The sequence below is a fragment of the Arvicanthis niloticus genome, chromosome 14 (assembly GCF_011762505.2).
Source record: "Arvicanthis niloticus isolate mArvNil1 chromosome 14, mArvNil1.pat.X, whole genome shotgun sequence".
NCBI lineage: Eukaryota > Metazoa > Chordata > Mammalia > Rodentia > Muridae > Arvicanthis > Arvicanthis niloticus.
This window is the reverse complement of record NC_047671.1, coordinates 32091901-32142398: the sequence shown is the minus strand read 5'-3', so window position 1 is coordinate 32142398 and position 50498 is coordinate 32091901. Positions and strand designations below refer to the sequence as shown.

The following is a 50498-nucleotide window of genomic DNA, read 5'->3' as shown; positions in this document are numbered from 1 at the left end:
CTGACAACTACCTATAATGGGATCTGATGTCCTCTTCTAGCACACAGGTGTACATGCAGATAGGGCACTCATATACGTCAAATAAATAAACAAACAAACAAACTATGAACCTGGTTTTAAAAAATCCCTTTGCAAGAAGAAAATTTCTTTTACAAAAAGAAAGTCTTTTGAATGTAGGACAAGTAAGAGCATTTTATTTCATTCTTAATATTTGTTGTATCTTTAGACCTTGGTGCAAATTACTTTTCTCTGTGTAATGTAACAAAGTTGCAATTCCACCATCCACTGAGATGACAGAAAAGCTCAACTTTCTGTTGAGCTCACGCCCATCTTGAGTATGGACCGCCCTTCCCCCAGCTTTCACAGCGGCCAGCACTCAATCTGCAGTATTCACCATCCCTTATTTTACCAAGCTTGCTAACTCTGCTTCTCTCTGGTCCTGAAATTCCTTTCCACTGTTAAGTCAAGGATTTAACTTTACCTGAATTATATCCCTCCAGTGAGATCCCTCAGGCTATGGGGAAGCATTGCTGGCCTATGTCTCACCACCAGAGTGGTGACATTTGACAATTACCATGGCAATAGTCACAAAGAGAAAGTGGGGGAAAGGAGAAAAGGAAAAGGGAGAGAAAGATTTAGATAAAGAGACAGTTCTTTAATCCCAGCACTTGGGAGGCAGAGGCAGGCAGATTTCTGAGTTCGAGGCCAGCCTGGTCTACAGAGTGAGTTCCAGGACAGCCAGGGCTACACAGAGAAACCCTGTCTCGAAAAACCAAAAAAAAAAAAAAAGAGAGAGAGAGAGAGAGAGAGAGCGAGAGCTCTTTTAAATATTCTCATTTCTGCCAGGATAAATTTTATGAGTTCGCGTGAATGTGTGTGCATGTGTCCAGAAGACAGAGATCAATATTGTGTATCTTCCTCTATCCCACTCCATCTTATATATATATCTCTCACATGAACCCAGGGTTTGATGATCCAGTTTGTCCCCCAAGTCAACATCCCCTGGGAATCTCCTGTCTCTTCCTCCTAAGTGCTAGAATCACAGGTGAGCTGCCATGCCCACTTGGATCTTAAGTGGGTGCTTGGGATCTGAACTCAGGTACTCAGGTGCAGCAGGAACTTTCCCTAATGAGTCATCTGCCAGCCCAGCATTTCTTACATATTCTAGAAACTGTGAAAATAAAATTTGAAAGCAGCGTTGAAACAATAACAAAAAATTCATGGTCAGCAAAGACCACCAACAATTTGTTAAATTTAGTCATAATAAAATATTAAGTCCCTGCAGGGGCAGGGTGACCAAAAATAAAGGCATGCAAGGGCGTGCCCAGACAAGTCCAAACAAGCCCAAGTGAGTAATGGGCTATCTGGTGTTTACTTTTCTCTCCCTCCCTTTCTGGGAGGTCCGAGGTTCTGCAAGTTCTGCCAGTTCTGCAAGTTGCTGATGTTTGAAATATCCAATCATGTGTAGCCGTGCGAAAGTGCAACCAATCATATGTAACCGCACCAAATTTCCCTGCTCTCCCCAACCCCTACCCATAAATATCCCAAGTTTCCTGGGTTTCAGGTCGGAACCTCTATCTCCTGCGTGAGATATGTTCCGGCCCGAGGGCCCTCGTCATTAAACCTCCTCTACAATTGCATCAAGATGGTTTCTCTTGTGTCTTTGGGTTCGTGCAGGTCCGGACTTGGGTGAGGGTCCCCGTTTGGGGTTCTTTCAGAAACAAGCCCCTCAAAGTATGAACCCTGCCTGGTATGGTGGCATATGCGTTTAATCTCAGCACTCGGGCAGGAGGCAGAGACAAGTAGATCTCTGTGAGTTTCAGTCCACCCTGGTACAAATATAAAATTCCAGGCCAGCCAACGCTACTCTTTCTCTCTCCAAAGCAAGTCAAAACTAAACAAAACACCTTTAGAGATCAATATCCATATTATAATAGACTTGGACTTGTAGCCGCCAGCAGCTACAGGAACCGGGTTCACCTGGAGAGAGTGAAAGGGGAATGGAGGGCGGGAGAAACATGGGGCCAAGACAACATATTCTGATCAAGGCCTGAAGTTTAATGTTTTGCTTTCACATATAAAGGGGAAGCCCCAACCCCCAGAGTCTCTTCTCAGTTCAGCCCAGGGGCTGGGTGAGGGGATAGCAGCCTGAAGGTGTCAAGGCTAGCTCAGCAGGCTGTCCATTCTTCTTAGCTCAGTAGCAGACTTCCAGGCGCCAAGGCCTGCAATGCAATGTCTCCCAGGTCCTATTGGTTTGGTCTACTGTGGTAAATGACTCCAAGGCCTGCTCAAGGCTGTGGGGGAAGGGCACATGGAATAAAATTTATTCCATAGGTTTTCCTCCTCTCTGCTCCCCTCCCCCATTTGTTTGTTTGTTTGGGTTTGTTTGTTTGTTTGTTTGAGACAGGATTTCTCAGTGTAACCTTGACTGTCCTGGAACTTGCTCTGTAGTCTTTGAACTCACAGAGATCTGCTTGCCTCTGCCTCCCGGGTGCTGGGATTAAAGGCAGGTGCTTGACCTTTTTTTCAAGGGGGGTTGCGGAGGAGGAATCCTCTTTCTTAAGCCTTCAAATTCAAATCAAGAGTAGCCCACTAAATCTCTCCAGTCCACAAATGGAAGATTGTGTGATTTCTTCTGCACCATAGTCACATGGGCCAATTCACACATTCATTCTAACTGTAAAACTTTCTCTAAATATAGATTATTGTCTCTCTGTGAACTCTGACCAATACAAACTATAATCACAAACACCTACAAGCCAAGCATCAGATTGGCTTGACTTCAACTAAAATATTCATTGATGATTAAATAAAAATGGTAGAAGCATCTTTTCAGTTCTCATAAAATCATGGATAAATATCAAAAGCATTACAATGTTTGGGTTTTTGGCTTTATTACAATTGTGGTGTTGCATCTTTTATTCATTTGCCAATGAGTTGAGCATATAAAGCTTGTAAATTTCATGAGTTATATTTCAATAAAGATGATTTTGTGGTATCAAGAGTTGAATTTAAAGGTGGTTAAAAATGTTTGGAATTAACTAGAACAGAAGACATCCAGCCACATTCAAAGACTAAAACCTGGTTACCGAAAATGAAAACTCAGTGTACTGGCTGGTTTTGTGTGTCAACTTGACATAAGCTGGAGTTATCACAGAGAAAGGAGCCTCCCTTGAGGAAATGCCTCCATGAGATCTAGCTGTAAGGCATTTTCTCAATTAGTGATCAAGGGTGGGAAGACCCATTGTGGGTGGTGCCATCCCTGGGCTGGTAGTCCTGGGTTCTATAAGAAAGCAAGCTGAGCAAGCCAGTAAGTAACATCCCTCCGTGGCCTCTGCATCAGCTCCTGCTTCCTGACCTGCTAGAGTTCCAGTCCTGACTTCCTCTGGTGATGAAGAGCAATGGGGAAGGGTAAGCTGAATAAACCCTTTTCTCTCCAACTTGCTTCTTGCTCATGATGTTTGTGCAGGAACAGAAACCCTAAGACACTCAGATGATGGAGAGCTACAGCGTGACTGTCATTTCAAAACCTAAGGAATCAGTTCTCTACATGTTGATCTGTAGGCTCAATGTGATATTGGCCCTAAGGTAAACAGCTCAGTGGAGCAGAATGGAGCATTCAAAGCGGCTCACTTACATGCTCTAATCATATCGTTCTTTTGTTTCTGTGTGTGTGTGTGTAGAGAAAGACAGAGACAGAGACCGAGAGAGACAGACACCCAGGACCTTCTACATGGAAAGTATGTGTGATTTAACAAATACCTATTTAGTAAAACAAGGAAAATATTTTAAACAAATCATGTTGGAATAACATCCATAAGGCACAATAATAAAAAAGGTCTCAGTGATTTCCAGGATCCCCAGTGCGTGAGAGAGAGCTGAATGTGAGGTGTTCTAAGAGCAAAAGAGGCAGACAGAGCCAGGATTGCAGTTATGTTGGGGACCAACTCAGAGAAAGCACGGTTCTGAGTATCTATTGGGGCCACACATTCCCTCCTCACTATACAAAACCCATTCGCTTTCTCCCACCACCAGCCCTTGCTGCTGGGGACTCGAGACTGCATGACTGCAAGTGTACTGTGGACTCCTCATTAGCCATAGGACACAGACCCTTCCCCTTCTGAAACCTGTGAGAAAGGCAACACGAGCTTCAACACTCCTTAGGGCACCCCATCATGTGGCTGTGTGAATATGGAATGTTTTAAACTGCTGGACTGGCATGAAAATCGTCTGTTCTGTTGCTTAGCTGATGTTCCTTTACTTGGGTCACCAAGGGGAAGGACTAAGACCTGTCAGTTTTGTGAGAAACAAGACCCTCACTTTGTAATCACAAATTCAAGAGACTAGAGAAAGTTGCAAAGGTTTTATTTTACAATTCTGTAGACACTGATAACAGCCTACTATAATGACTGGTATACCAGTTTGGCATTAAACAGTGATTTTTTTTTTTTTAAAGCCCTAATTGCAAAAATGTCCTGCCCTTTTCCTGAATACTGGGAGCCAACTCCTAGCAGAAAGTGGCTATCATCTTTGCACCCACCTCCGGCCATATATTTGCAGGTTGATACTTCTCAACCCTGACAAGAGACTTGTTTTTCTAGCATGATGTTTTTGCAAGCAGCCCACAACAGCTGAGCACACTCTGATAAATTTCTTGTTTTTCTCAGACATATCCGGGACTTGTTTAATGTCCCCAGCTGGAAGGCACACGTGGTAAAGTGTCTCCAGCTGCACTCCCCTACTTGTGCTTACATACTCACAATTGCCTTTCAATAAGAGACTTGACCAGACCCTCTGTTTTGTCTCCATTCCCACTGTTTCTCTTGCAGATCCGGTCACCTGTAGGCTGGTACTCCAAAGAGCTACACAACCTTTGTTCTCACCCTCCCCAAACTCCTCAATCTATTGGTTCAGAACACAAAGCCTTATCTATTGTATATCCTGGGATTCCCTCCTTTTCCGATCATGGGCTCCGTCACATGGCAGAGTGTCTGTAACTTTTCAACCCTAGGATTAAACTGAGATAGCCTTAGACAGGCAGGCACCAGAGGCCAGCTAAGGGAAAACAGGAGTAGATGGGGAGGGTGGTGGTAGTGGGGAGCTGTTGACCTGTAATTGATCGCTAAACCATCTCAAATTGAAAATGGAACATTATGTATGTATGTATGCATGCGTGCATGCATGCATTTAATAAAAAAGTTTCGAGAGGGTCAAAGTTCATGGTGTAGAGGCATGGCAGTATGCAACATGATTTATTTCTTGCAAACTTAGAGGGTCAAATTGCCCTGGCCTCCACCAGCTTAGGTTAAAGGAAAAAACAAACAAAAACAAAACAAAAAACATTAAAAGGAATGCTTACAATAAAGGTCTGTAATTAACAACACTTTAATAATATTTTAACCGTGATTAACCAAGTACCCCGAGGCAAGATAGGCCATTTTAACACTCTGAAATAATGGCTTAGTTACTTTAGCCTAAGGGTGGCTCAGGAAAAGAGGCTGCAGCAAACGTTGCCCAAGAACACGAGCCGGTCAGTGACCATAAAGCACAGACAGGCGCGCCACCGCCACCGGAGAGAGCCCAGCTTGGCGGTGAGCAGAGATGGAAGCGGAAAACAAAACAAAACAAAAGCAGCCGGAAGGCCTGTCCAGAGCATCCGGGTGAGAGGCGGGAGGTCAGAGCGGAACCGGGAGCGCTTCTGGGTTGCGTCGAACTCGCCTCCCAGCGGTGAGTTTTGAGATGGTGACGCTCGCCCGGGCCTGCAGAGGCGCCGCGGACCGGCCCGCGCGGGGGCGCCGGAGCACCGCCCTAAAGCCTTCCCTCCGCCCGCCGGAAGCGCTCTCCTGACCCTGCGCGCCGCGGGAAGATGGCGCTGGAAGCTGGTGACATGGAAGAGGGGCAGCTTTCCGACTCGGATTCCGACATGACGGTCGTACCCAGCGACCGGCCTCTGCAAATGGCGGTGAGCGAGGGGGCGCGCGGGAGACAGGGGATGGGCGCCCGGGGGAGCGCGGCCGGGACTGCGAGGCGCGAGCGGCCTCCGGTTGCACTGAGGCCTCGCCGGCAACACGGCTCACGGCATCCCGGGAACAGGCGAGCATCCCTCTCTGGCGGCTTCTACTTCTTCAAACTTCCCCGATCCTGCACAGCGGCCCCAGGAGACAGATTTTTTTTTTTTTTTTTTTTTTTTTTTTTGTCCAGACTTGGGGACGGAGACATGAAACTGCTCATTTTTGCCTTAGTGGATAAGGAGCTAACGGCATCCTCGGGGCCGGGTCTTTGGTGCCTCCCCCACCCACTTTCGAGCTTAATCAGCTTTCACGTGCAGCATGGAAGCACCAGGCTTTGTTTCAGCTGTCCAGGGTTGTAGACGGCATCTCGCTGTGTAAGCCAGGCCGCCCTGGCACTTGAGCTGTGGTCCTGCCTTTCATCCTCCAGAAGTGTTGGGAGATCACAGACGTGCAGCACGGTGACTCTAGGCAGCTTCCTAATTGTCTTGAGACTTTGCTGAGATTCCTGTTAACTCCGTCAGAAGGCTTTTCTGCAAGTCCACCAGCACTTAAACCTAGGCACCGTCGGGGTCAGCAAAACTACTTAACTGCCATGTTTTGGTGTTCTGGTGGAGCTGGCATGGCACACCACTGAGGGTTATAAACGATATGATGCATACACAAGTACTTAGTGCACACTGTAAGGTCTGGCCAGTATTAGCAATTATTACTGGAAGAATTCAACAAATGCTTGGTTACGTGTTTAGTATAAAAAAGCAAAGACTGAGGTCAAAGTTAGAGTTAGAAGAAATAAGTTCAGGTGCTTTATTGCATACTAGTTAAAAGTATATTTCAAAATAGCTGCAAGAAGGCAAGGGGTGTAGCTCAATTGGTAGAGTGCTTGGCTTGCATGCCGAGGCCCTGAGTTCAATCCCCATTACCCAGAAGCCAAGTGTAATGTACACCTGTATTCCCGGCAAATAAGAGGATTTTTGACTCTTCTTTAAAGAAATGATAAATGTTTAAAGTGATGGATATCTTAACAGTCCTGGTTTGATCATTATGAAATATATACATGTATTGAGGCATCATACCCCATAAATGTAGGTAGTTACTATGTGGCAATTTTTTAAGTGATTACCTTCACATGTAGATGTCATAGAAAATTAATACCACGTTTTTATTTTTAAGTCCCTTAAACTTTTTACATTAATGATTTGGTTAACATAATGCTGTGATATCTGAATTTTCAGGTTTGGTTGGTTGTTTGTTTTAAGGAGAGGTCTCTTCATAGCCCACAGTGTCCTCAAAACCAAGATCCTCCTGCCTCAGCACCCTGAGCTCTGATTACAGGTGTGCACTACTACACCTGGTGAAGCCAGCAGTTAAAATTAATATGTCTGGGATAGGAGCTTATCATCAGATTGGTTATTTATTGTAATAGGGACAGGTGAGTGGTGTATAGGCTGACCCAAGAACTGTAGCTCTTAACTATGTAGTCTTAAACTCACAGAGATAATGCCTGCCTCTGTTTCCCACTCTAGCTGAGATTTAAGGATGTGTTTACCAAACCCTGCTACACCATCTTAAAGGAGTAGCCATAAAACCATATAAAAGAAGTTGATATATCCAACTAGAAAATAATGTTTTTGGAGAGAAAGATAAGAGTTTTGTTTTTAGTATTTATGTATGTGAGTACACTGTAGCTGTTCTCAGACACACCAAAAGAGGGAACTGGATCCCATTACAGATGGTTGTGAGCCACCATATGGTTGCTGGGAACTGAACTCAGGACCTCTGGAAGAGCAGTCAGTGCTCTTAACCGCTGGGCCATCTCTCCTGCCCCGACAGAGTTTGTCTTAACTGCCAGTCATAGTTACTGTGTATGTCTTTCTCACGCATCCTTGTCTAGAAGTAAAAGTTTTAGTGAGTTTTTAGAAGGAGATCTTTCAAAACCAAGTTAATTTAGCTCTCTTTGGAACGTGATTGTTTTGGATGCTGCAGTTGAATCATTCTCCCTCCTCTTGCTGTGCAGCTTAGGCGAGGGCCTGAACCCACTGTGTGACCTAAGTTGTCCTGATCCTCCTGCCCTAGCCTCTGGATCACTGGGATCACAGGCATGCACAATGCCTACGTCATTGTGAAAAATAGTCAGTGGTGGGTGGAATTAATGTCCTGTGGAACTGACTGTCATGTCTTTGACTTGCAGAAAGTCCTAGGTGGGGGCAGTGCTGCGTGCGCACCAGTGGCACATTATCGGACTGTTAAACACGTGGACTCCAGTGAGGAGAGTCTAGATTCCGATGACGATTGCTCTCTTTGGAAACGTAAGCGACAGAAATGTCATAACACCCCTCCCAAGCCAGAGCCTTTCCCATTTGGACAGAGTGGTCAGAAAACAGCTCTCAACGGTGGAAAGAAGGTGAACAACATCTGGGGTGCTGTGCTACAGGAACAGAATCAAGACGCAGTGGCCACTGAACTTGGCATCTTGGGAATGGAAGGCACCCTCGACAGAAGCAGGCAGTCTGAGACCTATAATTATTTGCTTGCTAAGAAACTTGCTAAGAAGGAATCTCAAGAGTATACAAAAGAATTAGACAAAGATCTAGATGAATATATGCATGGTGACAAAAAACCAGGGTCAAAGGAAGAGGAAGAGAATGGGCAAGGCCATCTCAAACGGAAGCGGCCTGTCCGAGACAGACTGGGTAACAGAGTAGAGATGAACTACAAAGGCCGCTACGAGATCACAGAGGAGGATTCTCCCGAGAAAGTGGCTGATGAGATTGCCTTCAGGTGAGCACGGGAGCATATATTTGCTGCTAATAGGAATTAAAATAGATATTAAATGTATTCCTTTCTGGGGTTTTGTTCTGTCCAGACAGGATCTCTCTGGATTTCCTGGAGCTTGCTAGGCAAGGCTGGCTTCAAACTCTCAGAGACCCACCTGCCTCTGCCTCCCAGAGCTGAGACTAAAGATGTGTGCCACACCTGGCTGTGAGGCTTTGGGTTTTGGTTTATTGGTTGGTTGGTTTTTTCTTAGTGGAATTAACCTGGAGCATATTTGACTCTGAATGAATGCATTTGTGTCTCTTTAAAGAAAACTTGGAGCTGAATGTGTATGTAGCTCGTTTGGTACACAGTGCTTGCCTAACACGGATGAGACCCAGACAGAGTTCATCCTTAGCACCCCATAGACTGGGCATAGTGTTACATGCCTATAATCCCAGTACTAAGGAGAGGTCAGAAGTTCGAGATCTTTCTCAAGTACACAGTGAGTTTGATGCCAGCCTGGGCTAGATGACATATTGTCTCAAAAAAAAAAAAAAAAAAAAATGGGGCTGGCAAGGTGGCTCAGCTGGAAGGCACTTGCTGCCCAGCCTGGTGTCAGTTTAGTTCCTGGTCTCACATGAAAGTAGAGAACTGACTACTGCGAGTTGTCTTCTGACCTCCACATCTGTGCCATGGCACAGCCCCCCTACCAAGAAAAAGAAAGAAAGAGATGGATGGAATTTTTCAATGTTATAGTCGAAGGTGAAAAAATAAGATGACTGTTAAGTTATATGATAATCGTCATTTATAGTAACATAATAGCCATCCATTTTCCAGGTGTCCTCCCCCAATGGAGGCAAATTTATCCAGTTTTTTACAACCATTGCTTTTTTTTTTTTTTTTTTTAAAGCAACTGTCACTTTTCAAACCTTTCTCTCCATTTAATAAAATCCCTAGTGTCCACATCCATGTATCTATTTACTGTTAGGATCCCTGGTCTCCTTCCCAGACAAGTGTGTTTTACTTCTATCCTTGTAAATTCACCATGCAGTATACGTTTTTATGCAGTTTCTTTTTTTTCTCAACATAGGGTTTCTCTGAGACTAGGCTAGCCTTGAACTCACCCAGAGATACACTTGCCCCTACTTCCTTGGTGCAGGGAGTAAAGGCTTGCACCACTATGCCTGGCTAGTTTCTTCATTTGTAAGATCAACTTGCATTGTAGCAGGAACTAATTGATACTTACTCTCCTCCTTTTTTGAGATGGTCTCACTTTGTACCTGGAATCCAATGTGTAAATTGTTGCATTGTTGAACAAACCACTGAGCTAAATGTGTAGGTCAGGCTGGCCTCAAGCTCACTAGATAACTGCTTGCCTCTGCTTCCCAAGTGCTAGAATTACAGGTGTGCACCACTCAGTACACCTGCTTACTTTTTTTTCATTTTCATGAGGAGTGTTGCTTTTTGTGTGATTTGGGGGTTTTGGAAAGGTTTCCCATAGCCCAGGCTAGCTTCAAATGTACTATGTAACAAGGCAGATCTTGCACACTGGTCCTTCTGCTTCTGCACTCCCAGGGCTGGAATCAATGTGTGTGTACCACCATACTGTTTTATTGCATGTGTGTAGATTTGTGTATCTCCAGACTAGATGGACAGTCTATGTTTGTTTATTATGAATAATGCTGTTAATGAACCTTGCTTGCAAGTCCTTGATCATATATTTTCCTTTCTTTTGGGTAAATAGAATTTTTGGGAAGGTATAAATTGACAATCCATGCATTTTTCACAAGTTTAGATTCTAATTAAGTTTTATTAGCTCTAAGTCACTAGTCACATATTTGAAAATGGGTATTGGGGTTAGGGAAACAAGTATTTACTTTCCAGGCAACACCAGTGCTGGTTTATTTTGGTTTTTGTTTTTAATAGTCAAGATGGCTGAGGGCTGGAAGATGGTTCATTAGTTAAGAGCACTGGCTGTTCTTTTAGAGGATACAAGTTTTATTCTCGGCACCCACATGGCAGCTCAGAGCCATCTGTAACCCCAGTCATCCCAGGCAATCCAGCCCCCCCCCCCCTTTGGGCTCTGTGGCCACTGCATACACACGATGCACTGCATACACACAGACAAAACACTCATACACATACGATAAACATTTTATTCTGTTTCTGTTTGTTTTGTTTTCTCTGTTTTTGTTGTTTTTTGAGTCAGGGTTTCTTCTGTGTATCCCTGTCTGCCCTGAGACCTGATCTGTAGACCAGGCTGGCCCTCATATGCAAAGATTAAAGGCATGTGCCATCACTACCCAGCAATAAAATCTTAAAAGTGTTAAGGTCAGGTCTGGGTTTCAGGTCTAGTTGCAGGGGATCTGGTGCCCTCCTGGTCTCCTGGGCATCCAACATGAGACAGACATGCAGGCAATACACTTATACATATAAAAAATGTTAAATAGAAGTTTGAAATTTGTATTTTGAGAAGAAATAGAGAATTAGAAGCCAAAGTTTTTCTTAGAGATAAGGACCTTAAGGCCAGTAGTTACCTGCCTTGCACAAAGCTGTTGACTTTGTGTCAGATCTGAGGCTGAACCCTTGGTCCGTTGTTCTTCCTGGTCTGATGCTTTTTTCCCACAGTATTGCATTGCCTCCTGTGAGGAGAAACCAAAGTCCTGGGTCTGATTGGAAACAGATGAGGCCTCTGCACTGTTTTCCTTCATCTCTGGGGACCATGGCTCGATCTGACACCATTAGAAGAGTTACTCAAGCTACCTGTATTTTGTTTTGTTTTGTGGTTTTGCTTTTTGTTTTTTTTTTTTTTTTTTTTTTTTATTGTTGCTGGTTTTTTTTGTTTTTTTTTTTTAAAGACAGGGTTTCACTGTGTAGCCTAGGCTTAGAACTTGCTCTGTAGAACAGTCTGACCTTGAACTCACAGAAACCTTCCTGCTTCCTCCTGAGTACTAGAATTAAAGGAATGGGCCACCATGCTTGGTGGTCCCTGTATTTTTAATCTCTAAAGAGTGAAATGAAAATAGTACATGTTTAACATTTGAAAGAATTGATATTTGCAGATAAGGTGTGGTCATTAGAATTGAACTATTTTAGGAAACCATTTTCAGATATTGGAACATTAATTATTAAGCATAACTGAAACATTGTGTGCATGTTATTTGTTTTGGCAGAAGTACATGGAGTAAATTTACCATTCTTACATTTAGAGTTGGATTTCTTCACCCTGCTTTGCATGTTCATTTGCAGAATTGCCATAATCCAGCAAGGCAAACAAAAAAGAGCCTTACTTTAGAGTGAATGTGAAACTTAAGGTTAATGTCCTGCTGTGTGACTGAAGATGAGGCTGTTCCCATGGCAGCAACTCCACAGTTGATGGATGGAGAGTTAGGGAAGCAGGTGTTAGCACTGGAGATGAAAGTAGATTTCAGCAGGTAGTAAATGTGCTTTGTGCTCTCATCAGGTTACAGGAGCCGAAGAAGGACCTGATAGCCCGAGCAGTGAGGATACTTGGGAACAAAAAGGCCATTGAACTGCTGATGGAGACAGCTGAAGTTGAGCAAAATGGTGGTCTTTTTATAATGGTGAGACTACTCTACTGTTTCTGCTTTTGTATTATCAGCTGGCTTTTTTAAAAGCAAGATGACCTTGCCTCTCTGTGCCCCCCCCCACAGTCCCCTTTTGATGACAGGGTTCATCACTTCACACAGCTCCAGCTACCCACAGACTTGGAATACCTCAGCAGTGCTGGGATTGCAGGCATGTGTCATTATGCTTCTTACGGGTTTAATTTTAAGACAATTGTCTGGAAGGAATTGAAAACTCAAGTTTGAAGGGTTTTGTTTTGGAGCACAACTTACTGTGATTTACCTAAATTATTTGGTTCCTGTGTTCAGTCTCTTCATGTAAAAATGAATCCTATGCTGTGAGAATTGGATGAGATGGTCCACATAAGGCATAGGTGCAAGGCCAGCCTGATTTACAGAGAGGACCTTGTCTTCAAAACAAAACAAAACAAAACACTTGTTAAATTATAAAACCCAAATAGGGGGCTGGAGAGAGAGCGCGGTGGTTAAGTGTACTGGCTGCTCTTCCAGAGGTCCTGAGTTCATTCAAATACCAGTAACCACATGGTTCACAACCATCTGAGATCAGATACCCTCTTCTGGTGTACATGAAGACAGCATACTCATATACATAAAAATAAACAACTAAATTTTAAACAGTTAAAACCCAAATAGAGCTGAGTGTGATGGGATGTGCCTGTAATCAGCATTCAGGAAGCCAAGGCAGAAACATTGCTGAGGATTTCAGGACAGCCTGGGCAAAACCCTGTCTCAAAAGTAAGTCAATAAATTGCCAGTAGATGCACACTATACCCATGTGTATTAAAAGTCAAGGGTAACTGGTAGGAAAGAAAGATACCTGAAAAGCCCCCAGAGTTGGGTAGCAGTAATGGGGGAGGGGTGGCGAAAATCTCACTGTTTCTTCTCTGGCAAGGTTGAGGGCAGCAGCACTTAGATACAGATTTCATTCATTCAGCTTTCACTGGGAAGTGAGGATGAAATGTGAGTGTCTTCCTTTTGCTTGCTACTCTTGGTTTGTAGTGTGTTACCCAGTAGGCACAGCACAACATGCTGTAGGAATAGAGAGAAAAGAAACCTACAGGATTGATAGCACTGGAGGTTAGGGAGAGCCCAGTGGTTAAGGTTTCGTAGTGTTCTTGGGAGGACCCAAGTTTAATTCCCAGCACCCATGTGGGATGGTGTACTAGTTATTGCTGTTTTGAAACACCGTGACCAAAGGCAAATTGGCTTACATTTCCATATTATTGTTTATCACTGAAGGAAGTTTGAACAGCAATTAAAACAGGGCAGGAACCTGGAGGCAGGAGCTGATACAGAAGGATGCTGCTTACTGACTTGCTCCTCCTGCTTTCTTATAGAACCCAGGATCACTAGACCAGAAATGGCACCACCTACAATGGGCTGTGCCTTCTCTTGTTGATCCCTAATTGAGGAAATGTCTAGCAATTTTTCAATGTGCCTCAAGGCATTTCCTCAACTGATAACTCTAGCTTATGTCAAGTTGAAGCAAAACCAGCCAGTACAGGAGGCTCACAGCTTCTCTTAACTCCAGCCCTGTGGGAATTAGATGCCCCTGACCTCTCTGGGTACTCTTGCTCACACTATCACACATAATTTTTTTGTTTTGTTTTGTTTTGTTTTGTTTTTTTGTTTTTCGAGACAGGGTTTCTCTGTGTAGCCCTGGCTGTCCTGGAACTCACTCTGTAGACCAGGCTGGCCTTGAACTCAGAAATCCACCTGCCTCTGCCTCCCAAGTGCTGGGATTAAAGGTGTGCGCCACCACCGCCCGGCGGTCTACTGAATATTGACTTGAACAAAATTCAAGGACACTTTGATATGTCCCCTTTGAGTAATTGAGTGCATGCTTTGTACTGAGAGGTGTTGAAAACAAGAAAGCTGGGCAGTGGTGGCGCACACCTTTAATCCCAGCACTTGGGAGGCAGAGGCAGGTGGATTTCTGAGTTCGAGGCCAGCCTGGTCTAGAGTGAGTTCCAGGACAGCCAGGGCTACACAGAGAAACCCTGTCTCGAAAAACCAAAAAAAAAAAAAAGAAAGAAAGAAAACAAGAAAAACTCAGTTTATTGTAGTAATCATGAAGCCGGGCATGGTGACACATGCCTATAATCCCAGCAGTTGAGAGGCAGAGATAGAAGGATCACTGAGCCAGCCTATTGTTTCAGACTCACCAGCCTGCATAATGAGACATGTCTCAAAAAAGAAAAAGAAGGAAGGAGGGAGGGAGGGAGAGAAGGAAAGAAGACAAGACAAAAATGGCCTTTGAGATCATCCCTCCTTCCACTCTCCTGAACAGTCAGTCAACTTCTCAGATTATCCACTGACCTCCACCTATGCTGTGGAGTGTACACCTCTCTTGAAAAATGTGATTGGTTTGTTTGTTGTTTTATTTTGTTTTTTTGAAACAGGATTTTTTTGTGTAGCCCTGGCTGTCCTGGAAACTTAACTCTGTAGACCAGGCTGGCTTCAAACTGGAGATCCATTTGCTTCTGTCTCCCACTTGCTGGGGTTAAAGGCATGTGCTACCATACCGACCTCGTTTTCACAGTCAGAGTCACAGGACTAGATAGATAGCTCAGCAGTTAGGAGCATATGGCAGCTCACAACTGTCTTAACTCCTGTCCCTTCTGCAGGTAATGCATGCACTTGGTACCCACACTTACATGGAGGCAGAGCACTCATACACATAAAATAACATCTTAAAAAGAGGCAGAATCCAGAGGACTCGGTGGTTAAGAGTACTGGCTACTCTTCCTGAGTACCTGGGTTCAGTTTCCAGCACCAACATGGCAGCTCACAACTGTCTGTGACACCAGTTCCAGGGAATCTGACATCCTTATATGCTTGCAGTCAAATCACCATGTTCATAAAATAAAAAGGCAGAATCAGATCTGAGTTTCAGATGGCTGTCTCCATAAGTGTCTCCATAAGTTCAAATATGCCTGGTCATTCTTGGACCTGTGCTGAGGGAGCTGGGGTTGTAGCTCAGGGACTGAGCACTTGGCTAGCATGGCAGAGGTCCTGACTTCTCTCTCAACACTGTTTAATAAGTAATCAGTCTTCACAGACGACATTGTCAAAGAATAAGTTTGAAATATTCTCACTTTGCCTATGGAAGTGTCTGGTTTACTTCTTTATTCCTTTTTGTAGAACGGTAGCCGAAGAAGAACACCCGGTGGAGTTTTTCTGAATCTCCTGAAGAACACGCCCAGCATCAGCGAAGAGCAGATTAAGGTAATGATGATGACTGCATCCTTGGCTGCATGATACATCAGAAAGCCAGATTTAGGGCCCACATTTGTAATCCCAACACCCAGAAGCAGAGGCAGGAAGATGGCCATGCACATTCCAAGAAAGATTTCATTTCAAAAGATGGAGGAGAGCCATCTTAAGTAAAGATTTTATTACTGCTCAATTTTAAACACTAACTGAAAATGTAAAATGAGTATATTTTTTGACTTGGATTCGTTAGTGGTGACTTTCTTGTTGACATTTGTTTCTGTTTTGTTTGGAAATGGACTGCTTGGTGTTCAGTTCTGCTTAGTTCAACAAGCACTTGTTTATTATACTTATATTTTATAATAGTTTTTTCTTTGAGAATTTGACAGATGCATCGAGTGTATTTTGCTCATATTCCCCATCCAGCTCCTCTCAGGTCTCCTTAACATGTCTCCCCCTAGCTTCCTGTCTTGTGCTTGTTTTCAATAATCCACTAGTCTAGTTAGTCTGCTTAGGCCTATCTACTGTAGCGTGGGCAGCCTACCAGTAGCCACATTCCCAGAGAAAAGGACTCCATCAACAGTTATAAATTCCCAGGGACCCTTCAGCTAGGGGTTTTTGCTTGTTTGTTTTAGATTTTCTTTTTATTTGTCCACGGAGTGTTGTACCTGTACAAATGCAACGTGTGCCTGTGGAAGCCAGAAGGCATCAGATACCCTAAAACGAGTTCAGCCACCATGTGGGTGCTGGGAACCAAAGTCAAATCTTCTGCAGGAGCCACTGAGCCATCTCCCCAACTAGTAGTTGGTTGTTTTTCAAGAAGCAGTCTCACTGTGTAGCCCTAGCTATCCTAGAACTCACAAAGATGTTCTGCCTCTGCTTTCTGACTTTGGGATTAAAGACAAGGCAAAGCTGTATCCAACCTCAGCTAGGGATAAGGCTTTTTTGCTGTCTGTGCTGCAGTTTGACTCAATCTTGTACAGCTCTTCAAGTTATCTTTTTTTTTTTTAAGATTTATTTATTTTATGTACATATGTACACGGTCACTGTCTTCAGACACACCAGAAGACGGCATCAGATCCCATTACAGATGGTTGTGAGCCACCATGTGGTTGCTGGGAATTGAACTCAGGACCTCTGGAAGAACAGAGGGTGCTCTTAATCACTGAGCCATCTCTCCAGCCCTCAACAAGTTATCTTAATAGGTTACTGTACAGTGTTGATTTTTCCTTTCATTTTTTTTTACTACACCTGGGGTATCTGTATGGACATCTGTGCCATAGTTCTGCAATACAGAGGTCAGACTTAGTTCACTTCCTCCACCCTGTGGGCTCCAGGGATAAACGCAGCTTGGCGGCAAGTGCTTTTACCTGCTGAGCCGCCTCTCTGGTCTTACTTTCTCTGGAGCAAAAGCCTCACTGAGAGTTCAGGTTGGTAACTCACAGTTCTACTGAGCACCTACTGAGCACCTGAGTGCAGGCGTTACAAAGAGCTGTAATTACAGACTCTGCTGTCACACCTAGCTCCTGATGCCCTTTCATTTGATAACTAGAGAGCATGATTTACAGTTAACATTTATGACCACGTTTTAGAATTAGTGTCTTACATGGGAAACATCCAAGACAGCTGCTGTTCGTGGGCAGCTCTGCACTCTATTATGTCAGTGAGCAATGGGGATTGGGGCCAATTGATGCAGGCTGCTTGGTAGGCTGCATGCCTGGCATACCCAAAGCCTTGGGTTCAAACCTCAGCACCACATAAACCAGGTGTAGTGATATGTGCCTCTAATCCCAGCCCTTGAGAATAGGCAGAGTCAGGGTAATCTTTGGCTCTATATAGCAAGCCACATGTCAGCCTAGATACCCTCTCTCAAAGTGGTATGGGGCTTGGATATAATTGTGCTACCAGGGCTAGAGAGATGGCTTAGCAGTGAAGAGGCTTAGCTCTTGCAGAGGACCTAGGTTAAATTCCCAGCACCCACATAGTGACTTAAAAATTATTTGTAACTCTTAACTTCAGGAGCTATAATACCCTCTTCTGACCTCTGTGCTGGTCACCAGTTACACATGTGATGCATGTACATAAATGTGGGCAAAACACTCATGATGTTTTAAATCTTAATTTAAAAAAAAAATACTGATACCAGGTAGAAGCCATTTACTTGAACTGGTTCCTCTTATGAATACAGTTTACCTGTGCTTGACGATGGGGTTCCTCTCCCTACTTAAAATCCTGGCTTAGGCTGGAGAGTTGGCTCAGTAGTTAAGAGCACTTGTTGCAAAAGACCCAGGTTTAATTTCCAGCCCCCATGTCGAGGCTTGCCACTTCCTCAAGCACCAGCATGTGTTGTGCACAGACACACAGAAAGGGAAACGTTCATCACATAACAATAGTTAAAGTAAACCTTGAAAAAACCCAACAAAACGAGAAAAAAAAAAAGAAATCCTTTCTTTCTGCTCCTCACTTCTAGCAGTATAGGGTGTTATTTTTTTGTTTTGTTTTGTTTTAATCTGCTCTTGAGATTTCTACAGGAAATATTAGTTTCATTCTTTTATTATACATCTGAAATTTCTTGTTCCCCCCTTTTTATTCTTTATGGGAGTTAGGTCTTTGGAGGAACACAGAGGAATACAGTTTGTGTGTCTCCTTGGTGGCACAGTAGAGATTGTACTTGAGTGTTCCTCCCTCCACTGCAGTCTTCCTGTGGGTAAATGATGATCCTTTCAGTGCACACTGGATAACAGGGTGTAATTTTCAGAAACTAGATTGACTTGGTGAAAGGGATTATCTTGACCATGAGCATATGACTTGATCTCAGCCACAGTTTTTCATCTATAAACTTAGGGACTTTAGAGCAGGGGACATACCTCAGTTGGTGAGGTGTCTGCCACAAAAGCATGAGGGCATGAGTTCATATCCCCAGCATCCACATAAATATGCCTGCTGCTGGGTTTGATGGTGCATGCCTTTAATCCCAGCACTCAAAGAGGCAGGCTTATCTCTGGAGTTTATGGCCAGCCAGGACTCCCTAGCCTCTGTCTCAAGGCTAGAGAGATGGCTCAGTAGTTAAAAGAGCACAGACTGCTCTTCCAAAGGGCCCAGGTTCAATTCCCAGCCCCCACATGACAGCTCACAACTGTTTGTAATTCCAGCCTACTGAGTGCTAGGTTTAGTGAGAGATCCTGTCTCAGAAAGATAGAGGGATCAAGGAATACATCTGATGTCCATGTCTGACCTCCACAGTCGCGTGCGCACTCGCACACACACTGCCTGTTTAGCAGTGTAATGGGAAAATGTAGTAAGGGATTAAATAACATGATATTGGTGGAAGGGGTGGGGAGAACACTTGCTTTCTGTTCTGTTCTCTTTTCTTTGAAGTTACGTCTAGCCTTAAATTTAAAATTCTGTTGTCTCTACTTCCTGGACGTGGGATTAGAGTATCATGCTTGGTCTAAGAGATATTTTGAGTAACCTTAGACAAATGGTTCCCAGAGACAAAAGGGAAGACAATGTTCATTGACCCTGGGCCCAGCACTGTTTGAACTCCAGGGTGTGAGAGGAGGTTTTCCCTGTTACACAAATAAACAGTAGAGGAATAGAGCTTCCTGAGGCCACTTAGAATACTCTGACTCTAAAGTTAGTGATTTCACTATCTTCCATCTTTGAATTTTCGAGTATTCTGTACTACAGTAATAATAGAAAACTTTTGTACACACTTGCTGGTTCCCAGCACCCACATGGAGCTTACAGTCACACACAAGTCCACCTCCAGGCAATCTGACCTCCTCTTATTTGTGTGGATATTAGAACAGATATGGGAAGAGTTTCTTTCCACCACGTTGGCCCCCTGGATCATCAGGATTGGTGCAGGTACCTTTGCCCACTGAGCTGCCTCACCAGCCTGATTGTTTTCCTCCTACCTTCCTACCTACCTTCCTTCCTTCCTTCCTCCCTCCCTCCCTCCCTCCCTCCCTCCCTTCCTTCCTTTTTCTTTCTCATTTTTCCCCCCTTTGGGTTTTTTTGTTTGGTTGATTGGGGTTTGAGGGGAGGGGCTGTTTTTGGTTTTGTTTTTTGTTTAGTGTTCTTATTAAGAAATAAGTTTAATAATTAAGTTGTAGAGCATATAAAGGAGACCAGCAGCAAGCAGATTTGCGTCCATTGGGGCTGCATAGCACTATCCTGTCTCAGAAAGGGAGAGGAATAAGGGTGTGTGTTGGGGTTCAGGAATCGCCACACAAATCATATGAACACTGATCTCATTTAAGCAAGAGTAGTTTATTGAACACACACCTTAATACTAGTCAGACCAGGAACATAGCTTAGAATTATCTGAACTGTGACAACAGATACATTTTCTGTCAACTTATAAAGGAAAAAAACCAGTGTGTTCATATGCAGGTGTTGGAAGAGCTGCCTGGCAGTCAGCTCTGACTCAAGATATATTAAACATAACTGTTCATTTTGACCTTTTTTTGATGGGCCTAAAGTCTTGTGGAATTTCTTAAGATTAGCAAACCTCATACAGAACATACAGAACAAAACAGGGCATGTGGTCAGCATGTCCTTGCCCTGAGCCAAGTCACTTCTCTGTGTCACTGGCTGGCTGGTATGTTATAACAACAATATGAAATAGCTGGCAGGCATGGAACAAAACAGCCCCAGCTATGCTGGGGGTAGGGGGCAGAGGCATCCAGACCATAACACATGTTTGTGTTTGGAAAAAATGCAAGGGTTTGTTGGCTTTTGTTTTTGAGACAGCATCTCACTATGCAACCCTAGCTTGCCTCAAACTCACAGCAATCTATCTGCCTCTGCTTTGTGAGTGCTAGGGCCTAAAGGCGTGCACCATGCCTCTTAAGACCAAGATACTTAATAAATGAAAATGTGTTTGTACATAGAATGGAAATGCATCGTTCCTTTTGAAACCAGGATGTAGTGACACACACCTATAATCCCAGCAAATGGGAGACAGAAGGTAGCCTGGTCTACATAGTGAGGTCTAGGCTAGTCATGGCCATGCAGTGAGAATGTCTTCTAACAAGTATGTATTTATGTATACTGGTTTTGCTCCTCGCAATACATTTTTGATTGTCGCTCTTTAGGAGGGGGTAGCCATATACCACGACTACAAGTCATGGGTACTACATGTGCAGCCTGGGATTTCAGTAGTGTCAGTGTTACGTACTATGCTCTTCAATATTTATGTTTATTTTATATATGTGTGAGTGTTTGCATATATGTATGTGCATGTATCATGTGTGTGCAGTGCTGTCAGAGGCCAGAGGAGATATGGGATCCCCTAAAACTGGAGTTAAAGGTGTTACGTGTTGGTGTTGTAAACTAAGTACAGGTCCTCTAAAAAAACAAACAAAAAAACAGTAAATGCTCCTAACTGCCTTTTTTCCTGTCCCTACAATAATATTTTTAAGAGCTGGGATTATTACATTTTGCAACTGCCGTGTTCTTAAGTACATAGTCACTTGGTTTAATTTCTTAGCACAGGCAGTCATACATATATAGTTAAGACATTTCAAGTTTTATACCTTTACTCTTTTAATTTTCTGGTGTGTGTGTGATTGGTTATAGTTTATTTAAAATCTAAACAAGATTTTCCTGTGGTATCAAGCAGATACATGGTATGATGTGTCACGGTAGAATGAACATGGCCTACTTGATAGCAGACTGTGTTTGAATACAGCAGTCTGCACTTACATGATGAACTGTGTTCTGATAATGAGGTCACTAGGATTTGTTTGTGAGAAGTAGACGGCTGGACTGTGAAGGCCTGACTCATAGTATACGTGTAGCAAATAATATGGGGTGGTTTCTTGTTTGCTATTTTTCTTACCAAAGTTCTTTTTTATTTCAGGACATTTTCTACATTGAAAACCAAAAGGAATATGAAAATAAAAAGGCTGCTAGAAAAAGAAGAACACAACTATTGGGGAAGAAAATGAAGCAAGCTATTAAAAGTCTGAATTTCCAGGAGGATGATGACACATCACGAGAAACATTTGCAAGTGACACTAACGAGGCCCTGGCCTCTCTGGACGAAGCCCAGGAAGGACCAGGCGAGACCAAGCTGGATGCCGAGGAGGCCATCGAGGTTGACCATCCTCAGGACCTGGACATCTTCTAAGCACGTTTCGAAGAATAAACCTTTGTTTAAAAACAGTTGTTACCATTTCTACTGAGGTCGCTGTACTGTGCACTGAAACTGGAGAAAGGAGCGCCGTTTCTGTCCTCTGAGGTAGTAATGTGTGTGGGCAGTCGGATGCTTCGGCAGCAGCGTGGACGGACAGCCCGGGTTCGTTTCTCATTCTGCTGCATGTGCTGACTGTAGCCTAGGTGGAGCTGGGACCGCTCTGTCCAGCTCACTGTTTCATGCCATTAAGATACTTTGGTTTTCTGATTCATGTTTGTGGGGAACTATGCTTTGGTTTTAACACATTCCATTAAAATAACCTGCAATATGTATAAATTGTTCAGCTGTTCCATTCAGTAATGGGCAGGGTCTTGGTGTGGGCTGACCCATCCTGCCTCTGCCTAAGCAGTGCTGACATACGAGCCTGTGCCGCTGTGTCTACTACTTTGTGGCATTCTTTTTAAAGTTATTTTTTAGTGTGCATGAGAGGGGAGGTGTGGAGGCCGTACATGTGATGGCAAAGGGCCTTTGTGGAGTCAGATGTCTCTGCCCTTGAAGTGGTTTCTAGGTTTCAGGGCCTGCACTTCAAACAGCTTTGTCTGCTGAGCCCTTTGAGTCTCACATACAGAAACTTAAGTCTGTCCTGAAGCTTCTTAACATTGATTTGTCAAAAGAAAATGTAAGAAGTTGGTTTTCTTTTTTGAGGTGGGGGATCTCCGTATGTAACTCTGGCTGTCCTAGAATGTGCTATGTAGTAGTCAGTGATGGCCTTAAACCTCTGGTCCTCCTGCCTCTTCCAAGTGCTAGGTTACAGGTGTGTACAAGCACACTTGGTTTGTACAGTGTTAAAGATAGAACCTACAGTTCAGTCCTGCTAAGCGAGTGCCACCAACTGAACTACATCCCTGGGCTCTACATCCCCAGGCTCTGGTTCAGTGTATTTTTCCTTTGTCAAATTTGCCATGTCTCCACATCCTCTCATTTTAAAACATATTTTTTCCTGAGGAGATGTACACACACAGCAAAAAGCTCTGCCCTGCATCCTCTTAGCTCCTGAGGGTTGCGGTGGCAAAGACGATTGTTACATCAATGGCAACAGTTTCATCAGAATTGGACTGTGAGAGAATTCTAGCTGAGAATTCTGTCATTTCTGCCAATGATGGCTTCCGAAAAAGATGCTGGTCCTGCCTTACCCAAACTTGACAACAACCAGACAGCAGAGAACATATCCAAACCTGTTGAAGAGCAGCCTCAACTGTTCAGGTAAACAGGAGGGGTGGGGAGGCAGTGACCGACCACTCAGCAGACTTTTCTCTGAGGGAGTAAAATCTTTCTTCTTTGGGGCCGGTGAGAAGGGTAAGGTAGCACACACTGGGTAGGTGAAGCAAACTCCCAACAAGCTCCAACTTTATTTTTCTACTGCTTATATAGCCCAGCAAAATCCTTCAAGCAGTATAAAAATTACAATATGGTTACATTCTATTTTTCTTCTAGTGAGTGGTTATTTTTTAAAAAAACAGTATGTTCCCAATACCTTTACATGAATAAACATGTATTACAGATAAAAAATTCTTTTCAAGAACCTACATACATTCATGTCTAAACAAGTTATAGATTAACAAAGTATAAGCAAGATGTTTTTTCAGCCAGTTTTTCATCCTGACGGGCTGTGATTTGTAGTTACAAAGAACCAATCAATGCTGGGCAGTGGTGGCACACGCCTTTAATCCCAGCACTTGGAAGGCAGAGGCAGGCGGATTTCTGAGTTCGAGGCCAGCCTGGTCTACAGAGTGAGTTCCAGGACAGCCAGGGCTACACAGAGAAACCCTGTCTCGAAAAACCAAAAAAAAACCAACCAAACAAACAAAAAAAAAACCAAAACAATCATTAATCTTACAAAAAAATCTTGAATCACAAATTAAACTTATATAAAAAAAGTCCTGTCTATTTTAAATCCTCAGGGTATGTACCTATCCATTAACAATTTTTATTAAATTATATCAAGAGGCTGAGGGCAAGAAACGGGTACAAGAAATTTATCAGCACCTTGATCATCGGTCCAGCTTGAACAAGACGCCCCAGCTGGTACTAGTAAGACTGCCATTGTTCTGGTTCTCTGCCCTCAAAAAATCCCTCAGTTATCAAAAGTGTGCCTCTCTGAACTTTAAATCGTTCCCCAAGATTTTCTACATCAAGACCACTAATAAAAACATCTTTACCTAACTTTATTAACAGTTTACATCTCCAGATTCTAAGGATGGTGGGGAATCATTAACCTGCTCCAACAGCAATGCTTGAAAAAGATCAATCACTAATATGTCAATGACACAGCTCTTAATCCCAGTGAGGGGCTGGAAACCCCCTTAGAGTTTTATACAACTCGTAGATTAGGAGGGATGTGATGACCATGAGGACAACCAGCGGAGTGAAACCACAACAGCATCAAGTCCTCAGGACACAGCACTCCGGGGCTCTGCCTCTCTGAGGCACGCCCATCATGGTTGTGCTAACAGGTGAGTCACGTTCCATGAATTCTGAAGCTGTTTTGTTTTTCCTCCTGCACAGCCCCCAACACACTGCCATAAGTAAAGACCTCAGGGTCTGGGCTGGTGGTTTGTGGTGTTGAATTAGAGACAGAACAGGATCTCCCACATGTTAGGCCACATCACTCCCATGACAGGGTCTCAAGTAGGCCAAGCCAGACCTGACCTCTCTATATAGCTGAGAATGACTTTGGACTCTTTATCTTCTGCGTCCACGTTGCTAGGGGTACAGGTGTGTACCGCCAAGCAGTGCTAGACATGGGACTCCAGCTTTATGCATGTTAGGCAAGCTCTCTACCACCTAAACTGCACCCCTTTCAGCCCCTTAAAATTACTTTTTTCTTATTTAAAAAATTGCTTATATGTATTTGTCTGCAAGAGTTTATGGATTGTGTGTGTGTGTCTGTCTTTCTGTCTCTGTCGGTCTGTCCTTGGAGGCCAAGAGAGGGTGTTACATTTTGGGGGAATTGGAGCCACAGGCATTTGTGAACAGCCCAATGTGGATGCTGGAAACTGAACTCCTGTCTTCATGGTGACAGAACACTCAAGAGCTCTTAACTGCTCAGCCATCTCTGCAGCAGCCTCTCTCTATATATTTTTTTTTTAATTGAAATGGGTTTTTCTCAGATGAAATACATCCCAATCACACAGCCTTCCCTCCACTCCTCCCAACCCTCTTCCCCACCTCCCCTCGTCCCCCAGATCCATTCCCATTCTCTTTCGTCTTCAGAAAAGAGCAGGCAAATAAATCAGAGATACACCTACTTCCACTGCTAGCAGTCCCACAAAAACACAAGCTGACAGCCATAACATACACAGAGGACCTGGTCCAGACCCAGGCAGGCCCATGCTTGCTGCTTCAGTCTCTATGAGCCCATGCGAGCCCTGCTTAGCTGATCTGGTGGGCCATGTTCTGGAGCCCTCATTCCCTCTGACTCCTACAACCTTGCCTCCCCCTGCTGTGAGATACTGTCTCCTAAATTGTTCACGCTGCTCTGGGGTTTGTGATTCCTTTGCATCGGCCTCTCACATAGCTGGGACTGCAGGTGTGTACCTCGAACTCTCCATGATCGCAGAGGTTTTTGTTGTTGATTTGATCTGCAGTCTGGGGCCTACATACAAGAGCACAGTAACTTTTGTGTTTTGTCTTAGTGACTTTGCCATTGCTGGGAAGAGGCACCATGGCCAAAACAACTTAGAGTTTATAAGCTCTGGTTCCAGAAGGTTAACCCATGACCATGTTGGGGAGCATAGGAGCAGGCTGCCAGGCACAGTGCTGGAACTAAGAGCTCATATCTCATAAAGAAGCATAGAGAGAGGGAGCTAGCTGGGGTGGCTAGTGAAGGCTTTTGCAACCTCAAAGCCCACCCCAGTGACACACCACCTCCAACAAGGCCATGCCTCCTCCAAAACCACACCTCCTCCAACAAGGCCACGCCTCCTCCAAGACCACACCTCCTCCAACAAGGCCACGCCTCCTCCAAGACCACACCTCCTCCAACAAGGCCATGCCTTCTAATCCTTCCCACACAGTTCCACTACTGGGGACCAAATATTTAAATGATCATATGAACCGATGGGGGCCATTCTCATTCAGACCACAACAGGCTCTTCTTTTATACAGAAAGCTTAATGTTACATATAGAGAGAAGTCTATGCAGGGATAGTGAGTCTGACTTAAGTACAGAGCTTGGATAAAGAATCCAAATCAGTCTTCCTCGCTTGCATCCTTTTCTTTGGCTTCATATCTCCTGTGGACAATTCAAAGGTATGAAACAACTTACGGTTTCCTATATTCATTCTTAAAACTAGATTATAGGGGCTGGAGGGATGGCTCAGTAGTTAGGAGTACCTGCTGTTCTTCCAGAGGTCCAGAGTTCACTTCCTGGCACTCACATTGAACAGCTCACAAGTGCTTCTAATTCCAGCTCCAGAGACTCTAATGCCCACTTCCGGTCTCTGAAAAGCACCTTCCCACACATATACACACACCAAATAAAAATAAAAAAATAAAAATAAAAATCTGGGTTGTATGTCCATTTGTAGTTGGAGTACACATACCCAGCCCTAACTTGATCTTGCTGACACTTGGGTTGGTTGGTGTCGTGGAAGGGTCTCACCGTAGCCCTAGCTAGCCCTGTATTCAATAAGTAGACTAGGATGGTCTCCATAGCAATCCCTTTTGCTTCCTGACTGTTGGGACATCAGGCCTGAGTTACCCTACCCAGATGGCTGGCTACTGAGAGATTTAAAGAGTTGGCTCACTGTTAGATGAACGCATAGCACAACTCTGTCCTGCAGCTGCAGGATCTGAGGAACACAACCGTTCTTTAGAGTGACATGGACACGAATGAACTCAAGATCTTTCTCCTTTCCTAATTCATCTTCAGGTGTGAGGATATCCACTTGCCTCGGTTCTCTCTAAAGCAAGGGATGATCCCGACACGTTACGTTATGCCTTGGAAAGAAAACATGAAATTCAGGAATGTGAATCTAAAGGTATTTTCTCATAAATATTCAGGTTAAAGCCTGCCTACGACTGATAGAAAGGTGTTCTCCACCAAGCCTGACAGCTTGAGTCTGACCTGTCACCCACAGGATGGAAGGAGACATCTGAATTCTGCATGTTGTCCTCTACACACACATGTGCTCACATGTGAATGCATATACACTACGTAAACTAAACATGGTAATAGAAAATAATTTAGTATAATCTCTAAGGTACATATAGCTATATAAAACTATTTTTATGTATTTTCACTTATACATGTAAACCAAAATAACGCAAATACAAACTTAAAGTGGATACGCTACAGCATTGGGGAAAAAAAAAGGTCACATCAGACTCACTTGCTGTGTTAGAGGCTCAGCACGACTAGGTGTCCATGAATAGTAAAGTTACAGCTAAATATTCATCAGAGAGCCATGAAGACAGCTGGGTTAGATTTACAGATAAGACTTGCCCACTCAGTGCCACTAGCTGATTTGGAAACATTTTCTAAATTTAGATTGGTTATTATACATCTCTTTTTTTCCCTTCCCCTCTCTTCCCTTTCCTGCCCTCCCTTCCTCCTCTTCTTCCTCCTCTTCCTCCTCTTCCTCCTCTTCCTCCTCTTCCTCCTCCCTCTTCCTCCTCCTCCTCCTCCTCCTCCTCCTCCTCCTCTTCCTCTTCTTCTTCTTCTTCCTCTCTCTCTCTCTCTCTCTCTCTCTCTCTCTCTCTCTCTCTCTCTCTCTCTAAGTCTCAATTCTAGAGCCCAGATTGTCCTAGAACTCACTTTATAGCCCTGGTTGGCTTTGAACTTATGGCCATCCTCCTTCCTCATCTTCCCCAGTGCTAGGATTATAGGTATGAGCCACCACACCTGTCTAGTCAATGCATTATAGTATAAATGATTTCCAAATTTCAATAGAATAAATAGTTAATGTTGGATAAGAATGTTTTGGCAAAACAGAAAGAAGCCTTACAAATTATTTTACATAGGATAAAATTGATATAAAACATGGCTTATTATTTCTTTATAAAATGCTCCTGTACAATGCTACCCTGGGATGTGTGTTTTTTACCTAATACTTTAGAAAAACAAAAATCTAAAGAAATTAAAACTCAGGCAGCAAATGCCAGTATATATATGTTTTTTTCTGGAGCAGAGACAGGGTTTTTCTGTATCATCCTGGATATCCTGGAAAACTCACTTTGTAGACCAGGCTGGTCTCAGACTCACAGAGATCCACTTGCCTCTGCCTCCCAAGTGCTAGAATTAAAGGTGTGTGCCACCACTGTCTGTCAATATGCTTATTATTAAGACTTTCAATTTTATTTAATGTGTGTGTGTGAGAGAGAGACAGAGAGAGAGAGAGAGAGAGAGAGAGAGAGAGAGAGAGAGAGAGAGAGAGAGAGAGAGAGAGAGTGTCCTGGAACTTGCGTATAAACAAGACTGGCCTCAAACTCAGAGATCCACCTGTTTCTGCCTCCCTAGTGCTGAGATTAAAGGCACGACGATATACTACCATGGCTTGTTTTTCTTCAGTCTTAGTATTGGACTTTATTTAGACAATTTGATGGCTTAACAAATAGCATTGCATGGTGACACAGTACTTGAACTACCTTTTTCACCTATGAGAAATAGAAGATACAAACTTTATGAACTGGGTGTATTAGAGGAAGCTCACATACTTTTATAAAAAGTATGTTTCATTAATTTCATGTGTAAATGTGTGTACGCGTGTGGGTACACTGGTTCATTCACCATTCGAGTCCCAGAGAGCCTCTCTTTCTTTTCCTTGTGGTTTTTTTTTTTTTTTTTGGTTTTGCTTTGGTTTGGATGTGGGAGTTGACCTCCAGGCGTTCTGCATTACTAAGCACACACCGTACCATTGAGCTGACATCTTCAGCTGGCTCTTTACAGATTTTAGGATGTTTCACTTTTACAATGTAGCCTAATGTATTACAAACAATTTTTACAATATTGCCAATGACTCTGTGTACAGAGTTCTACCTTAAGGAGTTACCATGACATATAAACAGAGAATTAATGAAATAGCATGCTCACTGGGCGTAAATGCTAATACACCCTAGCTTCTCTTTCTTTTTCCTTAGATGCTAATGCACTTACAGAAATGTAACTCAAAAGTTAAAAAGAAAAGAAAAAGCCAGACATAGTGGCACACACATTTAATTCCAGCACTTGGAAGGCAGAAGCAGGAGGATCTCTGTGAGTTCGAGGCCAGCCTGGTCTGCATAGATCCAGAACAGCAAAGCCTACCTAGTGAGATCCAGAGAGAAAGATCAAGGGGGAAGGAGGGGAAAGGAGGAGAGGGATGAGAGAGAGAGAGAGAGAGAGAGAGAGAGAGAGAGAGAGAGAACTCAGAGAATACTTAGGCACTGTGGTTTTCAACCTGTGGGTCATGACCCCTTTTGGGATGAATGACCCTTTTACAGGGGTCACATATCAGATATTTACATTACTATTCATAACAGTAGCAAAATTTCAGTTATGAAATTGCAAGGAAATCATTTTATGGTTGAGAAAAGGATATTAAAGGATCACAGTGTTAGAGATGTTCAAAATCACTGGCTTACAGATAAGAGCTCTGGCTGTTCTTCCAGAGGACCTGCGTTCAATTCTCAGCACCCACATTAGTTAATAAATTATAATATAGTCACAGTATGGGGGTTGGAGAGGAGACAAGAAAAACGCTTTAAACCTAACATAAAAATGACAATCTGGTTCTGGTATGCTGTTCAGCAGACCATCTTCTCTCCTAGCAAGCAGAGGCCTGTGGGATCTATGCTGGCCCCTTGGAAGATTCTCTGTTCTCGGGTTACAGCGAGCGGCTTTGTCATGGGGAAGACCGGAAAGCTGTCCTGAAGAAAGGCCCGCCAGAGATAAAGGTTGCCGACTTGCCTTTGCATTCGCCTCTCTCCAGATTCCAGAGCACAGTGATCTCCCACGGCTTCAGGAGGCGACTGATCTGATATTCGGACCTCGGAAGTCGCTGTCATTCGGTAGTGGTGTTCTTGCCTAACGCACAAGACAGATGCTCAGGGTTTGAACCACACTGCTACTAAAACCAATAAAATAAAGTAGTTCAGTCCCTTGCCTTCCCTGGGTTCTGGGGCTTAAGTTCATTGCGTTTTACCTACAAGTTTGATTTGTTTAACGGTTATAAATCAGTAGCACGGGGGCTTGAGAGATGGCTCAGCAGTTAAGAGCACCAGCTGCTCTTCCAGAGGTCCTGAGTTCAATTCCCAGCAACCACATGGTGGCTCACAACCATCTGTAATGGGATCTGATGCCCTCTTCTGGTGTGTCTGAAGACAGTGACAGTGTGCTCATATATATAAAAAGAAAAATTAAAAAAAAAAAAAAAAAGACAAAAAACCTAAGATTAAAAAAAAGTCAATAGCATAATATATAGCTCTTAGGAGCTTTAGAAAGTTCTGAGGTGATGTAGGAGAGGAAGGAAACTGCTTCTAGGGTGGATTTCACACCAGGTGGATAAATAGCAATGGATGGATCTAGCCCTGCTGTCTTCTGCATTCAATCCCAGTCAGTGGGAGTTCATGAGTGGAAGCAAGCTGCTGTCTCCTGCAAATACAGTTTGGCTGCAGACATCCTCTGGCCCTTACAGTCTTTCCAACTCCACTTCTACTTTTGAGTGTTGGGGAGAAGAGACATAATATGCTGTCCTATTTAGATCTGAGCTTCACAGTCACTTGGTAGACCGGGCTGGCCTTGAACTTAGCGATCTGTCTGCCTTTGCCTCCTGAATGCTGGAACTAAAGTTATATGCCAGACTTTTTCTCTCCTTTTTGAAAGCATCTTACTATATAGGGAAGGGGGCGGGGGGGGGGAGAGGCAGCTTCTGAAAGGGAGTTGACATAAAATTAGACTTAAGAATGAGCTTTTATTGTTGTTTGTTTGTTTTATGAAAAAGGGGTCTCACCGTGTAGCCTGATTATCCTGAAACTGTGTAGACTAGTCTGGTCTCTGATTCAGAGATTTGCCTGCCTCTGCCTCCAGAGTGCTGGGATTAAAGGCGTGGTAACTCACTACACCTAGCTAAAAGTTATTATTTTTGTTGTTTGAGACAGAGTTTCTCTGTGTAACATCTCTGACTGTTTGGAAGAACAGGCTGGCCTACAACTCATAGAGATTCTCCTGCCTCCACCTCCTGAGTGCTGGAACCTGTGTGAGCCACCACTGCCCAGCCAGAATGAGCTTTATTAGTAAAGAGAGCCTTGTGGTCCTGGGGCTTTGGGGACCTGATCCGGCCTTATCAATGAGAGAACAATTAGGAGAGATACAACATCATACCAGAGAGAGCATGATGGAATGGGACCTTGGGGGTTGGGGGGGTGTTGGATGGAGAGACCTTCCCTTTAAAATCCACAAGGAGCTGGGTTAGTAGAGAGTGTACTCCAAGACAGGGAGCCTGAAGGGAAACCTTCAAAACCCTTTAGAAACACAACTCAAAAAGGAGGTTTTAGGGGATAGCCGCAAATTCCGCTAGGTTTAGCTTGGCCTAGGAATCTGGGAAATGCTGATAAACCTGTAAGTACTCTCTGTGCTGGGCAGTGGGGAGAGCGGCCAGACTTGATGTTTCCACACAGCAGGAACACAGCTCTTTGACAGATGGCTGGAGAGGCAGAGCATAATTTGAGGGGCCAGGGAGGGGACCAGGAAGAAGCAGCCAGAGGATCTGTAATATAAAGACCCTCAGTAGACTTTGAGTGTTAGATCACACAACTTTCAGCTGCCTCCTTCCCAGAAGTCCGCCTACAGGCCTGAGAATCTGCAGGCCCCTGCTGTGAGAGAAATCACACAAGGAGAGGTAGAAAGCAAGCCCAGGGTCTCCCTCTTGTAACTGCATGACAAATTAATGATTTTATCTAGTAGGACCTGGCCCCTTGGCATCTCAATTTACTTGGTGTAGAACTTTACATCCTGAAAATTCAGAGAAGTTGGAAAAGCCCCTTTATTGGGGGATTTCTTTTTTAAAGACATCTAAGTATTCATTTCTGAGCATGTGTGTCAAGGTCAGAGGACAACTCACAGGAGTCTGTTCTCTCTTCTTCTACCTGTGGATCCTGGAGATCAAATGCAGGTCGTAGGACTTGAAGACCCTAAACAAGCACGTTTACCTGTCAACCATCTGTAATCGCTACTCCTGGTTGTCAGCTTGACTGTATCTGGAATGAAGTACAATCCAGAATTGGAAGGCTTACCTGTGATCCAGATCTTGAGGCTGGGAGACACAAGTTTCTGACCTGGATCTTGCCATGGAGATCTTGAAGCATAGTGGCTATGAATCCCAGGAGACTAAGGCAAGGAGATCTCTGAGTTCAAGGTCCTCTGGGACAGAGCAAGTCCCAGATCCAGGCACGGTGGCACACACCTTTAATCTGGGCCACACTTTCTGCTGGAGACCTACATAAGGACGTTGAAAGAAGGAAGATTCCCTCTTCTTCACCTGCTTGCACTTACTTGCCAGTACATATGTTGGAATCTACTAGCCTTGTGGAACTGAACAACTACTAGATCCTTGGACCACAGTTGACCCTTGTTGGCGAGTTGGACTACAAACTGTGAGTTATCATAACAAATTCCCTTACTATATAGGGACTTTCCATAACTTCTGTGACTCCATAGAACCCTAATACACCATCTCATCAGTACTATTCAGGGGATGTCTCTAAAGGTACTCTTCATGTCCACCTGTCTGGTCTCTCTGTGTGTATAGGTGTGTGTCTCCCTACACTCTCCCTTTCTTTTCCAGGTTACCTCGTAGTGTTGTCATGACAACCATCTTCTTCCACTTTAACCTGTCTCTCTAAATGCTCTCCTATCCCAAGGCCCAATCAATGCCTTCAGGTTCCACAAAGCTCTCTTTCTTCTAAGAAAGCTCCTTCTGCAGGGTGGTTGGTCCCAGCTCCCTTTCCACCTCACTGCCATTCTGTTCCATAATTTATAGCACTGAGCAGGATGGTGCGGGCCGGGGGTAGCTGCTGGCTTTCTCAATTCGTCAACATGGACCCACCACCTTCGGATTTTATCAAGGAAGAGGGAGGCCCCAGTTCTCTCTGGGGCTCTGTGCAAGAGACGTCTTCCATCCCATGAGTTGGAATTAAGTACAAGAAGGAGCCTCTGCCTCTTGGTCACATGTCTGAAGCTGAGAAGCAGGTACAGGGGGTAGACATCATTCTACTTAGAGAAAGTTAATGTCATTGGCAAACTGTCAGAAACATCAGTGAACACTCCCGTGTCTTTCTACAATGCCAGAATTTATTGAATAAAAAGAAATTCACAAGGTTTAGAGGTTTCAGTGGCAACAAGGGCAGATATTCTTATTTCTCCTTGGCAACCGGGCTGAGACAAACACTTGGATTCCAGTCTTAATTACTAATATTAACCCTCAGCTCATGCATTATGTGTCACATAGTAAAACTGTTTGTGTGGCTTATGATGTGATTACAAAGAGCTAAAGCAAAAGGTCTCAGAGGTAAATACAGTCTGTATTGATAAGACAAGAAGCCCAAGCTCAACCACAGGAAAGAGGCTCAAGGGGCAGCAGCTGTGTGCCAGGACCTTGAGAGCAGAGCCGTAGAGCTAAGTCCAGCTGCAGAGGCAGAAGGGCAAGGCCGGGTCCTGATGAGGGAACAGGGAGATGGATGGATGGGTCAGGCAAGCAGGCAGACTGGAGATGGCAGTTAAGTAGGCCACATCAGTAGTAGGGAACGAGACTAGAGCTGAAGCCCCAGGTAACTCAGGAGTTCTGTGCTTGTACACAAGTGCACACACACACACACACACATGCACACACACACATGCGCACAGAGAGAGAGAGAGAGAAGACAGAGACAGAGACAGAGAAAGACACACAGAGAGACAGAGAAACAGAAGGTAGGCTCTAAAGAGGATTATAAGACAGGGCCTATCTTCAATGGCCTCCAGGCCTGCCAGTGACTCTCTAGCTATCTAAGGAGATGACAGGTGTGGGGGAGGGCTGTTGCCATCTCAGTGCCGGTCATCCATCTCTTTATGGGGTCTATGCGAAGAAATTATATCCTTTCCTTGACCTGGCGTTTGCTAAGTCCGTGAGCCTGGCTTCCCTAAGATGACTTTAGTATATCCTTGTGTGCTTGCAGTCTCAGTACGCCATAAGTGCGTAGGGTAGAGTCTTTCTACTTCCCCTTACCAGTCTGTGCTACATGGATGGTCCCAGACAAAAGGTGGTGGTCACACGTCCACCCAAATGTACAGCCATCCTCCTTCCTCCAAATGCTTGTAAAATGGAGTCTCCTAGAGCAAAGTGCAATGTAAAAACCACAGTTTCCCACAGTATGGAGTAGCTCAGGGCAGGACCCAGCTTTACCTCAACAGGTAGCCATTTGACTGGGGCTGGGGAAGGGAACCCTTGCATCCTCAGCTGAACCTATCAAGAGTGAAGCTTCCGTCATAAAAAGCTGGGAAGAATGAAGAAGAGAGTAGGTTCTGGTTCAGACATCTTCTGAGCCTTAGAAGAGCTTTTTGTTTGTTTTTAAATAAAACTTTCTTCGTTTACTCTGTATCCCCCCAAGGTTATATGGTTTCTCTTTTAAATTCTCCCTAGTAGCGAGGAAAGGCTTACACTGTAGCCCAAGAAGTAAAATTCTAGCTCTTTTTTAAGGTTTATTTATTTATTTATTTATTTATTTATTTTGACTGTCCTAAAATTGTTTATTGGATATGAATTGTACAAATATCATGTGTATTAATGGTAACGGTGGAGCTGGAGAGTATTGCGCCTTCTCCAGGCTGCACGGCGAGAACCACCAATAGTGTGGTGGAACTTGTGGCCCTTTCCAATGCCACAGCTCTTTCGGCCAGCAGATGTCAGCCCACGCATCTCTCTGTGCTTGTGGACTGGTTTAGTGATCCACTGGGTGTCAGCATTTCTTCTGATAGCTTTATAGAATGGATGAATGAGGATAACCTCGAAAAATTTGTATGTGGAATCTTCACCAACCCAGTAGGAATTCAGGACTCTCAAAGCCCCACAATGGCGCCCAGCTCTCTCCTCAGCAACAGACTGAAGGCTTCGGGCAAATTTTAGCTGGTTAACACCATGGTGGACAGGCTTGCCGTAAGTTGCACCCTTAGGAACCGGGCGTTTGCGACCACCATGGGGGACACGAATCCTGTAAATGGCATAACCTTGCTTTGCCTTGTATCCCAGTCTTCGCGCTTTATCAGGCCGTGTGGGGCGGGAAGCCCTGTGCAGTGCAGAGAGCTTTTAGCAGCAGCAGACCCTCAGAAGAAAGCGCATCAGTCGGGCTGCTGCTTTCTCCATAGCTCCTGGGTGTATTTGTACGCATCCATCTTGGCTCACCTGATGGCTGCTGCCGGAGGAAAAGAAGAAGCCTTTCTCATTTATTTATTTTATGTGAATAAACTGTCGCTCTCTTCATGTACACCAAAAGAGGGCATCAGATCCCATGACAGGTGGCTGTGAGCTACCATGTGGTTGCTGGGAATTGAACTCAGGACCTCTGGAAGAGCAGTCAGAGTGCTTTTAACGGCTGAGCCATCTCTCCAGCTCTAGCCTTATGCTCTTTTTAATTGAAAACATTTTACTGTTATTCTCACTTCCTTTTTTTAAAACGGGAGCACATCTTTAATTTCTTCACTTTTCTTTAGCTGAAGTCTGCGAGGCATACAGCGTCACACAGACTGTCCAGTAGCCACCAAAGGAAGGTTGCTTTTGAATTTGGCACTACCTGTGTGACCGCTTCCATGGGCCTGAGTTGCCTTTCCCCACATTATTCTGGATTTGTTTGGTTTGCTACCAGGAGACACTGTGTTGTCTTTTGCTTTGCAAACATAAGCACGCCTCTCACCTGAGTTATAATTCATTCATTTTCGTCCCAGCCATGAGTACCTTCGATTTTAAGAAGAGCCATAAAGAGCAGCCTCTCTGATTCCAGATCCCATTATCAGTGATGAGGACTTGCACGTCTTCCAGACCGATTTGCTTTCTAGATGTCTGTTCTCAGCAGGCCTCCGTGCACACCAAGATGGCCGATTGTTGATGGTTCCACACATGCGATAGATACATTCTGGTACACTTTCCCCCCCAGTTCCTCTCACCTCTCCCCGCCACACCAACCCACTTCCTCTTCCTTGTCAAGTCCCACTCCTCTTTCAGGACTTCTTGCTTGAGTTTTGGTTTTGCTTTGTGACTCATTGGGTTTAACCAGGGACGCTCTCATAGGCATAGGAGTGAAGCTACCCACTGAAGCTTAAGTAGCTTCCCAGAGGCTACACCAGGCTACTTCAGACAGTGATTTCCCCTTCCTCAGCAGCCTTCATCTGTAACAAAGCTCCTTAGGCTGGGGCTGGGCCCCCCTGAGTTCCTCTCCTGACTCAGTCTTGTGCAGGCCTACACAGGCAGCTCCTTTGAGTTTATAAGCACCATGTAACTTTATGCTTTGAAGATTTATTTTTTTCTAAAGAGTTATTTATTTATTTTATGTATACGAGTACACTGTAGTTCTCTTTAGACACACTAGAAGAGGGCATTGGATCCCATTACAGATGGTTGTGAGCCACCATGTGGCTACTGGGAATCGAACTTAAGACCTCTGGAAGAGTAGCCAGTGCTCTTAACCGCTGAGTTGTGTCTCCAGCCTGCTTTGAAGATTTATATTTATTATTCTTAAATTGTGCATGTGTGTAGAGAGGGGGGATCTTAAGGGAGAAAGGGTTGTAGAATACAGATGGTGTAGGCAGGAGGATGGGGAATCATGGAGAGGGAAGGGTTAAGTTAGGGAGGGAGAGGAGAAGAGAGGGCAGAGGAAAGATGACAGAGGAATAACTAACACTGACGAAGGAGGCTAGAAAAAGCCTTATGGACACCTACCTTATAAGATTTTTTAAAAATATATTAAACAAGGGGCTGGTGAGGTGGCTCAGTGGTTAAGAACACTGGCAGTTCTCCCAGAGGTCCTGAGTTCAATTCCCAGCAACCACAGGGTGACTTACAACCACGTATAAAAGAGATCAGATGATCTCCTCTGGCATGTAGGCGTACATACATGTAGACAGAGTATTCCTGCATTTTAAATAAACAAATAGTTTTTTAAAATTAAACAAAAAGAATGTGAATGGAGTTAGCTTACATGGGGAATAATGTCCCCTCTCTAAAGACATAGGTTATCAGACAAAACTCTTAGGGCCTGGGCAGCTCCCTTCAAGTTGTTGGTCAGGGGCAACCTAGAGACCCCATCCTGAACAACACATCGCTCCTGCTATTGCACTTGGTTGTCTAGCAGGTCTCAATAATAAGACCCTAATGCTGAAGACACCATATACTTGAGCAACAGGACATGGGAAAATCAAACCAGTACTGACTGGGAACCTTCATCTGTGCTGCTTCACAGTCCTAGGAGGTGTTATGAAGGCTGCCGGCGAGAAAAATCAGTCTTTCCCACCTGTAAACCCACGAGCTGCAGTAGCTCCCAGCTTGCCAAGCTATCCCCATTGGTGCAATAGTGGCATGGATGGTATGGGGACGATGAACTGCTTTTTGGTTAAATTTAAGTAAGTCTCAGTCTTCCCCGGCCCACGGGGATTCAAAGAGACCCTAGGGAAGGGGGTGAAAGAATGAAGGGACAAGAGACACAAAGGATGAGAGCAAGTCTGGGGTTCTGACCAAGCTCTAACTTTAATTTCAGGAAGCAGGTTATAAAGACACAGCAAAACAGGAAGCTTAGGCAAGGGTCATTGCTTAGGGCTATCTCACAATTGAATCCTCATTGACCGAGACCATCCCACTGTCGTAACCGGCTCCCAGGAAATACCAGACGTTCTTTAAGTTCCTGGGACCTGGGACACACAATGTCCTTTCTTACCCTTGTACTGACTAGGCTTTCCGAACAGCAGGTAATTTCCTGGGTTTGGCTCCCGGCACCAGTCTATAGGAGAGAGCTCACAGATGATACTGTAGACCTGTCTAAGAATTCATGGCCAAGGAGGTCGCCATAGGTCCTAGGGAAAATGTAGTACTATTGTTTTGCTAAATGGGCATGATTATCAGTCTGACTTCTAAATACTTATTTTTTTATACTCAGACTACTGCATCTCTCATCCCTCATCAGACAAGTGTCTTTTTGCAGCAGATAGTGGTTAATACAGAGACACATAACTGGTCAAAGTGCAGATAATAAGTCACTGTGGACATCTCAGCCCAAATACAACATTTACGTCACATGCGTGTGTGCGTGTGTGTGCGTGTGCGTGTGCACACGCACACACACGCACGCACGCACGCACGCGCACACACACACACCAGGGAACATCCCAGAAAAAGAGGGGGGAAAAAGCTTGTAAACGCCAGAAGTTGCAGAAGGCTGCTGTGGATATGACATGGCTGGTCACCTCCTGGGCTCACAGCTGCTGCGGTTGCATGCAAGACCTGAGCAAGATCGAGCCAGTCAGCATTTCAACAGGGATGGAGTAGGGGCCCATAAGGCCTCATCTCTAGCTGTGCACGTGGGAAACATTAACCGTACTCAGTATGTTATAAAAGGTAAAAGAACAAGATGTTGGGAGAAAGTCATGGTTGGGGAAGGGAGGCTCCCAGGAGATGTTGAGGGGCACAGTGCAAGGTAGACATGATAAAAACCTAATATATTCATTATGAAAGTCTCAAGAATAAATAAAATATTATACTAAGAAAAGTACACAAGAGAGAAACGCTGTGGAATATAATTTACATAACTGCTGAGATTGGATCATACCCTGCTCAGTGTCACTATGTTGTACAAGCACTGACTTCTCAGGCTGTCCCCTGTCCTGGGTGACTCTGCAGGTGACTACTATGAATGCTAATGAAAGGAGGGCTCCATGCCTCTGTGGGAATGTAAGCAACTCCATCTGCCTGGCAATACCCACACGAATAACTTATAGCTAAAAGTAGAAAGAACACCATCCCCTAGAAAGTTAATTGGGACCATATGAGTGAATGGATGTGTTTAAATGATACGAAAACCAGGCCTGAGAACTCACCAAACACACCAGACCAAGGAAAGTGTACAACACACTCACCTGTGCTCCACAAAGAGGAGAACGTTTAACAATGTGATGGTGATGGCCTATCATGTGACCACCTACCGTGTGCATCAGGGGACAGATGGCTCTGTCCTCCCTGCTGATGTGGCCTTCTGAGATTGCTGGCCTTTTTTCATTTGCCCATCTGGATCTAACATTGATCCTCTCATTCATGTGTCTGGACCTGGTCCTGCCCTCATCTCTACCATCTCCAGAGCCTACACTCTACCTTTGTTAACTTGACTCTCAGGCTCTGCTCATCGTCGACCCTGACACCTTGACTCTCCAGCTGACCTCCAGCTGACCTTCAGCTGTGTTGGTGACTGCCCAGAGATTCCCTCTGCATCCTTAGCGGCTTTGTGCTTGCCTGTACTTAGACCTCTTTGGATCTCTGCTGCATCCTCTCTAACTCTTCATGCGCACATAGCACACACACAGGCACGCACACACAGAGGAAGGCTTGGGGTGGGTGGGGATAAACGGAGAGAGAGGCTTGCTCTGTGATTTCTACTGTGTGACCTCGAGTTAACCTTAGCTGTTGAGACTGGAATAAAAGAACTTGATATGGGGAGGGGGTTGGGAGGTTGACACCCAGAGAGGGGCTTTCCCTTCTAACAGGAATGGGGAGAGGACTTACATGAGGAGGGAGTACTGGGGGAAGGAGAGGAAGGGCTGATATTGGGTTGTAAAGTGAATAAATAAATTTAATTTTTAAAAAGTGGAATGAAAGAACCAGTGTTTGTCAACACTGCTATCAAGGGAAGCTGGGACTTTTTGACAAGCTACAGCTGATGAAACCAAGGTGGCTTGTTTTTATAAATTCTCACTGTGGGAAAGCACCGACATTTCTATGTAACATCATACTGATGGTAACTGTCATTCTGTCCCATAATCAACCCAAAACTTAACAACTGGAGCTCCTCACAGAGGCCTCACTCTCTACCTCCCCTTAACATTCTCTACACTTATATAAATTACGTAGCTCAGAAAGGAGAGGTTAGTAGCCCTGAGTGTCTAAAACCTGGTTAGGATAAGTAGATTTTCACTTATAATCGCTTAATACTACCTTGCCTCTAAAATAGATCTGAACCAATTAACCCAGTTCTCCAGAGCAAGTGTTCCTGCCCCTGCTGAGAATCAATCCAGTATTTTCATGGCCATTTGACTCCAAAAGCAAATTCAGCTGAAAATGGGGAAAGCGAGGTCTGTGGGTCAATGCCAGAGATGGATGGTCTATGTTTATGCCACTTGAGTTTAAAGATCTCAGGGATAACTGAAGCCCGGACAATTTTACAGAAATGAGGAATGGGAATGCCACAGGGTATCTTAAGGAGCCCAAGACCTCTATGAAGGGAGTCCTTGAGTCTGGGGTCTGATCTGAGTTAGGATCTTCATATATTTCTAGGACAAAAGAGAAGAAAACTCTTGAGCTGAAATGAGCAATGGCCACCCGCAGAGACCTCTGAATGCATTGTTCACAGCTGGTGGCACTAATCCACTGTGATTTGGGTCTCCTTGACCCCACAAGAGTTCATGCGTTTGTGTAGAAGTTGTTTGGTTCCCCACAGTGTCAGTGTTGAGCGGTAAAGCATAATGGGAGTCTCCGGTAGCTGTCTGTGTACCCTCAGAAGAGATTAAGATAGCACTTGGGGAGCCCGTGGTGGCACACGCCTTTAATCCCAGCACTTGGGAGGCAGAGGCAGGCAGGTTTCTGAGTTCCAGGCCAGCCTGGTCTACAGAGTGAGTTCCAGGACAGCCAGGACTACACAGAGAAACCCTGTCTCGAAAAACAAAACAACAAAAACAAAACAAACAAAAAAACCAAACAAAAACAAGATAGCACTTGAGGGATGCCTTAGTTAGTTATGAGGGTAAGAACCCTTGATGGGTCCAGTTTCCAGGTTTGTTGTTAGTGTTGTTGCTCCAGGGCCTCTCAGGTGGTAGGTCTGTCTTAGGATATGATCTCCATCTTGGCTATGTTCAGATTATAAATCCACTTACCAGGAGCTGAACCAGTGGGTCTACCTCTTCTTACATTCAGCCTTCAAACTATGAGCTACATAAAAGATCTCTTTCTTTCTCTTTCTTCCTCAGAGATGGAGGTCAAACCGAGTTTTACCATGCTGGGCTAGCTCTTGACCACTGAGCTATGCCCACAGTCCAAGCTTTTCTTTTTCTGACACTCAGTCTCACTCTGTAGACCAGGCTGGCCTCAAACTCACAAAGAGCTGCCTGCCTCTGCCTCTGCCTCTGCCTCTTGAGTGCTGGGGTTAAAGGGCTGCATCACTACACTTGGTTCAAACTTTTCTTTATAAATGTTTCTAGCTAGGGCTGGAGAAATCATTCAGCAGTTCCAGAGGTTCCGAGTTCAATTACCAGCAACCACATGGTGGCTCACAACCATCTGTAATGGGATCTGATGCCCTCTTCTGGCGTGTCTGAAGATAGCGACAGTGTATAAATCTAATAAGGTTTCTAGCTGTACACATACTGTATAGTAACCAGAAGAGACTGACTCTGAGACACTGACTCTATGACATCAGGTTTTCTGTCTGTTACACTTTGAATCTGAGATGCTGTCCACAGGCAAATGTTTAAACACTTGATCTCAGCTGATGGAGCTATTTTGGGATGTTGTGGAAACTTTAGGAGGAGGAGCCTAACTGGAGGAAGAAGGTCACTGGGAATGTGCCTTTGAAAGTTTTATCTTTGCCCTAATCCTTCCTTCTGTTTCTGGTTCATCCACATCTCTTGCTACCATGATGCTCTGCCCAAGTGCATGGGCAACAGATATGGGCCAAACTCTCCGAAACCATGAGCCAAAAACAACCTTTGTCCATTGAATTGTTCTTTCAAGTATGTTAGTCATGGGCTGGAGAGATGGCTCAGTGGTTAAGAGCACTGACTGCTCTTCCAGAGGTCCTGAGTTCAATTCCCAGCAACCACATGGTGGCTCACAACCACCATGGTTGTGATGTGTAATGGGATCTGATGCCCTCTTCTGGGGTCTGAAGACAGCTACAGTGTACTCATATACATAAAGTAAATAAATTAAAAACAAAACAAAAGTATGTTAGTCATAATTGTACAAAAGTAATTAACTCCCCATCCTGCTTGATTTTCCTTAAATTTCTGTGACTACCAAATTTATTTTCCTGTGGGTGTTCTCGGTGTTCTCTTTCAGACTGCCCCTTGCCTAATTTCATGCTCTACTCCAGTCTTAGTTTGGATTTCCACTGCTATAAAGAAACACCATGACCAGAGCAACTCTTACAAAGGAAAACATTTCATTGGGGCTGGCTTACAGTTTCAGAGGTTCAGTCCATTATCATCATGGCAGGAAGCATGGCAGCGTGCAGGCAGACATGGTGCTGGAGGAGCCAAGAGTTCTACATCTTGGTCCGCAGGCAGCAGAAGGGGACTGTCTCACATATATATGCCAAACTTAAGCATATATATGAGACCTCATAGCCCAGCCTCCACAGGGATACAACTCCTCTAACAAGGCCACACCTCCTCCCCTCCTCCAGTAAGACCACATCTTCTAATAGAAGCCTTTTCCCATGGGCCAAACATATTCAAACCACCACAACACCTCTTAGGGATTCCCTCCTCCATTATGGATTATTTTGAGGTTACAGAGTTCCCTCTCAATAGAGCCTAATGTACTATGACCCTTAGCCTAGGTGGGTCCTGCCCAGTGGTTGTGCAAGCCTTGGAACTTCCAAGGTTCAAACTGCCTGTGGGAATAGCTTTCCTATACAGAGATGACTGGCAATTGTGCTTAACCAATGATAACTAGTTTCTGTCTGTCTGAGGAGCCTTATGGACCAGCTATGCAGGCATAGTCTATGGGGGGTGGGTTTGGGAAGATGAGTGGGGGATGCAGAGAGGGTGGACAGTGCCTGGAATTAAAGTTGCTCCATCCTCTGGGCTCTGTTTATGGGAACGTCTCTCCATTCTCTGGGATATATCCAAGAGTGGATCTGTGTATTCAGAAAAGGATATGGGATATTTATGTGCCAGAACACTGAGAGGTGAGGTCAATTTATTTGTGGCTTTTTGTTTGTTTGTTTGATTGATTTGTTTTTCTTTTGTGTGTGAGAGAGAAATAATAATAATAATAATAATAATAATAATAATAATAACAATAATTTATACAATTAGAAACAATGCTAGAAGCCAGAACACCAAAATAGTCCCAATGTTAGTACTTCTGGGTGTGATAGTAATAATTTTGGTCTTTTGAGACAGGGTCTCACTTCATAGCCCAGGTTAGCCTTGAACTCGGGAATGCTAGGAGTACTAGGAAGCACATATATGTATTTTATCAACAGAAGTTCTTCCTCAGGTGGAAAGCACTCGTCCCTCTGTTCTGCTGCCACTGTTCCAAAACCAACTCCTCTGGGACCCTGTTTCATACTCAACTAGCCGCTCAACTTTCCTTCCTGACATGTTTACGCTCATAGTTCCTTGGCTGGACCAGAAGGGGGCTCTGTTGTATCACCTAAGATGCAATTTGATTTCCAAAGAGGAAACAGTGGTGTAGCTCTCCGGGAGAGGGGAGGTGGGGGCTGTCTTCGAGGAGTGGAGGAAGGGGATCTGTAGTTGGGATGTATTTACCGCATGAGAGAAGAATCTATTTTTTAAAAAAATTGAAAAAGAAAAGGGAAAAAAAATGGCAAGCAAGGTTGGTAAGAGTTTCTAGCCTGACAAGTATCTAATTGGAGAGCTACTTATGGCCTTTAGCATAATTGGCTGGTGCTGGGAATCAAATCATAAACTTAATTTCTGCTTCCCTCTGCATTGGTGGGTGTCAGGGATGGGGCAGGCTTGTTGGGGATAAACCTGAAAATGTAGCTTGTTGGAGTTAGCCTAGAAACTGGAGCTAGGGCACTTGGAAACTAATGCTAGGTACTGGCCTGTTAGTTTACCCACGTTTAAACTTAGGTCAAGTTCTCTAAAATGGAGTCAGAACATAAAAGACTTCGTCTCTCACCATCCTTTACCAGGCATTCTTGATTGTTTCCACAGATCTTTTCTCTTTTGTACCAAGTATAAAGCTCCTACTGTGTTCCCTGCTTTTTACTCCTCTATCCCACGGATAAATTGGGTCAGCTCAATCAATTCAGCATAAGCTACTACAATGAGGTGGCTGACGTCTCCAGTTAAAGCTTGGTGAGGTGGTGCACTCCTGTGATCGGAGAAGTGGAGGCAGGAGGATTAGTAGTTAAAGATCATCCTTAGCTACATAGTCTGAGGTCACCTGGGTCTCCATCAGACTAAGTCTCCAAAGTCAAAGAGAAAGGAAAATGATTGCTTGTTCAGGTTAGATCTTTATCCTCCCGACCAAAAGCGCTCTAGAAAGGTTGAAGTGGAAGGATGGTGAGGGTGGAGGTGAGGTTGATGATGAGGGGGGTGATACAGGCATTCAAATGGCCACAGCTGTGCTTGATTGTATAGAAATGTTTAATTGGGAAAGTTTGCATCATCGGTATTTTGCTACAGAATAGTGTTCTAGAATGGCCACCAACCTACATGTTGTCACGATCAACATCCGTTCACGCAGCTTCTGGCATCCTGGCTCTGAAGGGACCTGTGAATGCCCGACTGTCCCATAGCACATTCTGCTCATCCCCTCACCCCACTACAGGAGCATTCGTTTCACTTTTTTCTGCAACAATGTCCCTGCAGGCTCCTGGGCACAGCCTGTGCCTTTTCCCACTTGCTCACAGCCCTCTTGTTTTCCCTACTTGCCCAATAGAACTGTATGCTAGTCTGCTAGCCACATAGTGCCTGGTTCAGCTGTAACCTGTGCTCCAAGCCTTCCTTTTGTGTGGGAAACATTCTCTCCTGCCTCTGGGGCTTTGGGTTCAATTGCATTTTATATCACCATTCTTTCTGTGCATGTCTTCCTGAGACTGAGGCTATCCCCTAATCCTCTTGGTATTTCCCCTTGCCTTCACCACAGTGCTTTGCAGAGAGCAGTCCTGAAGTGAATATGTGTTGAAGGGCCAATGAGGAAGACAGAAAGGAGGCCCGAAGCTCACCTAGGATCCTTGGTGGTGCTCTGAACCACCACTGACTTATACTGCCCTACCCCAGTGGGCTCACAAGATAATTTGACAAGCTTTGAAGGGTTTTTTAAATAAACTTTTTTATTGACTCTGAGTTTCATATCATGCACTGTGTCCTGCTCATCTCCCTGCCCCCTCATAATCCCCCTTCTGCTTACAACCTCCCCCCCAAAAAACCCATACAAGTAAACAAAAATAAACAAAACAAAGCATAGAAAATATCTCATCATGGAATTTAGTATGTCACAGTGTCCCCCAAAGTATATTCCTTTGTCCACACATCTTCACTCATTGGTCTGGTTTGAGGCCTCTGGCTTCTGTGACACCAACGTTGGATCTTCAGCGAGACTCCTCCCAGTTATCCTGGTCTTACCCTGTGTCATGGAGATCCTGCAGCTTTGGATCAGAAGGACTGGCCCTTTCTCAGGTTCCAACAGTTCACAGATGATATAGATTTTGGGGTGGGCCAAATCCAAGCCCTGGATCTGGGTCTTTATATGCTTTGGTGTAACATTTTACTGAGCTGGGTTTTATAAATATTACATTTCCTGCTTCCTTCATTAAATTTGCCACCAAATTCCAAACTGTGAATTTTCAGCTAATTGTTAGGCAGTCAGTTTTTCTTAGATTCCTATTGCCAGCAGCAGGGAAGATTGGCTCTGCAGCTGGGACTCCACTCCTCCTTCCAGATGGTGATGTCTTTCCATTTCATAGTCCAAGGACTTACTATCAAGAATGATTATACAGCAGTATGTGTTTATACTCTGTTATTGTGTGCAAACGGGTGTATAGTGTCTGTGTGTGTGTGTGTGTGTGTGTGTGTATGTGCACGCACATGTGAGGTGTAGGTGTGTGGTGTGTACAATATGTGTGTCTGTGTGTGGCAGGTATTTGCATGTGTATGTAATATGTGTGTATAATGTGGTGTGTATGTAATGTGGTCTGCTTCTGCATGTGTATGCCTGTGTGTCTTTGTGCTTCTGTGTGTGTATGTGGTAGGTCTTCCTCATTGCCAAATGACATTTCTAGGGGAAAAAAGTCGTGCTTTCAACAAGGCTGAAAATGAAAAGCTGCTCATAATTACAAAGACTGTGAAAGTTGGGATTTTTCTGGTCCAGAGCCTGGCTACCATCAGCCTTTAGCCCCCTAAACACCTACTCCATGCCCACCTCCAAATAATAGGTATTTGGTACCTTAGCTGGTTTTACATTTAATTAGTGTGTTAATTCAACTGGCAAGTATAAAAAAACAAAACAAAAAGATAAACTCTAACTAAAGAAAAACTGACTTTATGTATCTGTCAGTGGAGGAATATTTACTCCTTTTAAATTTGGCACTTAGTCACCAGGGAGTACAACTGTTTGAAAGGATTAGAAGGATCAGGAAGTGTGGCCTTGTTGGAGGAAGTGTGTCAGTGGGAGTGGACTTTGAGGTTCCAGAAACCCATACTAGGTCCAGTCCCCCTCCCACCTCTCTCTCTGGACCTGCAGATCAGAATGGTGTTCTCAGCTACTGCTCCAGTGCCGTGAGCACCGCCACGCTCCCTGCCATGATGGTCATGGGCTCACCCTCTGAAACTGTAAGCAAGCCCCCAGTTAATTTTTTTTTTTTTTAAATATAAGAGTTAGTTGCCTTGGTCGTGGTGTTTCTTCACAGCAATAGAACCATGAGTAAGACACACATAAAAATAATAATAAAGAAATCCAAGAAAGAAAAAAGTAAGAAGAAAAACCCTGTATGTAAAGGCCACTTTCCCTTGGGAAACTGTCCTCACACTTTTATATTTGTATTCCTCCGTGGGCAGCTCTTTTTCTTTTACCATCATTAACACATCTTTACTCTACTGACTGCTTTCACACCTCTTTCCTCTGGAAGTCTCTAATCCCTGTCTGGCCTGTAGAGATCCCTAGAGCTTAGAGAATTGCCCAGGCTCCTAGGGATGGCCATAGAAGCTACTTCTCCATACTCTCACTATTAGCATTTGGGGGGGGGGGTTGTGGTGAGACCCATTTTTAAGTGTTGTTAGTGAAATCCCCCTGTCTGTTGCTTGGCTGACCTTCTCTGCTAAACCCGGCTTGCATGTTCCCTTGGGTTCCTTAGCTTCTGTTTTTCTAGCCAGAGACCCAGGTAGCATTTGTCAAGTGCCACTGATGCCCAAAATAAAAGCTCTCTGTACTTATCCATATCCTGTTCCTGGGTCTGATGAATCTGAACTTTTCCAGGGGATATCCTAAGAGCCAATACCCAGGTGGCCTAAGGCCATCTCTTGCCTCCAAGAGAACAACTCCCCAAAGCAGAACGTTAGGAATGCCTTTGCTTTCTCTTAATCGGAGGTCCGGAATGTGCTCTCCCACCATCTTCCTGCTTGAATCCTCTGCTGTCTCTAAAGCGAATAGCTTAGACAAGGAGGAATCCTGCAGCCTTCCTTCTAGGACATTCTGAACAAGAGGCTGACTTCTGTAACTTTACAGGTCAAAGCTGATGAATTTAAACTTCATTATCTTCTCATTTTAGGAGACGTTTTACAAAGCCTGTGTGTGTGTGTGTGTGTGTGTGTGTGTGTGTGTGTGTGTCTATGCCTGGTCTTTAAACTTTACTCTGGACAGAAACATTCCTGATTCAAGGGCCTCCTGCTTCTAGGGATGCCTAGAGGTAAGAAGGACCAGATGCTGCTGAGTAAAGGCTGGGTGGGGACAGGCCTGTGTTGTGTAATCCAGATAAGAGACCTACCAACATTGCCAGATCTAGGAAGGGAGCTATATTCCAGACTGATGCTGGGCCAGGAGATGACCCCTGATTCAAGAATATACACTTTTAAAATTTCTTTTCTTCCCTTTTTTCTTTTAGACACAAAAGCAAGCATGGTAAATATAATTAAGATGGTTTTTAAAAAATTGCTCTAAAGTAACATTGACAAAAATGTTTTTATCAGTAAAGGTAGCTGCCTGCCTGACAGCGGTTCTGCTTTATTTGTTAAAAGCTGACATGATTATTTATGTCTATAGTCCACATAATTTACTCAGTACCAAACTGGCTTGTAGGTGCTCATGTAAACTGAAGCAGTTAAATTGGTTCAGCATCCTTTCGGCTCAGAGCAAAACTAAAGCTTCAAGTGGAAAGCGTCAGTACCAACTGCAGCCAGGTAAGTTTGGCGCCATGTCCAGTATGCCAGTTGAAGGGACAGAATAACAGCAACGACAAACAGAAGGTGTCTAGTCAATGGGAACACTTTGGTGAAACAAGAGAATGTGACTGCTGGTCACAGCTCTTACTTGATTGGAATTAACATACGCTTTTAAATGAAAATTCTCTTTTAAAAAGAAAACAGGGGTTGGAGAGATGGCTCCGTGGTTAAGAGCACTGACTGCTCTTCCAGAGGTCCTGAGTTCAATTCCCAGGAACCACATAGTGGATCACAACCATCTGTAATGGAATCCAACATCCTCTTCTGATGTGTCTGAAGACAGCAACAGTGTACTCATATACATAAATAAATCTTTAAAAATAAAATAGGTATGTATAAAACCATATAGTTCTATTTTAGATGTTATCTTCTTGATTCCTGTCTCAGTTCTGGTTCTGCAAGACGCCCCCTGTCGCTTGAGGAAGAGAAAGTGACTTCTGCTCTGGGCACAAGTTTTCTTCTGGGAATACTTGCACTCCTCTAATGCGCTAAACTCTTTATTCCAATGACTTACAACAAGACTGGTCAGCAGGATGGTTGTGGCACATGCCTTTAATCCCAGCACTTGGGGTGGGGTTGGGGGTGGGGCAGCAGCAGGTGGATCTCTGTAAGATTGAGGCCAGCCTAGTCTACAGAGCAAGTTCTAGGACAGCCAGGGCTACATAGAGAAACCCTGTCTCAAAAAAGCCAAAACAAGACAAAAGTATGACTGATCTCAGTGCTTTTAGATTGTGTGTGTGTGTGTGTGTGTGTGTGCATGTGCACATGTGTACATTTTAATGATTTAAGGGTATTTTTATGCTTTTAAAAACAAAACAGGATTTTCAGGGTTCAGTATCTTTCTGAAGCTTGAGTAAGACATAACTTTGAACATTCTTTTTTTAATGGTCATTTGTAAAGACCTGAGCCAAAGCTTACAAAAACATCTTAAAGTTCACAGGTAATCTTACTAATCATAGTAATAGACATGGGGCAATTATTCATCTCTGTGATTTTACCGTTAAATAAAGATAAAACAGTTTAGATAAAATACTTGCTAAATGATTATTGTACTTACCACAAAGGTTAACCCATGGCTCAAAAGGAATAAAATTAAGGCGCCCCGACTTGATTTGGCTTTCATTTGGCCTCATAAACCTTTTTTTTTTTTTTTTTTTTTTTGTTTTTTCGAGACAGGGTTTCCCTGTGTAGCCCTGGCTGTCCTGGAACTCATTCTGTAGACCAGGCTGGCCTTGAACTCAGAAATCCACCTGCCTCTGCCTCCCAAGTGCTGGGATTAAAGGCGTGCGCCACCACCGCCCAGCTTGGCCTCATAAACCTTAATGAGAAATACATGCCTTTTTAAAAAAGAAAAGCAATCCCAAGGGCGCTGTTATAAGGACTTAATTCCTTAACAAATGAACTTATTTAAATTGGCTAAGAAAACACAAGACTACTAAAGTGGTTTACATGTATTTATAAATTTTAGATATTTAAGATACCTTAAATATGTTTACTGTGTTTGAGATTCAAATAAATGTTCAATCTAGTTTTTAAAATTATGGAAATTTTGGTTGTCTAAAATGTGTATTTCTTCATCTGTTCAGACAGTATTCTTTTTTAAATTTATTTATATTCTTTAATCCTTTTTTACAGTCCAGATTTCATTCCTCTCCCGCTCTGCCCCACCCCCATCCCATACCTCCCCCCCTCCCCAAACCTCCCCCTCTCCAAGAGCATGTCCCATCCCCACCCCACCAGACCTCCCCACTCCCTGGGTTTTAAGTCTCTCCAGGGTTAGGTGCATCTTCTCTCACTAAGGACAGACCAGGTAATCCTCTGCTGTATATGTTCAGACGGCATTCTTGATATTATTTTAATTTAGGTGTATTACTCCTGATATGAGTCACATTATGTCAAATACGGAAGATTAAACAATTTTAAAAGATCCGAGCCAGAGCATAATGTCTAGTAGAGTTTAATGAGACCCAGTTTCTTCCTCAATGGCTTTGGCACCTCTTCCTCTGTCCTGGAGACTGCTTTCCCGACTCAGCCTCATTTACATACGATCCCAGCAAGCCTTTCCGAGTGTCATGGAACACCGATCACACTGAATAAACAGTACGTGTCCCCACACATGTACACACACAGAATGTGATGCTCAACCTCCAGGGCAAACTGTAAAGGGAAGTCCCCAGAGAGAAGCTTCAGCTGAGTCTTTGCATCAGGATTAACTGAGAGGAGCAACGTGATTGTGTGGAGGGTGGACTGTTGCGGAACCAGAGAGCCTCAGTACCTTGGTCCATCTTCAGCATGTTTGTTCCCTCCTGTTTATTACCTTTGTCATATGTATATGCATGTTTTGTCTGTCTGTATGTATATGCACCATGTGT

At 44.1% G+C, this 50498-nt stretch overlaps 2 protein-coding genes and 1 pseudogene across 2 annotated transcripts; 2 read left to right on the top strand and 1 right to left on the bottom strand.

The window, feature by feature from the left end:
• Nucleotides 1–5681: 5681 nt before the first annotated feature.
• Nucleotides 5682–22067, top strand: Phax (phosphorylated adaptor for RNA export). The gene is made up of 5 exons (XM_034518475.2): nt 5682–5962; nt 8200–8789; nt 12229–12349; nt 15518–15601; nt 21456–22067. Exons 1-5 carry the CDS (start codon nt 5867–5869, stop codon nt 21723–21725), a joined length of 1161 nt encoding a protein of 386 aa, XP_034374366.1. The 5' UTR covers nt 5682–5866; the 3' UTR covers nt 21726–22067.
• A 149-nt stretch (nt 22068–22216) lies between these two features.
• On the top strand, nt 22217–29903 carry Spmip10 (sperm microtubule inner protein 10). The gene is made up of 3 exons (XM_034518476.2): nt 22217–22994; nt 26665–26773; nt 29541–29903. The coding sequence occupies exons 1-3, from the start codon at nt 22888–22890 to the stop codon at nt 29748–29750; spliced, it is 426 nt and encodes a 141-aa protein (XP_034374367.1). The 5' UTR covers nt 22217–22887; the 3' UTR covers nt 29751–29903.
• A 4606-nt stretch (nt 29904–34509) lies between these two features.
• LOC117720001 (large ribosomal subunit protein eL15 pseudogene) lies at nt 34510–35136 on the bottom strand (annotated as a pseudogene).
• Nucleotides 35137–50498: the final 15362 nt, after the last annotated feature.

Bases quoted from the DNA above. Each gene is read 5' to 3' on its own strand.
- Spmip10 (XM_034518476.2), top strand. From the start codon at position 22,888: ATGATGGCTTCCGAAAAAGATGCTGGTCCTGCCTTACCCAAACTTGAC. The intron at 22,995-26,664 runs GTAAACAGGAGG...ATTCATCTTCAG, and splicing joins GAGCAGCCTCAACTGTTCAG to GTGTGAGGATATCCACTTGC. The intron at 26,774-29,540 runs GTATTTTCTCAT...CTTCTCTCCTAG, and splicing joins TCAGGAATGTGAATCTAAAG to CAAGCAGAGGCCTGTGGGAT.
- Phax (XM_034518475.2), top strand. From the start codon at position 5,867: ATGGCGCTGGAAGCTGGTGACATGGAAGAGGGGCAGCTTTCCGACTCG. The intron at 5,963-8,199 runs GTGAGCGAGGGG...TTTGACTTGCAG, and splicing joins ACCGGCCTCTGCAAATGGCG to AAAGTCCTAGGTGGGGGCAG. The intron at 15,602-21,455 runs GTAATGATGATG...TTTTTATTTCAG, and splicing joins TCAGCGAAGAGCAGATTAAG to GACATTTTCTACATTGAAAA.